The 70,913-nt window shown below is 46.0% G+C and overlaps 5 protein-coding genes across 5 annotated transcripts in view; 4 read left to right on the top strand and 1 right to left on the bottom strand.

Annotated features, from left to right (window-relative positions):
* The first annotated feature begins 20,719 nt into the window (after nt 1-20,719).
* On the top strand, nt 20,720-21,916 carry LOC147987044 (putative cyclin-dependent kinase F-2). Its single transcript, XM_087540229.1, has one exon. The coding sequence runs from the start codon at nt 20,720-20,722 to the stop codon at nt 21,914-21,916; it is 1,197 nt and encodes a 398-aa protein (XP_087396355.1).
* Nucleotides 21,917-32,990: 11,074 nt separating this feature from the next.
* Nucleotides 32,991-38,987, bottom strand: LOC147987043 (farnesyl pyrophosphate synthase-like). The gene is made up of 12 exons (XM_087545071.1): nt 38,380-38,987; nt 35,214-35,238; nt 34,977-35,092; nt 34,808-34,894; nt 34,591-34,707; nt 34,378-34,466; nt 34,238-34,289; nt 33,949-34,044; nt 33,824-33,868; nt 33,655-33,744; nt 33,458-33,529; nt 32,991-33,281 (listed from the first exon to the last, which is right to left on the bottom strand). The coding sequence occupies exons 1-12, from the start codon at nt 38,692-38,694 to the stop codon at nt 33,153-33,155; spliced, it is 1,233 nt and encodes a 410-aa protein (XP_087401197.1). The 5' UTR covers nt 38,695-38,987; the 3' UTR covers nt 32,991-33,152.
* Nucleotides 38,988-55,424: 16,437 nt separating this feature from the next.
* On the top strand, nt 55,425-57,863 carry LOC147987042 (triacylglycerol lipase OBL1-like). Its single transcript, XM_087545069.1, has 4 exons — nt 55,425-55,855; nt 55,962-56,189; nt 56,271-56,893; nt 57,322-57,863. Exons 1-4 carry the CDS (start codon nt 55,576-55,578, stop codon nt 57,577-57,579), a joined length of 1,389 nt encoding a protein of 462 aa, XP_087401195.1. The 5' UTR covers nt 55,425-55,575; the 3' UTR covers nt 57,580-57,863.
* Nucleotides 57,864-58,102: 239 nt separating this feature from the next.
* Nucleotides 58,103-58,685, top strand: LOC147987041 (uncharacterized). The gene is made up of 2 exons (XM_087545070.1): nt 58,103-58,335; nt 58,419-58,685. Exons 1-2 carry the CDS (start codon nt 58,243-58,245, stop codon nt 58,527-58,529), a joined length of 204 nt encoding a protein of 67 aa, XP_087401196.1. The 5' UTR covers nt 58,103-58,242; the 3' UTR covers nt 58,530-58,685.
* Nucleotides 58,686-69,064: 10,379 nt separating this feature from the next.
* Nucleotides 69,065-70,913, top strand: part of LOC125528984 (putative glucose-6-phosphate 1-epimerase) — a 5,426-nt gene continuing 3,577 nt past the window's right edge. Inside the window, exon 1 of the mRNA XM_048693399.2 lies at nt 69,065-69,307. Within this exon, the coding sequence (XP_048549356.1) occupies nt 69,179-69,307 (129 nt within the window). The 5' untranslated portion in view covers nt 69,065-69,178. The remainder of the gene's footprint in view (nt 69,308-70,913) is intronic.

Below are 70,913 nucleotides of genomic sequence, written 5' to 3'. Positions count from 1 at the left end.
GACCATTCAGGAACTCCTCGTGACGTCCGGGATCTCATCCGGGACTCCGAACAACTTTCGGGTTACCGCATACTAATATCTGTATAACCCTAGCGTCACCGAACCTTAAGTGTGTAGACCCTACGGGTTCGGGAGACACGTAGACATGACCGAGACGACTCTCCGGCCAATAACCAACAGCGGGATCTGGATACCCATGTTGGCTCCCACATGTTCCACGATGATCTCATCGGATGAACCACGATGTCGAGGATTCGATCAATCCCGTATGCAATTCCCTTTGTCTAGCAGTATTGTACTTGCCCGAGATTCGATCGTCGGTATCCGATACCTTGTTCAATCTCGTTACCGGCAAGTCTCTTTACTCGTTCCGTAACACATCATCCCGTGATCAACTCCTTGATCACATTGTGCACATTATGATGATGTCCTACCGAGTGGGCCCAGAGATACCTCTCCGTTTACACGGAGTGACAAATCCCAGTCTCGATTCGTGCCAACCCAATAGACACTTTCTGAGATACCTGTAGTGTACCTTTATAGCCACCCAGTTACGTTGTGACGTTTGGCACACCCAAAGCACTCTTACGGTATCCGGGAGTTGCACAATCTCATGGTCTAAGGAAACGATACTTGACATTAGAAAAGCTTTAGCATACGGACTACATGATCTTGTGCTAGGCTTAGGATTGGGTCTTGTCCATCACATCATTCTCCTAATGATGTGATCCCGTTATCAACGACATCCAATGTCCATGGCCAGGAAACCGTGACCATCTATTGATCAACGAGCTAGTCAACTAGAGGCTTACTAGGGACATGGTGTTGTCTATGTATCCACACATGTATCTGAGTTTCCTATCAATACAATTCTAGCATGGATAATAAACGATTATCATGAACAAGGAAATATAATAATAATCAATTTATTATTGCCTCTAGGGCATATTTCCAACAGTCTCCCACTTGCACTAGAGTCAATAATCCAGTTCACATCGCTATGTGATTAACACTCAAGGTCACATCCCCATGTGACTAACACCCAAAGAGTTTACTAGAGTAAATAATCTAGTTCACATTACCATGTGATTAACACTCGATGAGTTCTGGGTTTGATCATGTTATGCTTGTGAGAGATGTTATAGTCAACCGGTCTGAATCTTTCAGATCCGTGTGTGCTTTACAAATCTCTATGTCATCTCCCAGATGCAGCTACCACGTTCTATTTGGAGCTATTCCAAATAACTGTTCTACTATACGAATCCAGTTTACTACTCAGAATAATCTGGATTAGTGTCAAAGTTTGCATCGGTGTAACCCTTTACGACGAACTCTTTACCACCTCCATAATCGAGAAAATTCCTTAGTCCACTATTTACTAGGGATAACTTTGACCGCTGTCCTGTGATCCATTCTTGGATCACTCTTGTACCCCTTGACTGACTCATGGCAAGGCACACTTCAGGTGCGGTACATAGCATAGCATACTTTAGAGCCTATGTCTAAAGCATAGGGGACGACCTTCGTCCTTTCTCTCTATTCTGCCGCGGTCAGGTTTCGAGTCTTACTCAATGTTCACACCTTATAACACAGCCAAGAACTCCTTCTTTGCCGATCCATTCTGAACTCCTTCAAAATCTTGTCACGGTATGTATTCATTTGAAAGTACTATTAAGCGTTTTGATCTATCCTTATAGATCTTAATGCTCAATACTCAAGTAGCCTAATCCAGGTTTTCCATTGAAAAACACTTTTCAAGTAACCCTATATGCTTTCTAGAAATTCTACATCGTTTCCGATCAACAATATGTTAACAACATATATTCATCAGAAATTCTATAGTGCTCCCACTCACTTCTTTGGAAATACAAGTTTCTCATAAACTTTGCATAAACCCAAAATCTTTGATCATCATCAAAGCGTATATTCCAACTCCGAGATGCTTACTCCAGTAGTTAGAAGGATTGCTGGAGCTTTGCATACTTATTAGCATCTTTTAGGATTGACAAAACCTTCCGGTTGTATCACATACAACCTCTCCTCAAAAATCATCGAGGAAACAATGTTTTGACATCCTATCTGCAAGATTTCATAAATAATGCAGTAATCGCTAATATAATTCCAACAGACTCTTAGCATCGCTACGAGTGAGAAAGTCTCATCATAGTCAACTCCTTGAACTTGTCGGAAAACATCTTAACGACAAGTCGAGCTTTCTTAATGGTGATACCTACCATCATTGTCCGTCTTCCTTTTAAAATCCATATGTACCTAACAGCCTTACGACCATCAAGTAGTTCTTCCAAAGTCTTCACTTTGTTTTCATATATGGATCCTCTCTCGGATTATATGGCCTCAAGCCATTTTGGAATCCAGGCCCACCATCGCTTCTCCATAGCTCGTAGGTTCATTGTTGTCTAGCAACATGACTTCCAAGACAGGATTACGTACCACTCTGAAGTAGTACGCATCCTTGTCATCCCACGAGGTTTGGTAGTGACTTGATCTGAAGTTTCATGATCACTATCATAAGCTTCCACTTCAATTGGTGTAGGTGCCACAGGAACAACTCCCTGTGCCCTGCCACACACTAGTTGAAGAGACGGTTCAATAACCTCATCAAGTCTCCACCATCCTCCCACTCAATTCTTTCGAGAGAAACTTTTCCCTCGAGAGAGGACCCGATTCTAGAAACAATCCCTTATTGCTTTCGGATCTGAGACAGGAGGTATACCCAACTGTTTGGGTGTCCTATGAAGATGCATTTATCCGCTTTGGGTTCGAGCTTATCAACCTGAAACTTTTTCACATAAGCGTCGCAGCCCCAAACTTTTAAGAAATGACAGCTTAGGTTTCTCTAAACCATAGTTCATACGGTGTCATCTCATCGGAATTACGTGGTGCCCTATTTAAAGTGAATGTGGTTGTCTCTAATGCCTAACCCATAAACTATCATGGTATTTCGATAAGAGACATCATGGTATGCATCATATCCAATAGGGTGCAGTTATGATGTTCGGACACACCATCACACTATGGTGTTCCAGGCTGTATTAGTTGTGAAACAATTTCCACAATGTCTTAATTCTGTGCCAAACTCGTAATTCAGATATTCATCTCTATGATCATATCATAGATCTTTTCTCCTCTTGTTACGACGATCTTTCAACTTCACCCTGAAATTACTTGAACCTTTCAATAATTCAGACTCGTGGTTCATCAAGTAAATGTACTCAACATCTACTCAAATCATCTGTGAAGTAAGAACATAACGATATCCACTACACGCCTCAGCACTCATTGGACTGCACACATCAAAATGTATTACTTCCAACAAGTTGCTTTCTAGTTCCATTTTACTGAAAACGAGGCTTTCGGTCATCTTGCCCATGTGGTATGATTTGCATGTCTCAAGTGATTCAAAATCAAGTGAGTCCAAACGGTCCATTTGCATGGAGTTTCTTCATGCATATACACCAATAGACACGGTTCGCATGTCTCAAACCTTTCAAAACGAGTGAGCCCAAAGATCCATCAACATGGAGCTTCTTCATGCATTTTATACCGATATGACTTACATGGCAGTGCCACAAGTAGGTGGTACTATCATTACTATGAACATGTGTATCACTACGATCGAGATTCAATGAACCATTCATTTTAGGTGCAAGACCATTGAAGATATTATTCAAATAAACAGAGTAACCATTATTCTCCTTAAATGAATAACCGTATTGCGATAGACATAATCCAATCATGTCTATGCTCAACACAAACACCAATCTCGATGGTAGAGGGAGCGTGCGATGCTTGATTACATCAAGCTTGGAAAAACTTCCAACACATATTGCCAGCTCACCTTTAGCTAGTCTCCGTTTACTCCGCGGCCTTTTATTTCGAGTTTACTAACATTTAGCAACCGAACCGGTATCTAATACCATGGTGCTACTAGGAGTACTAGTAAAGTACACATTTTAACACAATGTATATCCAATATACTTCTATCGACTTTGCCAGCCTTCTCATCTACCAAGTATCTAGGGTAATTCTGCTCCAGTGGTTGTTCCTCTTATTACAGAAGCACTTAGTCTTGGGCTTGGGTTCAACATTGGGTTTCTTCACTAGAACAGCAACTGATTTGTTGTTCCATGAAGTATCCCTTTCTTGCCCTTGCCCTTCTTGAAACTAGTGGTTTTACTAACCATCAATGATTGATGCTCCCTTTTGATTTCTACTTTTGTGGTGTCAAACATCGCGAATATCTCAAGGATCATCATACATGTCCCTGATATATTATAGTTCATCACGAAGCTCTAGCAGCTTGGTGGCAATGACTTCGGAGAAACATCACTATCTCATTTGGAAGATCAACTCCCACTTGATTCAAATGATTGTTGTACTCACACAATCTGAGCACAAGCTAAACAATTGAGCTTTTCTCCCTTAGTTTGCCATCGCTCGTCCCCGACCGCCACTCATAAGGAAGACAATCAAATAACAGCTCATGTTTCAAATTGTTGCATAACGTTTACCATACGTGCATGCTACGGGACTTGCAAACTTCAACACAACTATTTCTCAATTTCACAACTACTCAACTAGCACGACTTTGATATTATTACCTCCATATCTCAAAACAATCATCAAGCATCAAACTTTTCTTAGTATTCAACACACTCATAAGAAAGTTTTATTATTAATCTTGCATACCAAGCATATTAGGATTTTAAGAAAATTACCATGCTATTAAGACTCTCAAAATAATCTAAGTGGAGCATGAGAGATCAATAGTTTCTATAAAACAAATCCACCACCGTGCTCTAAAAGATATAAGTGAAGCACTAGAGCAAAACTATAAAGCTCAAAAGATATAAGTGAAGCACATAGTGTATTCTATCAAATTCCAAATCATGTATGGCTCTCTCAAAAGGTGTGTACAGCAAGGATGATTGTGGTAGACTAACAAGTAAAGACTCAAATCATAAAAGACACTCCAAGCAAAACACATATCATGTGGTGAATAAAAATATAGCTCCAAGTAAAGTTACTGATAGAAGTAGACGAAAGAGGGGATGCCTTCCGGGGCATCCCCAAGCTTTGGCTTTTAGGTTTCCTTAGATTATCTTGGGGGTTCCATGGGCATCCCCAAGCTTAGGCTCTTGCCACTCCTTGTTCCATAATCCATCAAATCTTTACCCAAAACTTGAAAACTTCACAACACAAAACTTAAAGTAGAAAATCTCGTGAGCACCGTTAGCGAAAGAAAACAAAAGACCACTTCAAGGTACTGTAATGAACTCATTCTTTATTTATATTGGTGTTATACCTACTGTATTCCAACTTCTCTATGGTTCATAAACTATTTTACTAGCCATAGATTCATAAAATAAGCAAACAACACACGAAAAACAGAATCTGTCAAAAACAGAACAGTCTGTAGTAATATGTAGCTAGCGCAAGATCTGTAACCCTAAAAATTGTAAAATAAATTTATGGACGTGAGAAATTTATCTATTAATCATCTGCAAAAAGAATTAACTAAATATCACTCTCCAAATAAAAATGACAGCAGTTCTCGTGAGCACTAAAGTTTCTGTTTTTTACAGCAAGTTCAACAAGACTTTCCCCAAGTCTTCCCAACGGTTCTACTTGGCACAAACACTAATTAAACAAAAAAACACAACCAAAACAGAGGCTAAATAATTTATTTATTACTAATCAGGATCAAAAATCAAGGAATAAAAATAAAATTGGGTTGCCTCCCAACAAGCGCTATCGTTTAACGCCCCTAGCTAGGCATAACAAGCAAGAATAGATCTAGGTATTGCCATCTTTGGTAGGCAATCCATAAGTGGATCTCATGATAGATTCATATGGTAATTTTATTTTCTTTCTTGGGAAGTGTTAAATGCCCTTTTTTAATGGAAATTGAAATCTAATATTCCCTTCCTTCATATCAATAATTGCACCAACCGTTCTAAGGAAAGGTCTACCGAGAATAATAGGGCAAGAAGGATTGCAATCTATATCAAGAACGATAAATCTACGGGCACATAATTCCTATTTGCAACAATAAGAACATCATTAATTCTTCCCATAGGTTTCTTAATAGTGGAATCCGCAAGATGCAAGTTTAGAGAGCAATCATCAAAATCACAGAAATCTAGCAAATCACAGAAAGTTTTGGGAATAGTAGAGACACTAGCACCCAAATCACACAAAATATAAAACTCATAATCTTTAATTTTAATTTTAATAGTAGGTTCCAACTCATCATAAAGTTTTCTAGGGATAGAAACTTTCAACTCAAGTTTTTCTTCATAAGTTTGCATCAAGGCATCAACGATATGTTCGGTAAAGGCTTTATTTTGACTATAAGCATGAGGAGAATTTAGCACGGATTGCAACAAGGAAATACAATCAAATAAAGAGCAATTTTCATAATTAAATTCCTTGAAATCCAATAGAGTGGGTTTAGCAACATCTAATGTTTTATTTCTTTTAATCCCACTTTTATCAATTTCATCATCAAGATCTAAATACTCCGAATTTTTAGAACGCCTTCTAGGTAAAGGTGGATCATATTCAGTCCCATCATTATGAAGATTAATATTGCAAAACAAAGATTTAATAGGGGACACATTAATAACTTTTAGATCTTCATCATTATTTTCATAGGAACTAGAAGAACACGCTTTAATAAAGGCATCTTTCATAGCACGCGTCCTAGCGGTTCTTTCCTTGCACTCATCAATGGAAATTCTCATGGCTTTGAGAGACTCATTGATATCATGCTTAGGATGAATAGATCTAAGCTTTAAAGAATCAACATCAAGAGAAATTCTATCAACGTTCCTAGCCAAATCATCAATCTTAAGCAATTTTTCTTCAATCATAGCATTAAAATTCTTTTGCAAAGAAATAAATTCTTTAATATTAGATTCAAAAATCAGAGGGCATCTTATTATAATTTCATAAGAATTGTTGTAGGAATTACCATAATTATTAGAGGGATTACTAGGATAAGGCCTAGGATTGAAATTTCCTCTATATGCGTTGTTACCAAAAAAATTCCTACCAACAAAATTCACATCCATAGATTCATTATTATTCTCAATCAAATTAGACAAGGGCATATCATTAGGATCAGAAGAAACACTCTTATTAGCAAATAATTTCATCAGTTCATCCATCTTTCCACTCAAAACATTAATTTCTTCTATCGCATGCACCTTTTTATTAGTAGATCTTTCAGTATGCCATTGAGAATAATTAACCATAATATTATCTAGGAGTTTAGTAGCTTCTCCTAAGGTGATTTCCATATAAGTGCCTCCTGCGGCCGAATCTAAAAGATTCCTAGAAGCAAAATTCAATCTGGCATAAAAAATTGTATAATCATCCACAAATTTAAACCATGAGTAGGGCAATTACGTATCATTAATTTCATTCTCTCCCAAGCTTGTGCAACATGTTCATGATCGAGTTGCTTAAAATTCATAATATCGTTTCTAAGAGAGATGATCTTAGCGGGAGGAAAATACTTAGAGATAAAAGCATCTCTGCACTTGTTCCATGAATCAATACTATTTTTAGGCAAAGATAAAAACCAAGCTTTAGCACGATCTCTAAGCGAAAAAGGAAATAGCTTCAATTTAACAATATCATTATCCACATCTTTCTTCTTTTGCATGTCACACAAATCAATGAAGCTATTAAGATGGGTAGCGGCATCTTCACTAGGAAGGCCGGAGAACGGATCTTCCATGACAAGATTCAGCAAAGCAGCATTAATTTCACAAGATTCAGCATCGGTAAGAGGAGCAATCAGAGTGCTAAGGAAATCATTGTTGTTGGTATTGGTGAAGTCACACAATTTAGTATTATTTTGAGCCATCGCGACAAACAAGCAATCCAACACACGAGCAAACAAAAGGCAAACGGGCAAAATGAGGAAAATAGAGAAAGAGAGGGAGGATAGAGAGAGAGAGAGGGCGAATAAAACGGAAAGGGTGAAGTGGGGGAGAGGAAAACGAGAGGCAAATGGCAAATAATGTAATGCGGGAGATAGGGATTGTGATGGGTACTTGGTATGTTGACTTTTGCGCAGAATCCCCAGCAACGGCGCCATAAATTCTTCTTGCTACCTCTTGAGCACCGCGTTGGATTTCCCCGAAGAGGAGAGGATGATGCAGCAAAGTAGCATAAGTATTTCCCTCAGTTTTTGAGAACCAAGTTATCAATCCTGTAGGAGGCTACGCTTGAGTCCCTCGTACCTACACAAAAACAATAGCTCAACGCAACCAACGCGCTTAGGGGTTGTCAATCCCTTCACGGTCACTTACGAAAGTGAGATCTGATAGAGATGATAATAATATTTTTGGTATTTTTTGGTATAGAGATGCAAAGTGAAAAGTAAAAGGCAAAGTAAAAAAGCAAAGCAATAATAAAGTGATGGAGATTGATATGATGAGAAAGAGACCCGGGGGCCATAGGTTTCACTAGTGGCTTCTCTCAAGAGCATAAGTATTCTACGGTGGGTGAACAAATTACTGTTGAGCAATTGACAGAATTGAGCATAGTTATGAGAATATCTAGGTATGGTCATGTATATAGGCATCACGTTTGAGACAAGTAGACCGACTCCTGCCTGCATCTACTACTATTACTCCACTCATCGACCGCTATCCAGCCTGCATCTAGAGTATTAAGTTAAAAACAGAGTAACGCCTTAAGCAAGATGACATGATGTAGAGGGATAGACTCATGCAATATGAAGAAAACCCCATCTTGTTATCCTCGATGGCAACAATACAATACGTGCCTTGCTGCCCTTACTGTCACCGGGAAAGGACACCGCAAGATTGAACCCAAAGCTAAGCACTTCTCCCATTGCAAGAAAGATCAATCTAGTAGGCCAAACCAAACGGATAATTCGAAGAGACTTGCAAAGATAACCAATCATACATAAAAGAATTCAGAGAAGATTCAAATATTATTCATAGATAGACTGGATCATAAACCCACAATTCATCGATCTCAACAAACACACCGCAAAAGGAAGATTACATCGAATAGATCTCCACAAGAGAGGGGGAGAACATTGTATTGAGATCCAAAAAGAGAGAAGAAGCCATCTAGCTACTAACTATGGACCCGTAGGTCTGAAGTAAACTACTCACACTTCATCGGAGGGGCTTGGATGATGATGTAGAAGCCATTCGTGATTGATGCCCCCTCCGGTGGAGCTCCGGAACAGGCCCCAAGATGGGATCTCGTGGATACAGAAACTTGCGGCGGTGGAATTAGGTTTTTGGCTCCGTCCCCGATCGTTTGGGGGTACGTGGGTATATATAGGAGGAAGAAGTATGCCGGTGGAGCAACAGGGGCCCCACGAGGGTGGAGGGCGCGCCCCCTACCTCATGGCCTCCTGTTAATTGGCTTGACGTAGGGTCCAAGTCTCCTGAGTTGTATTCGGTGAGAAAATCACGTTCCCGAAGGTTTCATTCCGTTTGGACTCCGTTTGATATTCCTTTTCTTCGAAACCCTAAAATAGGCAAAAAAAACAGCAATTCTGGGCTGGGCCTCCGGTTAATAGGTTAGTCCCAAAAATAATATAAAAGTTGATAATAAAGCCCAATAATGTCCAAAACAGTAGATAATATAGCATGGAGCAATCAAAAACTATAGATACGTTGGAGCAATTCTGGGCTGGGCCTCCGGTTAATAGGTTAGTCCCAAAAATAATATAAAAGTTGATAATAAAGCCCAATAATGTCCAAAACAGTAGATAATATAGCATGGAGCAATCAAAAACTATAGATACGTTGCTACTGTTACAATCACTACGAAATATCAAAAACATTACTTTTCCTACCGTTACCGCTACTATCATATTACTTTGCTACTAAAATACTTTCCTGCAGAAATTAAGTTTCCAGGTGTGGTTGAATTGACAACTCAGCTGCTAATACTTGAGAATATTCTTTGGCTCCCTGATACGTCTCCAACGTATCTATAATTTTTGATTGCACCATGCTATATTATCTACTGTTTTGGACTATATTGGGCTTTATTATACACTTTTATATCATTTTTTGGGACTAACCTATTAACCCAGAGCCCAGTGCCAGTTTCTGTTTTTACCCAGTTGTAGGGTTTCGAAGAAAAGGAAAACCAGACGGAGTCCAATTGACCTGAAACTTCACGGAACTAATTTTTGGAAGGAAAGAAGCCCAGAAGACTTCGAGTGCACGTCGGGGGATCTGCGAGAAGGTCACGAGGCAGGGGGGCGCGCCCTCCACCCTCGTGAGCCCCTCGTGGCCCCCCTGACGTACTTCTTCCGCCTATATATCTCCATATTCCCTAAAAACACCCGAGGGCACAATAGATCGGGAGTTCCGCCGCCAGAAGCCTCTGTAGCCACCGAAAACCAATCTAGACCCGTTCCGGCACCCTGCCGAAGGGGGCAATCCCTCTCCGGTGGCCATCTTCATCATCCCGGTGCTCTCCATGACGAGGAGGGGGTAGTTCTCCCTCAGGGCTGAGGGTATGTACGAGTAGCTATGTGTTTAATCTCTCTCTCTCTCTCGTGTTCTTGATTTGGCATGATCTTGATGTATCGCGAGCTTTGCTATTATAGTTGGATCTTATGTTTCTCCTCCCCCTCTTCTCTCTTGTAATGAATTGAGTTTCCCCTTTGAAGTAATCTTATCGGATTGGTCTTTAAAGATTTGAGAACACTTGATGTATGTCTTGCCGTGCGTATCTGTGGTGACAATGGGATATCACGTGATTCACTTGATGTATGTTTTGGTGATCAACTTGCGGGTTCCGCCCATGAACCTTTGCATAGGGGTTGGCACACATTTTCGTCGTGATTCTCCGGTAGAACTTTGGGGCACTCTTTGAGGTCCTTTGTGTTGGTTGAATAGATGAATCTGAGATTGTGTGACGCATATCGTATAATCATACCCACGGATACTTGAGGTGACATTGGAGTATCTAGGTGACATTAGGGTTTTGATTGATTTGTGTCTTAAGGTGTTATTCTAGTACGAACTCTAGGGCTGTTTGTGACACTTATAGGAATAGCCCAACGGATTGATTGGAAAGAATAACTTTGAGGTGGTTTCGTACCCTACCATAATCTCTTCGTTTGTTCTCTGCTATTAGTGACTTTGGAGTGACTCTTTGTTGCATGTTGAGGGATAGTTATATGATCCAATTATGTTATTATTGTTGAGAGGACTTGCACTAGCGAAAGTATGAACCCTAGGCCTTGTTTACTATCATTGCAATACCGTTTATGCTCACTTTTATCATTAGTTACCTTGTTGTTTTTATATTTTCAGATTACAAAAACCTTTATCTACTATCCATATACCACTTGTATCACCATCTCTTCGCCGAACTAGTGCACCTATACAATTTACCATTGTATTGGGTGTGTTGGGGACACAAGAGACTCTTTGTTATTTGGTTGCAAGGTTACTTGAGAGAGACCATCTTCATCCTACGCCTCCTACGGATTGATAAACCTTAGTTCATCCACTTGAGGGAAATTTGCTACCGTCCTACAAACCTCTGCACTTGGAGGCCCAACAACGTCTACAAGAAGAAGGTTGTGTAGTAGACATCAAGCTCTTTTCTGGCGCCGTTGCCGGGGAGGTGAGTGCTTGAAGGTATATCTTTAGATATTGCAATCGAGTCTTTTAGTTTCTTGTTTTTATCACTAGTTTAGTTTATAAAAGAAAACTATAAAAAATGGAATTGAGTTTGTCTCATACGCTTCACCTTTTTAATATCTTTCGTGAGTATGATGGAAAGGATGATTGTGCTCAAGTGCTAGAAGAAGAAATCTATAAAATGTTTGGCACTAAACATTTGAATGATGAGCATGATTGCAATGTTGTTAGTATGAACTCCTTGAATATCTATGATGCTAATGATATGCAAAGCCACAAGCTTGGGGAAGCTATGTATGATGAAGATGATATTTTTGTCCCCCAAGTTTTGATGAGCAAATTTATTATGATGAAAGCATGCCTTCTATCTATGATGATTATTGTGATGACACGTATGCTTTAAAGAATAATAATAACAATGAACCTTGTCATCTTGATCTTAATTTTCAATCACATGATAGTTATTTTGTTGAGTTTGCTCCCACTATTATTCATGAGAAGAATTTTGCTTATGTGGAGAGTAGTAAATTTTCTATGCTTATAGATCATGAAAAGAATGCTTTAGGTGCTGGTTATATTTTTTAATTCATTCATGATGCTACTGAAAATTATTATGAGGGAGGAATATATGCTTGTAGAAATTGCAATAATACCAAGTTTCCTCTCTATGTGCTTCAAATCTTGAAGTTATGCTTGTTTTACCCTCCTATGCTAGTTGATTATTGCTCCCACAAGTTGTTTGCTCACAAAATCCCTATGCATATGAATAGGGTTAGACTTAAATGTGCTAGTCATATTCTTCATGATGCTCTCTTTATGTTACAATTTTTATCCTTCATGTGAGCATCATTGAAATTATCATGCCTAGCTAGGGGCGTTAAACGATAGCGCTTGTTGGGAGGCAACCCAACTTTATTTTTGCTCCTTGCTTTTTGTTCCTGTTTAGTAATAAATAATTCATCTAGCCTCTGTTTAGATGTGGTTTTATACTTTTAATTAGTGTTTGTGCCAAGTAGAACCGTTGGGAAGACTTGGGGAAAGTCTTGTTGATCTTGCTGTAAAAAACAGAAACTTTAGCGCTCACGAGCATTGATGCCATTTTTATTTGGAGAGTGCTATTTAGTTAATTCCTTTTGGAGATGATTAATAGATAAATTACTCAGGTCCAGAAATTTATTTGAGAATTTTATTAGTTCCATAAGTATGCGTTTGATCCATATTACTACAGACTGTTCTGTTTTTGACAGATTCTGTTTTTCATGTGTTGTTTACTTTTTTTGATGAATCTATGGCTAGTAAAATAGTTTATAAACCATAGAGAAGTTGGAATACAGTAGTTTTAAAACCAATATAAATAAAGAATGAGTTCATTACAGTACCTTGAAGTGGTGATTTATTTTCTTATACTAACAGAGCTTGCGAGTTTTCTGCTAAGTTTTGTGTTGTGAAGTTTTCAAGTTTTGGGTAAGGATTTGATGGACTATGGAATAAGGAGTGGCAAGAGCCTAAGCTTGGGGATTCCCAAGTCACCCCTAGGTAATATTCAAGGACAACCAAGATCCTAAGCTTGGGGATGCCCCGGAAGGCATCCCCTCTTTCGTCTTCGTTCATCGGTAACTTTACTTGGAGCTATATTTTTATTTGCCACATGATATGTGTTTTGCTTGGAGCGTCAATTTATTTCGTTAGGATTTTCTTTATGTTATTTAGAACAATGTTTTGCATCTTTTATTTCAATAAAAGTGGCATTGATAGCCTTTACTATGCCTATTTTAGAAATCCACATGTTGCTGTTTGAAAACAGAAAGTTTACCGCTGTTGCAATAATTCCCTAGAAAAGTCAGAATGTGATAAAATGTTGAAACCTTTTGCATATTAAGATCTGATAAATTTGCTACAGTGTGAATTTTCTTTCATAATTTTTGGAGCTAGGGAAGTATGGATGTTGCTGCATTCTTTACAGACTATCCTGTTCAGGCAGATTGCTGTTATGTTTGCATTGTTTGCATATGTTTGCTTCTTTAATGATTCTATTTGAGGATAGGACTAGTAAATATGCAGAGGCATTTAGTATGCAATGTTGAATAATAATTTTAGTGATTTGATACAGTAGAGTATGATAAGGTTTTTGCAATGGTTTATACTAACTTATCTCACGAGTCCTTGTTGAGTTTTGTGTGGATGAAGCTTTTGAGATTTAGGGAGACCGTGATATGAGAGGAATTAAGGAGACACGAAAGCTCAAGCTTGGGGATTCCCAATGCACCCCAAGATAATATTTCAAGAAGTCTCAAGCATCTAAGCTTGGGGATGCCCCGGTTGGCATCCCACCTTTCTTCTTCAACAATTATCGGTTAGTTTCGGTTGATCCTAAGTTTTTGCTTCTTCACACGATGTTTGCTATTCTTAGATGTCATTTTATTTTGTTTTGCTTGCTGTTTGAATATAATACCAATATCTGAAATTATTAAATGTTAGAGAGTCTTCACATTGTTGCATAATTATTCGACTACTCATTGATCTTGACTTATATCTTTTAGAGCATGGTGGTAGTTTTATTTTGAAGAAATAGATGAACTCTCATGCTTCACTTAGATTATTTTGAGAGTCTTAAATAGCATGGTAATTTGATTAAAATCCTAATATACTAGGTATTCAAGAATAATAAAATTCTCTTATGAGTGTGTTGAATACTATGAGAATAATAAAATTCTCTTATGACTCTAATATGCTAGGTGTTGAATACTATGAGAAGTTTGATACTTGATAATTGTTTTGAGATATGGAGATGGTGATATTAGAGTCATGCTAGTTGAGTAGTTGTGAATTTGAGAGATACTTGTGTTGAAGTTTGTGATTCCCGTAGCATGCACGTATGGTGAACCGTTATGTGATGAAGTCGGAGCATGATTTATTTATTGATTGCCTTCCTTATGAGTGGCGGTCGGGGACGAGCGATGGTATTTTCCTACCAATCTATCCCCCTAGGAGCATGTGTGTAGTACTTTGTTTCGATAACTAATAGATTTTTGCAATAAGTGTGTGAGTTCTTTATGACTAATGTTGAGTCCATGGATTATACGCACTCTCACCCTTCCACCATTGCTAGCCTCTCTAGTACCGCGCAACTTTCGCCGATACTATAAACCCACCACATACCTTCCTCAAAACAGCCACCATACCTACCTATTATGGCATTTCCATAGCCATTCCAAGATATATTGCCATGCAACTTTCCACCGTTCCATTTATTATGACACGCTTCATCATTGTCATATTGCTTAGCATGATCATGTAGTTGACATCGTATTTGTGGCAAAGCCACCATTGATAATTCTTTCATACATGTCACTCATGAGTCATTGCACATCCCGGTACACCACCGGAGGCATTCATATAGAGTCATATCTTGTTCTAAGTATCGAGTTGTAATTCTTGAGTGGTAAGTAAATAAAAGTGTGATGATCATCATTATTAGAGCATTGTCCCAGTGAGGAAAGGATGATGGAGACTATGATTCCCCCACAAGTCGGGATGAGACTCCGGACGAAAAAAAGAGAGGCCAAAGAAGCCCAAATAAAAAAAGAGAAAAGAGGCCATAAAAAAGAGAAGGCCCATATAAAAAATAAAAAAAATGAGAGAAAAGGAGAGAAGGGACAATGCTACTATCCTTTTACCACACTTGTGCTTCAAAATAGAACCATGATCTTCATGATAGAGAGTCTCCTATGTTGTCACTTTCATATACTAGTGGGAATCTTTCATTATAGAACTTGGCTTGTATATTCCAATGATGGGCTTCCTCAAAATGCCGTAGGTCTTCGTGAGCAAGCGAGTTGGATGCACACCCACTAGTTTCTTTTATTGAGCTTTCATATACTTATAGCTCTAGTGCATCCGTTGCATGGCAATCCCTACTCACTCACATTGATATCTATTGATGGGCATCTCCATAGCCCGTTGATACGCCTAGTCGATGTGAGACTATCTTCTCCCTTTTTGTCTTCTCCACAACCACCATTCTATTCCACCTATAGTGCTATGTCCATGGCTCACGCTCATGTATTGCATGAAGATTGAAAAAGTTTGAGAACATTAAAAGTATGAAACAATTGCTTGGCTTGTCATCAGGGTTGTGCATGATTTAAATATTTTGTGTGGTGAAGATAGAGCATAGCCAGACTATATGATTTTGTAGGGATAACTTTCTTTGGCCATGTTATTTTGAGAAGACATGATTGCTTAGTTAGTATGCTTGAAGTATTATTATTTTTATGTCAATATGAACTTTTGTCTTGAATCTTTCAGATCAGAATATTCATACCACAATTAAGAAGAATTACATTGAAATTATGCCAAGTAGCACTCCGCATCAAAAATTCTGTTTTTATCGTTTACCTACTCGAGGACAAGCAGGAATTAAGCTTGGGGATGCTTGATACGTCTCCAACGTATCTATAATTTTTGATTGCACCATGCTATATTATCTACTGTTTTGGACTATATTGGGCTTTATTATACACTTTTATATCATTTTTTGGGACTAACCTATTAACCCAGAGCCCAGTGCCAGTTTTTGTTTTTACCCTGTTTTAGGGTTTCGAAGAAAAGGAAAACCAGACGGAGTCCAATTGACCTGAAACTTCACAGAACTCATTTTTGGAAGGAACGAAGCCCAGAAGACTTGGAGTGCACGTCGGGGGATCTGCGAGGAGGTCACGAGGCAGGGGCGTGCCCACCCCCCCTGGGCGTGCCCTCCACCCTCGTGCCCCCCTGACGTACTTCTTCCGCCTATATATCTCCATATACCCTAAAAACACCCGAGGGCACAATAGATCGGGAGTTCCGCCGCCAGAAGCCTCCGTAGCCACCGAAAACCAATCTAGACCCGCCAGAATCCCTCTTCGGTGGCCATCTTCATCATCCCGGTGCTCTCCATGACGAGGAGGGAGTAGTTCTCCCTCGGGGCTGAGGTTATGTACCAGTAGCTATGTGTTTGATCTCTCTCGTGTTCTTGATTTGGCATGATCTTGATGTATCACGAGCTTTGCTATTATAGTTGGATCTTATGTTTCTCCTCCCCCTCTTCTCTCTTGTAATGAATTGAGTTTCCCCTTTGAAGTAATCTTATCAGATTGGTCTTTAAAGATTTGAGAACACTTGATGTATGTCTTGCCGTGCGTATCTATGGTGACAATGGGATATCACGTGATTCACTTGATGTATGTTTTGGTGATCAACTTGCGGGTTTCGCCCATGAACCTTTGCATAGGGGTTGGCACACATTTTCGTCGTGATTCTCCGGTAGAACTTTGGGGCACTCTTTGAGGTCCTTTGTGTTGGTTGAATAGATGAATATGAGATTGTGTGATGCATATCGTATAATCATACCCACGGATACTTGAGGTGACATTGGAGTATCTAGGTGACATTAGGGTTTTGATTGATTTGTGTCTTAAGGTGTTATTCTAGTACGAACTCTAGGGCTTTTTGTGACACTTATAGGAATAGCCCAACGGATTGATTGGAAAGAATAACTTTGAGGTGGTTTCGTACCCTACCATAATCTCTTCGTTTGTTCTCCGCTATTAGTGACTTTGGAGTGACTCTTTGTTGCATGTTGAGGGATAGTTATATGATCCAATTATGTTATTATTGTTGAGAGGACTTGCACTAGCGAAAGTATGAACCCTAGGCCTTGTTTACTATCATTGCAATACCGTTTACGCTCACTTTTATCATTAGTTACCTTGTTGTTTTTATATTTTCAGATTACAAAAACCTTTATCTACTATCCATATACCACTTGTATCACCATCTCTTCGCCGAACTAGTGCACCTATACAATTTACCATTGTATTGGGTGTGTTGGGGGCACAAGAGACTCTTTATTATTTGGTTGCAGGGTTGCTTGAGAGAGACCATCTTCATCCTACGCCTCCTACCGATTGATAAACCTTAGGTCATCCACTTGAGGGAAATTTGCTACTGTCCTACAAACCTCTGCACTTGGAGGCCCAACAACGTCTACAAGAAGAAGGTTGTGTAGTAGACATCACTCCCCTTGTGTTGAATCAATAAATTTGGGTTGAATACTCTAACCTCGAAAACTGTTGCGATCCCCTATACTTGTGGGTTATCAAGATGCAAAGTAAAGAAAGCAAAATAAACGGAAAAGGAAATAGCTTGTTGATGGAAGATTAATATGATGGAAAATAGACCCGGGGGCCATAGGTTTCACTAGTGGCTTCTCTCGAGAGCATAAGTATTACGGTGGGTAAACAAATTACTGTTGAGCAATTGACAGAATTGAACATAGTTATGAGAATATCTAGGTATGATCATGTATATAGGCATCACGTCCAAGACAAGTAGACCGACTCCTGCCTGCATCTACTACTATTACTCCACACATCGACCGCTATCCAGCATGCATCTAGAGTATTAAGTTCAAAAGAACAGAGTAACGCTTTAAGCAAGATGACATGATGTAGAAGGATAAACTCATGCAATATGATATAAACCCCATCTTGTTATCCTCGATGGAAACAATACAATATGTGCCTTGTTGCCCCTACTATCACTGGGAAAGGACACCACAAGATTGAACCCAAAGCTAAGCACTTCTCCCATTGCAAGAAAGATCAATCTAGTAGGCCAAACCAAACTGATAATTCGAAGAGACTTGCAAAGATAACCAATCATACATAAAAGAATTCAGAGAAGATTCAAATATTGTTCATAGATAAACTTGATCATAAACCCACAATTCATGGGTCTCAACAAACACACCGCAAAAGAAGATTACATCGAATAGATCTCCACAAGAGAGGGGGAGAACTTTGTATTGAGATCCAAAAAGAGAGAAGAAGCCATCTAGCTAATAAGTATAGACCCGAAGGTCTGAAGTAAACTACTCACACTTCATCGGAGAGGCTATGGTGTTGATGTAGAAGCCCTCCGTGATCGATGCCCCCTCCGGCGGAGCTCTGGAAAAGGCCCCAAGATGGGATCTCACGGGTACAGAAAGTTACGGCGGCGGAATTAGGGTTTTGGCTCCGTATCTGGTAGTTTGGGGGTACGTAGGTATATATAGGAGGAAGGAGTACGTCGGTGGAGCAACGTGGGCCCCATGAGGGTGGAGGGCGCGCCTGGGGGGTAGGCGCGCCACCCTACCTCGTGCCCTCCTGGTTGCTTTCTTGACGTAGGGTCCAAGTCCTCTGGATCGTGTTCGTTCCGAAAATCACGTTCCCGAAGGTTCCATTCCATTTGGACTCCGTTTGATATTTTTTTGTCTTCGAAACTCTGAAATAGGCAAAAAACAGCAATTCTGGGCTGGGCCTCCGGTTAATAGGTTAGTCCCAAAAATAATATAAAAGTATATAATAAAGCCCAATAATGTCCAAAACAGGATATAATATAGCATGGAACAATAAAAAATTATAGATACGTTGGAGACGTATCAGTGGGGCGTCCCCGGCCACACGCTCGAGGACGTGCTGACGCACATTGAGGGCGGCAACAACCCGCCGCTGGCATACCCTCCCTCGGCGAGGGCGGCCTCCCCGGCCCACCGCCGACGCGCCGAGCGATGGATGCCTAGGAGTTTTGGCTCCTCCCCGTCTTCCTCCTCGCACTCCTCCTCACGGTCTTCTTCCCACTCCTTCAGCTCTCCGGCGCTGTTCGGCGTCAAGGACGAGCCCGCGACGGAGACGCCGCTCGGCCGACGCACTCGCAACGCCGGCATCGTCATCAACGAGGACGGCCGGCGCGCCTCCTCTTCAAGGCAAAGACGAAGTCGGGTCTCGCGCCGGTGAAAACGGAGCCGGGTCTCCCCGCCGTGAAGACGGAACACGGCGACGTGGAGCTCGACGACGACGCGGCCCTGAAATGGGCGCGCCAGGACTCCCTGAAGATGGAGAGGGAGCGCCAGTGCGCCGCCTTGCGGCGCTTGGTGCAGCGCCGCCGGGGCCGTGACGAAGGAGGAATCGTCGTCCACGATGATAGCGACGACGACGACGCGCCGCCGCCGTCACCAGTCCGCCATAGCGACGCCGGGCAGGGGTGCACCAGGGACGGCCGCGTCAAGGAGGAGAAGAACGACGATGACGGCGGCGACAACGGCGACTACTCCGCGTTCAGCAAGTTCTTTTTTTAGATATATTTGCTATGTAAGCCGCGAACATGTCTAATGTATGCCAAAATTTGCCGAAATTTAGACGTGTTTAGCCAAACGTCGCCAAACATTTTCTTCTTTAAAAAAATTTAGACACGTCTGGGAGCGGCCCTGGGGCCGGCGGCTGGGGACCAACTCGCCCCCAGACCGTTTTTTTGCGCCGGCTCGCCCCCATACGGCGATTTTAGGCGCCCCCCGAGGGGCCAACGGCTGGAGATGCTCTTAGCTGAATATTTGGCCCATGAAATTGAGGGACATCAACCAAAGAACTCAACGCTCCTGCTAAAAAACCTGACCCAACTACACTTCCGTAGTGATGGGACCATGTGGCACATGTGGTACGCAATTTAAATTACTTCCTCTAAAGTTAGTATAAATTTGGGTTATCTATTTTGGAACGAAGGGAGTACTAAAAAAACTACCCTGACCCAACAAAAGCCCATCGCTATTAACCTTCTCACCGTGTAAGAAAACTGGAGTATTTCTCAAAAGAAAAATGGAACCCCTGAGAAAACTGGTATTTGCACGGATCTTAGCGCCTCAGATCCAATGGTTTCAAAGGTGACTGAGACTTTTGCATGCTGAAAACCCAAGAGCCGGGCTCTCCTCGAGCCTTCCTTCTAAAAAAAACCCAAGAGCCAAGACTACCTAGCATACCGACTCCGACTCATATGCCTATTGCCCTATTGCATGGTGGCTTTCTAAACAGGAACACCTCTACACCGAACCCGGCTAGAAATCGGCACGAACATGCTCCATATAATGTCTACATCCCATGGTATTCTCACGCACGACGAGGACACCACCGTGCACGCCCTCCCCGCAGGCTCGCAACCGCCACCAGGCGGCGGACGCCATGGAAACAAGTTCGGCTTGCCACATAGCGGACGACGAGACAGCCTCCGGAGGCATGACGACGGTCGCCTCCCGAGTCGCTTCCATCTGCGAATTGATCGACGACTTAACCGCTGGCACAACCCTGAGCGCCAGGCGAGTTGCCGCCATCTCGGCCATGATCGACGAGGTCGCCCAGGGAAGGAGGAGGAGGACCACGAGGAAGCGGCGCATGGGCAACTCTCGCTGCTACGAGCAGGTGTGCACGCTCGGCGGGGGCACGTTCGGCGTCGTCGTCAAGGCGCGCCACCGCGCCACCGGCCAGACCGTCGCTGTGAAGACTCTCCGCAGCTTGCCCACCCAAGAATCGGTCGGCGAGCTCCTTCGGGAGGCCTGCTTCATGGCGGCCTGCAGCGGCCACCCCTCCCTCGTTGCTCTGCGTGGCGTCGTGCGCACACCCGGTACCAAGGGATGCAGGGACTACTTCCTCGTGATGGAATACGTCGGGCGCAACCTGTGCCAGGTCCTCCGTGAGCGCATCGAACGCGGTGACCGGCCGTTCCCAGAGGCTGACGTGCGCTGCATCGTGCGGCAGCTGCTAGCCGGCGCGGAGACGATGCACAGGAACGGCGTCGTGCACCGCGACATCAAGCCGGAAAACATTCTCGTCGCCCAGCACAATGGCAGCGGCGGCAACATCGTCAAGATCGGCGACTACGGGCTGGCGCTCTCCACGACCGAGCAGGAAGACGGCACGGCCGGAACGAGGCACTACATGGCGCCGGAAGTGCTGCTCGAGAAACCGGACCGCGACACACGCGTCGACCTCTGGTCCATCGGCTGCGTGATGGCGGAGCTCCTCACCGGAAAGACGTTGTTCAAGGGGGCCGACAAAGCCGACCAGCTCCACAAGATCTTCGACGTGCTCGGCGTGCCAGGCGAGAGGGCGTCGGGGCCCGCCTTCAACTCGCCGGTCCTCGGAGAGGAGGTGCAGCTATGGCGAGCGCGGCAACGGTCCGCTACTGGGCCCAAGAACCGGCTGCGCAAGCTGTTCCCCAAGGCGCTGCTATCCAAGGAAGGGTTCGAGGTCCTCCGGGGCCTCCTCACGTGCAATCCCCTCAGGCGGCTGGATGCTGCCGCCGCGCTCCGACTCCCGTGGTTCGCTGACACCGGTGTAATGCCGATCACCGCTGTCCCGACCCCGAGGCCCGGCTGCTGAAGCGGGCTGCCGCCCATCGCCTTGACCGAGGTCTTCGTGACATCTGCATGCATCCATGACGACTCACAAGTGTATTCTGCCTAGCCAGCAGTCAACTGGTTTTTTCTTAAAAATCAGTGTAGCCTTCAGTTGTTGTTGTTGTAAAGACACTGGCATCTTAGATTAACAGTGTCTAGGCATCTTAGATTAACAGTGTCTAGCTTCGATCGGACATACAAGTGAACCCAGCATTTGTTGTTTGCTGTGTAGTATTTCGCATTACGCTTTTGTCTTTGTGTTTCATAGCGGGCTTTCAGTGTCGTTGTTTCTCCGTACCTTTTTGGCAGTCCCAAACTCCTAACTTGACATTCATATATCCGTAAAAAATATGAAAGAAACAAATGCAAAAGATGAAAACCTGTCCATCCGAATTAAAGTCCTAAATTTGACATGGGTACTTGCACTTTCCTAAATTTATTTCAATGGTAAGCAACGTGCTCAGTGCTCACAAACTTAAAATTATGAAGAGAGAAAACAGAAAAGTGGGGCTCATTATTTCCCTACTAACGCCATGAAGTTATGAATATGTATTATTCCTTTTTTAACACAATACAGATGTAGAAGCTCATACATATGCACATATGCTCACCTCTATGAACCCACGTGCACACATCCCTTATGTGACGCCCCGAGACCGATGTGCCAGACGTCTTCCAGTTATTCGCTGTTGTTGCCTTGTCTTTACTTGTGTGTTGCATCTTGTCATGTTATCATCCGCATTGCATCATCATTTTTTCAAAACTTGTATCCGTCCCGGTCTCCTCGTCCTCTTCTGTTGTCCGTTCTGAGCCCAGACACACTTGCACGCGCCCGCAGCATGTCCGAAATATTATTTTATAAGTGGCCGGAAAATGTTCTCGAAATGGGATGAAAGTTGGCGTGCGGTGTTGTTTTGTTGCTAGTAGGCCGCCTGCCAAGTTTCATCGGATTCGGAGTCCGTTTAACGCCCCAACGGATAACTATAGCGGCAGTATAGCCGGTCTAACGTCGGACGTTTTCGGTCTCCGGAAACTGCTGCCGGGCCCTCTCTCTCTTCTTTCCTCTCAGCCCACCTAGTCCATCCACCTATCCCCTCTTTGCGTCCAGTGCCGTCCGATGCGATCGCACGGTCCGAAAACCCCTCTCTGCTCAGTTCTCAGACCCCCTCGCGCGTCCGAAAACCTTCCCCGAACCTGAACCGGACTTTCGTCACCGTTGGATCCGAAACATCCCCAAACGTCTAGAAAACATCTCCGTTTTGTAAATTGGGGCCCCTAACCTATGTATCCGGGATCGTCCGATTACGATCGGATGGACCGAGTAGCCCCTAACCTAACCTATCTACCTATATAAACAGTCAACCCTAATTTCTAGGGGAGTTGTCCCATCCATCCCTCTAGGCCGCCGCCACTAATCCTCTCGGGATCCCCTCATTCCAAATCGCCCTTGATCCAACTCCACCTCACCCGATGCCTTCTTTCCCCTCTGCCCGAGCGCGCCCGTCCTCACAGCTCCGTCGTGAACAGCCGTGCCATCCTCTTGCCTGCGCCCCACGCCGAGCTCGTCCTCGAGCACGCCGCCGCCTGTAGCTTCCACGGCCGCCGACCACGACCAGCTCCGCCAGACCGGCCTCGCCCCATGCCTTCCCTCCTTCCTTTTCTTTCTCCCTCTCTCTTTTCTTACCTCTCTCCTCGTCATGACAGAAGCAGCCATTGCGCCCCGTGAAGCTCTGCACGCCGCAAGCCGTGACCTCCCCGTCGTCATCTTCAAGCTCGCTACTGCCTCGTCCTCGACCTTCCTCGCTTGGATCCGCTGCCGCGTCGTCCCGGAGTCCTCTCGCCGGAGTCCTTCTCCATGCCGCTGCGAGAGAACGGCTGCACTGCCTCCGCCTCGGTGCACCTTCCCTCTGCCATTTCCTGCTCATGGCCGCCTCCAACCTCTCCAACGGTGCCTCGACCTCGCCACCACGTCGTTGCTCCGGCCAACTCCGGCAAGCCGTCGGCGATCTGGCCACCCAGGATGCCCCTGCCTCCTTCCTCGTCGCCGCCGAGTTCCCCTGCTTCATGCCTCTGCTCACGCCGCTGCCAGATCGAGCGAGCGAGGGGAACGCTCGCGTTGACCGAGGCCCAGCTGCGCGACCTACCGGCCTCCCTCCTCCACCGAGTGGGCCGAGGCCCAGCTGCGCCCCCCTTCCGGCCTCACCTCACCACCGACTGTGACGTGGCCCATGTGAGCAGCCACCCCCAGACCTCCTGTGCACTGTTGGCCCAGCCAGATGCGGCCCGTGTTATTTTTTTCCCTGCGCTGCGATTTTAGCTATTATCCAGAGTTTGCCAGTTTTGTAGAAAAGACCTTCATGATCATGCATTTAATAAATCCACACCCGTGCATCGGAATTAAACAAACTTAATATGAAAGTTGATTAGAATTTTGTGTAGGATAATAATATCTAACTTTCATCTATGTTTAAAATATTTAAAATGATGTTTGGTTAAATTTACTCCTATGCCATGTTAAAATGCTTTAATTTGTAATTAAATAACCGTAGCTCCGATTTTAATAATCCTTATATGTAAATGGGGTAGAATTTTGCCTAGTTTATCATGATGACATTGTTTTGCATGCCTAACAACTCTAAAATATGGTTTAGGGCAGAACAGGACCTAACCTAATATATGCACATGAGGAGTTTCCGGATTTGTTGTTTGTTGTTCTCGGCCTCATTTACACTTGACTAGATAGGTAGTTTTGCTTTGCTTCACCCTCTTGCCATGTTTAACAACATTTAATATTGCTGGGTACATAAACGGGATCGAACTAAAAACTTGTCATGGTGTTTCGTCAATATGCAACTCGTTGCATATTGAGCTCCACTTAATTTGTAGGATTGCTTGTGCACCTTGCCATGCCATGCTTCATTAAACCGGACATGCATCATACTTGTTGTGCATCATGCCATGATTAGGTGATGGTTGTTTACTATGTTGTTTGCTTCTTTCCGGGTTACTTCTCGCGTTGTCTTCGGTTTCGTTCCGGAGTTGTGAGGATCCGTTCATCTACGTCCGTTTGTCTTCTTCATGGACTCGTTCTTATTCCTTGCGAGATCTCAGGCAAGATGATCATACCCTCGAAATCACTTCTATATTTGCTTGCTAGATGCTCGCTCTTTTGCTATGCCTATGTTGCGATACCTACCACTTGCTTATCATGCCTCCTATGTTGTTGAACCAAGCCTCTAACCCACCTTGTCCTAGCAAACCGTTGTTTGGCTATGTTACCGCTTTGCTCAGCCCCTCTTATAGCATTGTTAGTTGCAGGTGAAGATTGAAGTTTGTTCCTTGTTGGAACATGGAGATGTTGTTCCTTGTTGGAACATGTTTACTTGTTGGGATATCACAATATATCTTATTTAATTAATGCATCTATATACTTGGTAAAGGGTGGAAGGCTCGGCCTTATGCCTGGTGTTTTGTTCCACTCTTGCCGCCCTAGTTTCCGTCATATCGGTGTTATGTTCCCGGATTTTGCGTTCCTTACGCGGTTGGGTAATAACGGGAACCCCTTGACAGTTCGCCTTGAATAAAACTCCTCGAGCAAGGCCCAACCTTGGGTTTACCATTTGCACTAACAACCTATAACCTTCCCTTGGGTTTTCGCGAGCCCGAGGGTCATCTTTATTTTAACCCCCCCCCCCCGGGCCAGTGCTCCTCTGAGTGTTGGTCTGAAACGGGCAGCCTGCGGGGCCACCTCGGGGCAACTCGAGGGTTGGTTTTTACTCGTAGCTTGACCTATCCAATGTGCCCTGAGAACGAGATATGTGCAGCTCCTATCGGGATTTGTCGGCGCATCGGGCGGCTTTGCTGGTCTTGTTTTACCATTGTCGAAATGTCTTGTAACCGGGATTCCGAGTCTGATTGGGTCTTCCCGCTAGAAGGAATATCCTTCGTTGACCGTGAGAGCTTGTGATGGGCTAAGTTGGGACACCCCTGCAGGGATTGAACTTTCGAAAGCCGTGCCCGCGGTTATGGGAAGATGGGAATTTGTTAACGTCCGGTTGTAGAAAACCTGAAGTTGACCATAATTAAAATACATCAACCGCGTGTGTAACCGTGATGGTTCTTCTCGGCGGGGTCCGGGAAGTGAACACGGTGTTGGAGTTATGCTTGACGTAGGTTGTTCTAGGATCACTTCTTGATCATAGATTCTTGACCGTGCTTTTGCCTTCTCTTCTCGCTCTCATTTGCGTATGTTAGCCACCTTATATGCTAGTCACTTGCTGCAGCTCCACCTCATACCTTTTACCTTACCTATAAGCTTAAATAGTCTTGATCTCGAGGGTGCGAGATTGCTGAGTCCCCGTGACTCACAGATACTTCCAAAACCAGTTTGCAGGTGCCGATGTTACCGAGCAGGTGACGCAACCAAGCTCCAGGAGGAGCTCGTTGAAGATCTTATCCTTTGTGTTGTTTCGTTCTAGTTGATCAGTAGTGGAGCCCAGTCGGGTCGATCGGGGATCTGTGTAGCATTTGGGGTAGTCTTCTTTTATTTTGGTTCCGTAGTCGGACCTTGAGTGTATTTGGATGATGTAATGCTTTATTCATGTAATTGTGTGAAGTGGCGATTGTAAGCCAACTATGTATCTTTTTCCCTTATGTATTACATGGGTTGTGTGAAGATTACCTCACTTGCGTCATTGCTTTCAATGCGGTTATGCCTCTAAGTCGTGCTTCGACACGTGGGAGATATAGCTGCATAGAGGGCGTTACAAGTTGGTAATCAGAGCCTTCCCCGACCTAAGGAGCCCCCACTGCTTGATCGAATTAGCGGACGAGTTGAGTCTAGAAAATGTTTTGAGTCATTTAGGAATTCTATATCGGAGAGTTTAGGAATTATTTTTACTCCCCAGTCCCTTCATCGCTCTGGTAAGGCATCCTGACGTGGAGTTTTGTCTCTTCTCTTCTCAAATTTCACTAAAAAAATTTAGGATCACGCGGGTATCTTGGAATCGTTCCGATGGATTTGTGATGAGAACATTGTTCTTGGTGCCTCCTGTCATTTAGGGGTTGTGGCAGTGTCCCGGGGAGTTGAGCTCCGAGGTGTTGTCGTCACAATTTTATCGTTGCAGTTCTGGAATACCTGAGATTAGTTTCGCCGACATCGAAAATCTCTTTTATGCAGTTGTTGGTGAGATAACCTCGACACCACCCAGTACTGGGGCGGGAGTTCGGGAGTATTGCCATAACTTGTATAACGGATGCTTTTCGAAGGTTGAGGTAGATGATTTCCGAAGGTTTCTTGGTTATGTGTTGAAGGATGGATACAGCTGGATGTAGGATTTGCTAGTTTTGGGTGAGATATTATGCTCCCCTGTATCCCCAACACCTGATTGCATAACCGGAAAGTTTCGGGAGTTTATAAGTGGGAATTCAAGTAGTTCGTAGGATATCTTTCTGACAGATGTATGATATGAAATTGGGGTTCGACGTCTAGTGGTCCGCCTATTCACGGTCGGTTTTACAGTAGTCTCATTGTGTCTTAAAGAGTCCTTGGCTATGCCGACTCGGGGACGCTTCGTATGTCATGTGCACTGCCTTGCACATGATGGTGTTGTACGATCGAGCCCGTGTAGGCCCCACCACGAAAACTTCGGATGAAATCTCTATCATATGTTTGTTCCGGCTTATTCTGCAAGCCAACCCTTTGTGTTGTTTTGAGTTGTGGTATTCGAGTTGCTTCGAAGTCAAATGTTGATTCCATACCTACCCCAAGTGGTGTTCTCATATTCCTATGTGAATACTAATCCCTCATGATAATCGAGATTGTCATGTCAATCCTTTTCAACCGGTGTGGCTCTCTTCAAGTGGATCCGATCATTTCAACATCCGCAAGATCAATTCTAAGTTTCTCAACGGTGTTTGTTTCATCCATTCCAAATTGTCTTTGTTTTTCCCACCCTCCCTCCCTTGTTTTTCTTCAAGGACTCAGATTTCGTAATCAAGTGTCCATCCTATTCATGTGAAGCCTCTTCATTCTTTTCTTTCAATATTCTTATTCAGTGATTCTCATGAAGATTCTAACGGAGCTTCAAGTTCGTCATTCCTCATTCCTTTTCTTCTCTGGTGGTTTCAAGTCAAGCTTTGTTGATCATACCTTTTCCTCGTTTCAATGCTTACTTATGCCAGTGCACCTCTTAATCTTCCCCGCTTGCTATTCAATTGTTCCGGAGTGCTCAAGATATCTCAGAGGATGTTAGTGTTTATTCTCATTCTTTCAAGATCTTTCGAGAATGTTATCTTATTCAAACCATTTAATTCAACCGGTGCTTTCTCTCTTAAATCGTTCAACGGTGTTTCTTTTCAGTGGGCCCTAACCCACAGGTCTTTTTCCAGGATCTTACCTGACTCTTCTAATTTTATCGGAGCTATTCTCAAATCTTTTAAAGTTTGACATAAGAATGATTTATCATCAGTCAAATGCCTTTCTCCAAGATCTGTCGAATTCTTTTCATCGTTGGCTCAACCTCTTCGTTTTGATTCTTCTGGACTGTCTAAATAATTCTTGGTGGTGTTTCTCGTCGTCATTCTCAACATTTGGAGACCGAAGAAGAGTTTTTCCTTCATATCTTATCCGTTCTCTCAGAGACTCGTGGTTTTAGCTTATTGCCATTCTCTCATCATTGTATTTGATTGTGAGAATTCTTTTCACCCTATCTGGAGCAATTCAAGATTCTTTTCAGTTTGATTCTCCGGAGGCCATCTTTTCAAATATTATTCATTCCAGTTTTCAGCCATCGTTCTCCAAATCTATCCGGTGCATCATCCAAATTTCTCTAATCAGCATGGGTTCTCTTCGTTCACTTGTATCTAAATTCTCTCATACATCTTCGTTAATTTGCTAATTCTTCCCGTTGTTTCTTTATCTTCTCTTCGTTCATTTTCAATTCTTATGGTGGTTCGTTCAAGAGTTCTCGTCATTCGTTATCATATCAATCTATTCGTTCTTTCAAATCCTAACGGTGGTTTCGTGAAGACATTCTCAAGTTTATGTTATATCTCTCTTAATCTTTTATACAAGAATAAGTTGTATGCAATCCGTTTGCTCGTCATCAATTTAATTGGTGAAGGAGGAGCATAACATAATTCTTATTCTTGATTCACCCAGATGATTAATTCCCTATTCTGGTGGTTCATCAAATTCTCGGTTCGAGATGCTTTATCTATTCTTTTCCTGGAGTTTCAAGTTTTCTCAATCATTTCATTGCGAAGATCCATCTAAGCATTGCAAGGCTTCACTTTGTGTTGTCAACTTCTTTTGCTTTTATCATCATTTTTTTACCGGAGTTCTTCATCAAGGTTCTACATGATGGTTCATCTAATATTTAATTCCTTTTCGAGGTGTTCATTGAGATTCTTTTCAGAGGAGCTCAATCATTCTTCATCTTGCAATCCGGAGTGCAATTCTTTCTACCATATTATTGGAGGTGGTATTATGTCATTCTTGATAATTTGAGTTCATGTTTTCATGATTCACATGTTGTCAAGAATGAGATATTTTAAATCCATCTTTTTCTTCATTGGAATTATCTTGGGTTATATTTCACCTAAAGCTTTCCTTTAAGGATTGTCGCTCTCATGGTGTTTATCAATGATCCAATTTCTTCATTTATCCTTTCCGGTGCGATAGACTTTCTCGTCAATTTGTTCATATCAATCCAATTTTTTTCCCGTGAGTGGTAGGTTGTCACCTCATATTTTGAGCTGTATTCCATAAGACCATATCAAGCTTATCTTTTCGTTGTTGTGTTTCCAACAACTCCGTTCGACCCTTCTCCTAAGGATACCTTTTCAAGTTCTTTTGTGGCAGAAGTTGGCATTTTCTTCTCCATTCTCCTATTTCAATTATCTATCTTCTATTCTTTTGTTCCAGAGGCATTGTCATGTTGCTCTTTTCAACCCATCATCTCGTTTTTGTCAAAGATCATGTTCTTTTCATGCCTATCCATTTAACCGGAGGGTTGTGCCTTTTGCTCAAGTTCTTTTCACCTTATCAAGCCTTGCATCTCTTTTCAACCGGAGTGCTGTCTGAGACCTTTCTTACCCCTTGCTCCATTCATTCAATAGTTCAGGAGGCAGTGTGTTGTGATTTCATCAAGTATCTTCTCATCTTACCAAGTTCTTATTCAATTCATTTTATTTTCAATCGGAGTTCTGCCCGAAGTTGTTCTTCCTAGTTCATCTTTTCTAATGGAGTGTTTTCAACTTCATTTATCTCTGTTGTATTTTTTTCTCGAGCTGGCTTAACCTTTTCAAGGTTCTTTGGTTTTACTCATTGGTCAAAGAAGCAATTTAGTTTTACCTCTTCTTTTTCTCTCCCGTTCTCCCTCCGATGCCATTCTAGATCTCGGGACGAGATCCTCTCCATAGTGGTGGAGTGTTGTGACGCCCCGAGACCGATGTCCGTTTGTCTTCTTCATGGACTCGTTCTTCTTCCTTGCGGGATTTCAGGCAAGATGATCATACCCTCGAAATCACTTCTATCTTTGCTTGCTAGATGCTCGCTCTTTTGCTATGCCTATGCTGCGATACCTACCACTTGCTTATCATGCCTCCTATGTTGTTGAACCAAGCCTCTAACCCACCTTGTCCTAGCAAACCGTTGTTTGGCTATGTTACCGCTTTGCTCAGCCCCTCTTATAGCGTTGTTAGTTGCAGATGAAGATTGAAGTTTGTTCCTTGTTGGAACATGGAGATGTTGTTCCTTGTTGGAACATGTTTACTTGTTGGGATATCACAATATATCTTATTTAATTAATGCATCTATATACTTGGTAAAGGGTGGAAGGCTCGGCCTTATGCCTGGTGTTTTGTTCCACTCTTGCCGCCCTAGTTTCCGTCATATCGGTGTTATGTTCCCGGATTTTGCGTTCCTTACGCGGTTGAGTAATAACGGGAACCCCTTGACAGTTTGCCTTGAATAAAACTCCTCCAGCAAGGCCCAACCTTGGTTTTACCATTTGCACTAACAACCTATAACCTTCCCTTGGGTTTTCGCGAGCCCGAGGGTCATCTTTATTTTAAACCCCCCCGGGCCAGTGCTCCTCTGAGTGTTGGTCCGAAACGGGCAGCCTGCGGGGCCACCTCGGGGCAACTCGAGGGTTGGTTTTTACTCGTAGCTTGACCTATCCGGTGTGCCCTGAGAACGAGATATGTGCAGCTCCTATCGGGATTTGTCGGCACATCAGGCGGCTTTGCTGGTCTTGTTTTACCATTGTCGAAATGTCTTGTAACCGGGATTCCGAGTCTGATCGGGTCTTCCCGCTAGAAGGAATATCCTTCGTTGACCGTGAGACCTTGTGATGGGCTAAGTTGGGACACCCCTGCAGGGATTGAACTTTCGAAAGCCGTGCCCGCGGTTATGGGCAGATGGGAATTTGTTAACGTCCGGTTGTAGAAAACCTGAAGTTGACCTTAATTAAAATAATCAACCGCGTGTGTAACCGTGATGGTCTCTTCTTGGCGGGGTCCGGGAAGTGAACACGGTGTTGGAGTTATGCTTGACGTAGGTTGTTCTAGGATCACTTCTTGATCATAGATTCTCGACCATGTTTTTGCCTTCTCTTCTCGCTCTCATTTGCGTATGTTAGCCACCTTATATGCTAGTCACTTGCTGCAGCTCCACCTCATACCTTTTACCTTACCTATAAGCTTAAATAGTCTTGATCGCGAGGGTGCGAGATTGCTGAGTCCCCGTGACTCACAGATACTTCCAAAACCAGTTTGCAGGTGCCGATGTTACCGAGCAGGTGACGCAACCAAGCTCCAGGAGGAGCTCGTTGAAGATCTTATCCTTTGTGTTGTTTCGTTCTAGTTGATCAGTAGTGGAGCCCAGTCGGGTCGATCGGGGATCTGTGTAGCATTTGGGGTAGTCTTCTTTTATTTTGATTCCGTAGTCGGACCTTGAGTGTATTTGGATGATGTAATGCTTTATTCATGTAATTGCGTGAAGTGGCGATTGTAAGCCAACTATGTATCTTTTTCCCTTATGTATTACATGGGTTGTGTGAAGATTACCTCACTTGCGACATTGCTTTCAATGCGGTTATGCCTCTAAGTCGTGCTTCGACACGTGGGAGATATAGCTGCATCGAGGGCGTTACACCTTACCCCTATGAGCACCTCCGAGAGACTGAGCCGGCACATCACCTTGAGATTGACGAAGTCGTTACAGACGTCTTCATAGTCGAGGGGAACGTCTCCTGTCACCGAACACACATCGCTGAAAGGCCTGAAACAAATCCAGAAAAATGCAAGCATCAATGTCAGGTCTAAAACTTGAAGCCTGATGGGCGCTGGAGACTTGTACTATTCAACCAACCCAACTTGTATATAGAGTTATAAACACACTTTGTTAGTACCCTAATATTTGCAAGTAACAAAAGGTTTTGAGAGTTTGCATAATTTAGACTGTTAATTGAGAAAAGAGGAAACAGCAAAAAGGCTCTTGAGTTCCAAGAAAAAGAGTTATGTACTATGGATGGCTTTCATAGTAAAGGGAATCATATTTGTTATGGAGAATAGGGGGAATCATATTAATTTGTCTTTATATACATTGTGACATCTCCTCATTTTTCCTTCAGGCCACAGCTCAACTGTTTTTCACTATTAAGAGAATGTCCTCTCTTTTAAATCTGAATTTCAAATTTAGGCCAATATATATTGTGTCATCTTGAACAATGAATGAGATACCATCACCGTCAATTTGTTGAATACCATGCGTCACTATAAGCATCAGTGTGTCTATTATAATGGGAAGAAGAAACGACATGACATCCTGGACATCAGGTGCAACTTGGTCGAGTGTGGACACCCTGGACATGGCAACCGCTGGTCTTTGCTATCTGACTGGTCGTTGTTGCCAAAAACTGTATTAATCACGCATGCAAAAAAAAAAATACCAGTAGTACTTAATACGGTGTACATGGGCTAGTACGGGCCCCTGCTAGTAATGGCAGCATGATCCACGCGGGCCACTCAAGGTCCTATGAGGAGAGGTCCTCTTCACATATATGGTCTTTATTTCAAGGCAGTGTCTTCTCCAGTTCATACAGTTCATATCATACACGTTGTACAAGGGAGCTTATTGACATCCCCAACCGTGGAATGTTTATATAGGTTCCTCCCGTAGTAATCACGGTTGTGAAAACAGCAGAGAGGGGCGTCTACTTCTTTCTCCTATAAATCTTCTTCAAAAAGATCTTCAAAATCTCCCGAATCGCACGGTCTGGCTCGGCGTCGATGGTTGAAACCAGGTGCTTGTAAACTCTTGACTCGTACTCCAAGAATATGTCCTGGGTGCAGGAGGAGATAAACAAAATTGTTCAGAGTTCATCAGATTGGCAGTTCTCTGTTTCTTTTTTAACAAAAGAAGAAAAAGAACAAAGGGATAGCAGCAAACATCAGCTTAAGAGAATATCAAAAGAGTCTTCTAGGCAGAAACGTCAAATCTGGCTGGAAAGAGTTATACCTGAAGATCAAGCTCCTTGTAAACATTTTTCACTGCTGCAACACATTCCGGGCAAGACTTGCCATAGTTTTCCTGAGAAGTCAACATGGTTCATGGAAATATTCGCAATTTAGTACTACTTTCTTCTAGCAGGTCAATAAACATTATCACTGAAGTGGCGGTCTCTGAAAACTCAAATTAGTGACTTAATTTCTTACGTATAGTATTTTCATCTCATTCTCATTAGCCAGTTCCATAGCCTGGACAATTAGCCAGGAGCACTTGTAGTCTTCTATGTCTGTTCCAACCTGCAGCACAGTGAGACAGTGAAACTCTGAAGCCAGCAAGAAACTGTAAGGAAAACAGAGGGTGTCAATATTCTTTTACCTTGCCAATAACTTGAGGGTCGCCGAAGCAATCCAGGTAGTCATCCTGAAAATGCAAACGCATTTCAGCCATACATGCTAGATGAAGTTTACAGAAGAAACATGTACTTATGGAGGGCACCGGACCTGTATCTGAAAGTAGACTCCCATCTCAATCAGTACATTTTTGAGCTCGACGTAGTCGCTCAGTTTCGCGCCATTCAAGAGCAATGCACAAGCAACCTATATGCATGAAAGTAACCAATTTCAGGACCGGTTTTTGCGCTAAGCAGAGTGTTCTGTGCAATAGAACTCGTGGATACCGCAACGAAGTTCTACGAGGCAATTATTCTGAATGACTACAAAATAGTCAGGATGATCAAGTCTGAACTAGAGGCAAGAGATGTGTACTGCAGTTTCAGGGCCAGAGACTCACCGGCAGGTAGAAGGAATAGTAGGATGTTTTGTACTTGACAATACGGCGGTACCTGTCATAAACAAGGTGGCGATATGTAATTACTGGTACTTTTTAAGCTATAGAACTTGCTGTTAAGCTACAAGACTCTAATGGCATACCCTTGGATCCTGTATCTGGCGAGGTCCTTGGCGCCGGTGTGGGTGGTGATGAGGTCCAGCATCTGCCCCATGGCAGTCTGCAACCCAATCTATCCAAACAATGCACACCATCCAGCAAACTCCGTTATCACCAGGGTCAAAAGACCATGGAAATGCACATACAGATATTAACTCTGGAAACTGATTTGATGGCGCGCATTGGATCGTCCATACCTCGATCCAGAGCTCCATGAGCTCCATGAAGTAGAACTTCTCCTTGAAGTAGCGCTTGATGATGGCCTGGACGTGGCATTTCAGCAGGACGCCGTCGTTTATCGCGGACAGGCCAACCTGACAGACACCACCAACAACACTTTGTTGTCACTAATCCATCTCATCTCTCACGAGATGTACTTTCTACTGCGGATCGGCGGTGAGGTGAAGTACGCACGGTGGGCAGCTTGTACCAGCAGAGGTTGTCCCGCCTCGTGTAGGCGTTGTCCGTGATGTCATCCATCACCAGGGCGGACGCCTGGAGCTGCACATTCAGAGACACAAGTCAATGTACTTGTAATGTCTTCTCGCAGAGAAGCACTGAATACAGAAATTATATAGCTCACCCATTCGATGCACCATCCGAGCACGCAGGCGAGGTAGAAGTCCTCCTCGTCCACCTCGGTGCCCTCCCGCAGCAGCATGTAGCTGTCGATCACCGACAACCCCCGGTTCAGCTTCCCTTCAGTTCAGAGACAAAGCGCGCGTGTCAGGCAGAGCTAACTGTGCATACATTCAGTCGGAGTGTATTGTCGGCACTCATCGTGCGAAGGAGGAGGGACGATCGGCTAGCTACTGCTCACCTCCAGGCACGTTGTAGTCCAGCATCTGCAGGGGCAATCAGCAAACAGCGGTGGCCATTAGTACGGTTTCGGTTTCATTCATCGGGAGCCAACGTTTTGAAACAACAACAAAAGGCAAGGAAAAGGTCGGAAGCAAGAACAACGCAATTCCGTAACGAGTTGAAGCCCATTTCCCTGTGTGGGTGTGACCCAGCCATCCCTCTCTCCCTTTGTTCTTTTCTGTTTTTTATTTGTTTTTGTTTATTGATTTTGTTTTTCTTGATTTTTTGGTTTTTTTGTTGTATTTTTTGGATGTTGGGTAACCGTACATGTATACACATAGCTGCAACAAAAATATATATGAAATTGCACTATTATATGATTATTATTCGCATACTACAAAAAGTACAATTTCAATGTAAAATTGTGTGCGAGTTTTTTTCCTTTCTTAAAGGGTAATACCAATTACACAATTCATTATTCCTTACAAATTTTTATTATTTTAATTTAGTTTTAGTTTTTTTTCTTTTTTAAGGATAATACCAATGTCACTAATTCAATCCTTCTTAGGAAACTTTTTTCGGCAAAACAATCACTATTATATGCTTATTCTTGCATATTTCAAAAAGTGCAATTTTGTGTATATTGGGTGTGAATTTTGTCACTGTTTGTTTTATATTTATTATTTTCATTTTTTCTTAATAGGTAATACCAATGCCACTAGTTCATTCTTCCTTAGGAAACCTCATTATTCTGATTCTTTTTAGTTAAAGGGTAGTAATATCAAAGCCACCAATTCATTCTTTCATAGTATAATTCAATATTTTGATTTTGTTCTAGTTTTATTTTCATTTTCTTTCTTATTTAATTGTAATACCAATGCCACAAATTACTTCCTTTCTCAGGAAACTTATTTTTCTGAAAATTACACTATTAAATTCTTATTCTTGCATATTATTAAAAATGTGTAATTTTTCCATTTTTAAATCATTTTTTACTTTATTTCTTCTTATAGGGTCATTCCAATGCCATTAATTCATTTTTTCTTAGAAAGCTCCATTATTTTGATGTTTTAGTCTTTATTTCATTGTCTTTCTTCTAAAAGGGTATTACAAAAGTTACTAATACATTATTTTTCAGAAAACTTCATTATTTAATTTAATTTTAGTTTTATTTCATATTATTTCTTATTTAATTGTCATGCCAATGCCACTAAGACTTTCCTTCTTAGGAAACTTCCTTCTAGTAAAAAAAATAACTATTATTTTGTGCCAATTTTGTAATTATTTGTTATAATTTTTAAAATTTTCCTTCTTCTTAAACAGTAATATCAATGTCATTAGTTCATTCTTCCATATGAAACCCCATTATTTTGTTTTTTAGTTTTTATTTCATTTTATTTTCTTCTTTTAGGGGTAATATGAATGTCACTAATTCATTCATTCTCAAAAACTTCTTTTTTGTGAAACTGTATAAAACTGTTATTATTTTCTACATAAATTGTGTGCAAATTTTGTCATCACTTGATTTTATTTTACATGTTTTTTATTTTAAATTGTACTACTAATGCCACTAAATCATTCGTCCTTAGAAAACTCTACTTTTCTTGTTTTTCTTTATTTTTATTTTTTAAGGTGCACCACCGTAAGTTTTTTTCTTTTAAGGGTAATGCAATGCCACCAATTCATTCCTTTTTAGAATGCTTTTCTAAACTGTATAATTTTTTTTTATTTCTGTGATACTTTGTGCAAAAAAAATCATCATTCTGTTTTCGGTTTTTATGTATGTTCTTTCTTAAGGGTAATACCAATGCCTAGTGGCAGAGCTACACAAGATTGGTTGGGGGGGCATGCAAGAGAGGAAAAATCAATTTCTGCGGGGCAAAAGTTGTATTCTTTCCTATTTATACCTCCCTATAAAACGTTTCTTCAGAAAAATTGCCAAACCGGGGGTGGGGGGGTGTTAAATGTAGCTCCGCCAGTGCAAATACCACTAATTCATTCCTTTTTAGAAAACTTCTTTTTCTTGAAACTTTCACTATTATATGTTTATTCTTGCATATTATAAAAAACGCAATATCTATGGTGCAGATTTGTCATTATTTAATTTACTTTTTAGTTTTTCTTTCTTTTTAAGGGTACTATCAATGGTCCTAATTCATTCTTTATTAGAAAATTTTATTTTCCCTTTATAGTTTTTTTCATTTATTATTTAAGGTGACACCACCACAAGTATTAGAAATCAGGCGAACGGGCCTTTTTCCCTTTTGGTTATCGGGTTAACAACTGACAGTAATAAAAACAATGGTAATTATAAAAACTATGTTATTCTAAGAATACCTAGGAAATATTTTGCTATCAAACAAGACCTTAGTTATATACTCCATATCATAAGGGGAGCAGGGAGTTGTGTGCTTGGAAGGGCAGGTGGGCAGTGATGAACCAAACATGACTGACAGATTAACATGACACATTTTCTACAGCTAATGTGTGCCTAACAGGAATGCCAGATTTGATCCCAAATCCTAAGGGAAATCCTGTTATGAATGTCAAATCAGCTAGAGGTAGGAATCAATCAAGTGGTGGGGAGGCAGGGTTCACTCACTTGGGCAATTCGTACTCCCTCCGTTTCAAAATAGATGACCCAATTTTATATTAACTTTGTACTAAAATTAGTATAAAGTTGGGTCATTTATTTTTGAACGAAGGGAGTAGTTGTGACTCCTGTGACAACATCGCCCTCGGTTTCTATTTGTGATACATAGACGGTATTCGCTCAAGTTTTCACTGTACCGTCCAGTGACTGACGGACTGTGACCGTTATCCCCGTAAATATTCCACGGCGACATGGACATGTGTGACTACAGGGAGGCATCACTTCACAACCACACGAGACGGTTGTGCACCTGTGCTGGTAACTAAAGCGTACTAACACGTAAGCGTCATCTGGAACTCCAGTTAGCGTCCAAATTTTTCACGAGCTAAACTCTAAGCGGCGATTCCGAAAAGCTAATGGTGTTCGACGGAAAACACAAACACAGAAATGGACGTCTGAGCTTGGGGATCATGCATGCCATTGTTGGTCGGACCATCATGCATGCGTGCGTGCTAGTACGTAGTTCACTTCTTCTATATGGATTGATCATTCGTTCGTAGCTCGAGACTGATTCGGACTGTGGAGCACGTACCTTGGCGACCCACTGCCTGGTCTCCTCGGTGAAGTCGAAGTTGAAGGCGCGGTCGTTGAGGAGCTCGTCCTTGAGCCGCTCGTACGCGCGCAGGAAGCGCTCCCGCGTCTGCTGCGCCCGGTTGCCGGCCCCCTGCTCCGCCCCCGCCCCGGCGCCACGGCCGTTCAGCCGGAGCAGCTCCCTCAGCTCGTCCTCCAGCCGCGCCGCCTTCCGCACCAGCTCGCCGGGGTTCGGCAGCGCCGCCAGCGCCGCCAGCCCCGCGCTCAGCATCCCCGACGGCACGTGCGACGCGATCGACTCCGCCAGCGCCCCCATGGTCGATGGATGTGGAGCTTCCACTGTGTTTCAGACTGGATGCCTAGGCGGGTGACGTGAGGTGACTGGGTGGATAGATTGCCGGCCGGGGCAGGCTTGGCAGGCTGGCTATCAGTGCGAGCGGGTGGGTGAATGACTGACTGATCGAGTGGCCGGCGTTGGCTGCAGGTAGCGAGGGAGCGGCGAGAAAGCCTCGCGGCGCGCGATCGAGAAGCGTCGGCCACCGAGTGGCGCACGCCGCGCGGGCACTTCCGCCCGGATTACGGATACTGGCAGGCAGCGACGTGAGCGCCGCTCGAGCGAGTGACGAGCCTCCGCTGCCACTTGCCAGCCAAAGACAGCGTCTTCCTAGTTTCTATCTTTTTTTTTAACAGACACAAGCGCTCATATACATGCGTATATACTCATCTCTATGAATGAACACACGCACTTTCTACCCTTATGAGCACCTTCAAAAGAATGGGCCGGCATATTATCTTAAGATTTACGAAGTCACCGTAGACGCCTCGTTGTCGACGGGAACGTCTCTTTTCACTGAATGCGCATCGTCGAAAATTCTAAAATAAATTTAGAAATAAATGCGAACATCAAGATTTGAACACTAATGGACTATCTAGTAGTTTCTATCTGGTCGCTTTCGAACACGCAGGCCGCATATATGTTACCGATCCATGCATCCACCGGTGCTTCTGAACGAGCATCCTTTTATTCTCTTTTGCCTCTCCGTTTCACGGTTCGTCGATCGTGGGCGCTTGTACCGGTACTCACACATCAGTATTCAGTGTCCGCAGTTAATGGTTCCGCGTTTCAGTATCAGGACCGGTACATGCAAGTACCACGTACGTAGTACACACAGCTCTGCTTCGATTTGAATTTTTCCACGCCAGTACCGCACGTCGCACTACGTATACAGCTCTGCTTCGATTTGAATATTCCACGCCAGTACCGCACGTCGTACTGCGTACACAGCTCAGCTTTGATTTGATCTTGATCATTCCACGCCAGTACCGCAGTGCATGTACACACCAACACACGTTGTAGCGCGCCACGGATGTTAATGATTTTTTCCCAAACTTTGCAAAGTTTGACGTGAGATAAAGCTAATGTGGGGAGTAAATAGAAACCAAAGAAGTAGGTTATAAAGGTGGGCTCCGAAGTATCGATTGATGCTTACGCCTTGTTCGGAATCGATCCGCTCCACCGAGTTGTGGAGTTCGGTTTTGGCAGCTTCGTCAAAGTAAGTTGCAATCGCGCCCGCTCCCGGAGCGGAGTTAGAGGAGCGGACAGGAACCGAACACTCCCTTAGGGTGTGTTCAGTTCGAGGAACGAAGCGGAACGTAATGGGTCGGATCCGTCCCTGGAGGTCATTCTCGTGTTTGGTTGGAAAACGGAATGGAACGCACTGGTTCTCAGGAGAGGAATATTCCTGCTATATGCCGAACCAAGTAGTTCCTCCAAATCGAGCGGACGACGCGCAATGCCTCGCTTGCCCGTGACCTTGGGTCACCCCTCTCTGTCTCCCTCGATGGCGACCCACGGACCTCTGCCCCCCCCCCCCCCCGTCTCTCTTCCCTCTGACCTCATACCCTGCCGGAGTTTCCTCGCCGGTGGAGGAGACCGCCGGCTGCCGGAACGCAGAAGACGCGGGCGCCGCGTCCTCGTTCATTGCGCCGGCCGTGTCGAGTCGGCGGAGGCTGGGGAGGCCACGCTGCCGCAGCCCTTGGTGGCAGTCCGGGAAGCGTCGTGCCGCCTCGCTTGACGGAGCAGCCGCTCCCAGCATCGGCTGTTGGCCGCGCTTGAGCACGTCGGGATCTTGTAGGTGCCTATTATCGATCTTGTAGCACGTTGGGATCTTGTGTTGTGTTGGGTGGATGCTGTTGATCTTGTAGCATGAGTCTGATATTATCGTCTCTTGTTCTCCGCGATTTGTTTTTGATGAAGCGTGCTCAATTCTTCAGTTCGTGAATCGTTGATGCTCACACGCCTTTGTTGCATGGATGGATGGATGATTACTTTATTCAGTGATTTTTGTTTGACTGAAATTCAACAGAATTCAAGGTGAGATGAATAAATCAATTCCATTCCATCTCTCACACCAAACAACAAAACGTAACCATTCCATTCCGTCAAATTGTCTCTACCAAACACAAGGATGGAACCGACCCATTCTAGTGAAATGGAACCATGACATTCCATTACACTTTGTTCCCGAACCAAACACACCCTTGGTGTATGGTGAGATCTTGCATGTTGAGTTTGATGTATAATAAGTGGTGAAATCATGCATGTTGAGCTCTTTCGCGATATCTCGAGCAAAATATGAAATTAATGACATGAATGGTGGCATGCGGGAAACACCACATCGCATTTGAAGCATATATAGGCTATCCATCGGTGGGCCAATGTCATTTTGAAAAGAATGAATAAGCTGAGTGGCGGGTTTTGCATCCCCCAATTGTCGCATTATGATGTGACAAATGTCAATTCTTGACCTAAACAATGGTGGCATGTTGGGTCATGAGTAGGTTCGCCTGAGGTAAGCCAGTTTCATAAACATGCATGAGGTAAGGAGTTGATCCTCTAACATTCAAAGGGAAGTCATGTAAGCTAGAGTAACCTGACTTCTCTTCACTCTTAGCCCATGAACAATGCTCATCTCAATTTTCAAAAGACTGGTTTCAATTTCTAAAAGATCAATTTCAGTTCGTGACATACCAATTGAAAATTTAGAAGACTCATTTCAATTTAGAAGACTCATTTCGAATATCATGAACTATGCACACATGCCTAAATTGGCGAAGCCTCTAGATTAACTATGGGCTTCTCGGTATTTCTGATGCTCGAAAGATGGATTGAAAATACAACATCGTATATGATGAGGACCTACATAGGTAAAAAAAATTGCATAAAAAACTAAGAATCAAAGTCGCCGTGTTGTTTCTTATACTTTCAAACGTTCTCTTGTGATAATTGGCAAGTTTGTGACTACGTTCTAATTTTTACTTTATTTTAGATTTTTGATATTCAATACTTTTTCTAGAATATTCATTTTAAATGTCTCTTATTTTCTTAAAGCAATCTTAAAAAAATATCCCCTTATCTTATTTTTATGTAAATCTTCATTTTAAGAACTTATATATTCATGTATATTTAGTTCTTTTAAAAAAATAATACCATACCTAACTTTTTATGGATCTCTTCTGAAAGGGCATTTCCCTACTTTATGTTTTAGATGATGATGACAACCCTTTGTTGGTCTAATCGTGTGCTATACATTTTAGGTTCTCGATGCTTAGGCTTACATCGGATTGCTACTGCCTCTCGTAGGAAAAGATTGAAGACGTGTCCTCTACGCTTTTATTTTCTTTGGTCGTAGGGAACCCGTACTATCAAGAGGGAATCCTCATTAGAAAGCACTGGGGGAATCTTTTCACGTACATGTTCATCACCCCTCTTTGTCTTCCTCAGGTGTTAGAGAGTGAGAGTTTTTCCTTGTCTCTTCCCCTATCCTTCCTGCTCACTGTTTCTGCCCAGCGGTTGTACCGCTCTCTGGAGCGGTTGTACCGCTCTCTGGAGCGGTTGTACCGCTGGGTCTTGTCGTTCACCAGCTTTGCTCGAGCGGTTGTACCGCTGCCTCCGGGCGGTGGTACCGCCATCATGCTCTGCAAATGCTGGGGCGGTGGTTCCATCCATGCACCGCTCAAGTACCGCTCGCGCTTTTGTTTTGATGCGGTTCTTGGGCGGTAGTGGCCCGGTTGGTCCGGTCGTTTCACGATGACCGGTACCACCGGTGGTCCGAGCAGTTCTTCCGCTCGGAACTTAGCCGCCCAAGAGATCAAGGCCATGCGGTTGTTCCGGCCAGGCACCGCCCAAGTACCGGTCAAGCTCCTGTTTTGATGCGGTGGTTGTGCGGTGGCCAGGCGGTTAGTCCGGTTATTTTTCTTAACCGGTACTACCGCCCACCTGTCCGGTTGTACCGCTTGGTAGGGTTTTGCAGATACACCGTGAGTCCCGGTTGTACCGGGACGAGGACCGGTTGTACCGCTCCAGTGCAAAAAATGCAGTAACGGTTGGAATTGAGGGCTACTATATAAGTGAGCTTCTCCCACCTATCACTCTTACGTTTTGACCTCTCTCACTCCACCATTAATGCACTTCAAACTCTCTTGCCCGATCTCTCTCTCTAGCCACTCAAACTTGTTGATTTGCTAGGGATTGAAGGAGGAGACCTAGATCTACACTTCCACCAAAGGATATTTGCTTCCCCCATACTTTCTTGTGTGGATTTTGTTACTCTTGGGTGTTTGAGCACCCTAGACGGTTGAGGTCACCTCGAAGCCATATTCCATTGTGGTGAAGCTTCGTGGTTTCGTTGGGAGCCTCCAATTAAGTTGTGGAGAGAGCCCCAACCTTGTTTGTAAAGGTTCGATCGCTGCCTTCAAGGGCACCAATAGTGGAATCACGGCATCTCGCATTGTGTGAGGGCGTGAGGAGAATACGGTGGCCCTAGTGGCTTCTTGGGGAGCATTGTGCCTCCACACCGCTCCAACGGAGACGTACTTCCTCTCAAAGGGAAGGAACTTCGGCAACACATCCTCGTCTCCACCGTCTCCACTCTTGGTTATCTCGTGCCTTTATTTGAGCAAGCTTATTTGTTTCATATCACTTGCTTGCTTGTGTTCCTATCCTTATTGCATCATATAGGTTGCTCATCTAGTTGCATATCTAGACAACCTACTTTGATGCAAAGTTTAAATTGTTAAAGAAAAGCTAAAAATTGTTAGCTGCCTATTCACCCCCCCCCCCTCTAGTCAACCATATCGATCATTTCAATTGGTATCATAGCCTCGTCTATTTATGAAGGACTTTACCGTCCAAAGAGTACGGTTGATACCGTAGACGGTGTGGAGGAACACTCCGGTGTGAATCCGACCTCGTCTACGGGCGATGGGGGAACCTCGGTCTCTCGTGAGGAGTTCAATGTGGCCTTGGAGACATTGAAAACCTCCATGACGACCAAAGTTGAAAGCATGTTTACTAAATTTCTTGAGGGGCTTAAACTATCCACCGCACCGTTGAAAGTGGGTGACCCCGCCGACAAGGTGACGGATGCTATCCCCGACAAGGGAGAAGCTAGTAGTGAAAAGGCTCCTTCTTCTAGTGGTAAGAATGGCACCGGCATCTTTGCCCATGTGGAACCACCACTTGTTTATGGTGGACCGGTTCCTTCCACTCATTTGAATCATGCCGGTCCTCCCTCTAAGATTGTGAAAAATGAGGACTTTGATTCTTGGGTTTACCGCTGTAAACGTCATTTAAATCATGTGAACACTAACCTTTGGAGAATCATTGAAGAATGTTTTTATCCGCATGATCCAAGCAACTTCACTCCTCGAGAAGCCGCGGACAATCAATTCAATGAGAATGCTCTCTTTATCATTCAAGATGAAATTCCACCCAAAGACCTACCTCATCTTCGTCCCTTCGCCTTGGCCAAAGATGCATGGGATTGTGTTGTCTCTCTCTACCGGGAAAGCGCAAGCATTCAACGCTCCAACTATGAAGTGGTACAAGATGAGGCCGATGAGTTTGCAATGAAAGAAGATGAAGAACCTCATGAGCTTTATCGGAGAGTAACCAAACTCGCGGTCTCACTACGAGATCACGGGAGCAAGGACACGGATGACAATTGGATCAAGCGCAAATTCCTCAAGGCAATGATGCCCTATCACAAGGCCATGTCCTCCGTCATTCGTCAAAGACCGGACTTCCACACTTTGACCTCAAGCGAAGTGTTGGATGAGTTTGTGGCCATGAACATTTTGGACAAGACTGCCGACAATGCGGTGCTTCGTTCTCAAAGGGCAAAGAGGCCTAACCTTGCATTGAAGGCCAAGCTCACCGTTGAAGAAGAAGAGGAGAGCAACCCCGAAGATACGAAGTATGCATACCATGAACACATGGCACTTGCTTCAAGGCAATTTTGGAGCAAGAAAAACTCGAGGCCAAACTTTAGCAAAAACAACTCAAGTGGCACGAAGAGCAAGCAACGTGTAAGGACTTGCTACAATTGCGGCAACATGAGTCATTTTGTTGCGAAATGCCCGTATGAGAAGAGGGAAGACAATGGTGGCAAGCTCATCCGAAAGGACAAGGCCAAGTCGTTCCCCAACAAGAGCAACTTCACCAAGAAGACTCCTCCCAAGGCATTGGTGGTACAAGAAGAGTACAATGAGGATGATGACGATGATGAAAGTGATGAGTCGGTTGCCATGGCCTCCGTTGCCATTGCGACGACTCCACGGGTGTCTCTCTTCGACTCACCCAATGAGAGCATCACCGCCAAGTGCCTCATGGCTAAAGCCACCAACAAGGTAACCTCCAACATCAAAACTACCATCATTAATCATCCTTCTCCGGCGGATAGCATTAATGAACTTGAGGAAGATAATGTGGAGGCTAATGAGTTTGAGGCCTTTATGGGCAAACTCAAGGGAAAATCCAAGAAGCACTTTGTTGCTCTCTTGGAACAACTTGGTGAAGCCAATGACATGATCGAGACTCACGAAAACACCATCACTAAGATGGAAGGGCATAGTCGTGACTATGCCGATGAGATTTCGGATCTTTCCAATGCTCTTGAGGAAGAGCGTGGTCTTCATTTGGATCTTGACGAGTCACACAACGTTGATCATGCTAAGTTAAAGAAATATCATGATCATGTCCTCATTGTTTCTCATGTGCTAAACTCCGAGAAGGCCGAACTTGAGGTTGATTTTGCTAGACTCAAAGAGGAGTTTGATCTACTTGACAAGGCTCATAAGGTCTTGAAGGGTGCTCATGCTAGCCTCAAAGAGTCTCATGATCAACTTCAAGTAAAGCTAACCAAGGAAAAAGCCACTTTCCCTCGTATGATGTTAATTGATAATGCAAATGCTACTAACCCGTGTTGTGAGCATGTGCATCTCGTTGAGGAGAACGCTAAGCTAAAGGGGCAACTTGAGAGAGGTCTTGCGACTTGCATACAAGGCAAGAAGAACCTCAACGATCTCTTGATCAACCAAAAGGGAGTTGTGGCCAAGGAAGGGGTTGGGTACGTGCCCGACTCCAAGAACAAGAAGAAGAATGACAAGACCAAACGACCTCCTCCTCTCATGCAAACCTTTGTGAAGGAGGGAGAGAGTGTCTCCGAGGAGAAGAAGAAGAACATTGCAAAGGGCGGCAATGTCAAGAAGGGCAATGCCACCCCTCCCAACAAAGCCGGCGATTTTAATCCTTCTTATGTGTTATGCCGTGCTGGTGATGGGCATGTTTATGCCAAATTTGTTGGTTCTCTTCATGAATACATTGAATGGTCTATTTGGGTTCCAAAGACCCTTGTTACTAACATCAAAGGACCCATTACAAAATGGGTACCTAAAACCAAGCATTGATCTCTTGTAGGTGTTTGCTTCCGGTGGGGGATCATGGTTGCTCGATAGCGGAGCTACAAATCATATGACCGGAAGCAAGGACTTGGTGGTGGATGTGCACAAGGTTCCATCTATGCCCACCAATGTCGAGTGGCGTGACGCCTCATCTTCTAAGGTATTGGGACTTGGCAAGGTGGTCATCTCTCATGATCTCACGATCGAGAAGGTCATGCTTGTTGAGTCCCTTGCATACAATTTACTTTCCGTTCGTCAACTTTCAATCATGGGCTTTGCCACTTTCTTTGATATCGATACCGTGGCCCTCTTGTGGAGCAAGACTCTTAAAGTAGCCTTTGTTGGGCATGTCGAGAACGGTCTATATGTGATTAACTTTTCAGAGCGACCCACTAAGACCGCGACGTGCCTAATGGCTAAAGTTGATGTGGGATGGCTTTGGCATCGCCGTTTAGCCCATGTCAATATGAGATCTTTGCAAAGTCTCCTCAAGGGGGGACCATGTCCGTGGACTAATGAATGTTAGTTTTGCTAAAGATCGTGCTTGCAGTGCTTGTATCGAAGGAAAGCTACATGAGAAGGCTCACCCTCCCACGACTATCATTTATTCAAAGAGGCCTTTGGAGCTCCTTCACATGGATCTCTTTGGGCCTCCATCCTTCGATAGTCTTGGAGGTAGGAAGTATTGCTTGGTGATTGTGGATGACTACTCAAGGTACACGTGGGTGTATTTCTTCAAGAGGAAGAGCGAGACCCAACAAACTGTCATTGACTTTGCAAATGAAGCACAACGTCAACACAATGCAAAGATCTTGACAATAAGAAGTGACAACGGCACCGAGTTCAAGAACTACACCTTGGATGAGTTTCTTAGTGATGAGGGAATCAAGCATCAATATTCCGCACCCTACACCCCTCAACAAAACGGTGTTGCGGAGAGGAAGAACCGGACGTTGATGGATGCGGCAAGGACCATGATGGCGGAGTTCAAGTCTCCGTACAACTTTTGGGCCGAAGCCATCAACACCGTGTGTCATGCATCCAATCGGCTCTACCTCCGCGAGGGCTTGAACAAGACTCCATATGAGATACTCACCGGTAACAAGCCCAACCTCAAGTACTTCCGAGTATTCGGGTGTAAGTGTTTCATTCTCAAGAAAGGTGTTCGGTTGTCTAAATTTGAAGCTAGAGCTTATGAGGGCATATTTGTTGGTTATGCTACAAACTCTCATGCTTACCGTGTCCTCAATAAATCCACGGGACTTATTGAGGAGACGTGTAACGTGGAGTTTGATGAGAATAACGGCTTCCAAGTGGAGCAAAGTGGCACTTGTGATGTAGGTGATGAAATTCCTCCCCAAGCCATAAGAAGAATGGGTGTTGGCTTTATCCTACCCATTGAGGAACCCCTTGTGGCCGAAGGAGAAGGACAAAGCTCCACTCAAGTGGAGCCATCACCAACCCAAGGCCCACACGCTTCCTAAGAACAACATGAAGGTCCTCATCCTCAAGAACATGACCAATGGCAAGATCACGCTCAAGACGGTGTTGACCCATCAAGTGATGCCCAAGGTCAAGTTCTCTCCTCCGAGCAAGTTCAAGAACAAGAACAAGCCCAAGACGACGCTCAAGATGATCAAGTGACCACTTCTCGTCTCACCCTCGAGGAGGAATTAGAGTGTCGTGCTGCCAAGGTTGCTTCCAAGCTCTCCACCAAGGATCATCTCATGACGAATGTGCTTGGAAGCTTAAGAAAGGGGGTAAGCACTCGTAGACAATTAGCAAATTATTATGAGCATCACGCGTTTGTCTCTTGTGTGGAACCCCACAAGGTCTATGAGGCGCTAGAAGATCCGGATTGGCTCAATGCCATGCATGAAGAACTCAACAACTTCGAGCACAACAAAGTGTGGAGATTGATGCTGAGACCGACCGAAAATCACAATGTCATAGGAACCAAGTGGATATTTAAGAACAAGCAAGATGCTCATGGGATTATCATTCGCAACAAGGCTCGTTTGGTAGCACAAGGCTACTCCCAAGTCGAGGGTATCGACTACGGTGAAACCTTTGCTCCCGTTGCTCGTCTTGAATCCATTCGCATGTTGATTGCATATGCTTCTCATCATAACTTTAAGTTACAACAAATGGATGTGAAGAGTGCTTTTCTTAATGGTCCTATTAATGAATTGGTTTACGTCAAGCAACCCCCCGGGTTCGAGGATCCCTACCTTCCCGATCATGTGTATCAACTCGATAAGGCACTCTATGGCCTTAAACAAGCCCCACGTGCGTGGTATGACCACATTACCGAGTTGTTACAAGATCATGGTTTTGAAGTTGGGCTAATCGACCCCACTCTTTTTACTAAGAAGGTCAAAGGGGAGTTGTTTGTATGCCAATTATATGTTGATGACATTATCTTTGGTTCTCCTAACAAAGCTTCCAATGAGGAATTTGCCGCTCTCATGACCTCAAAGTTCGAGATGTCCTCCATGGGAGAGTTGAAGTTCTTTCTAGGGTTCGAAGTGAAGCAAAGAAGAGAAGGAAGCTTCATCAATCAATCCAAATACACTCAAGACATGCTCAAGAGATTCAAACTAAATGACGTCAAGCCGGCTTCCACTCCAATGCCCACCAAGTGCCAACTTGACTTAGATCCCAATGGTAAAGTGGTGGATCAAAAGGTATATCGCTCCATGATTGGTTCCTTGCTTTACCTTTGTGCATCTAGACCGGATATCATGTTGAGTGTGGGAATTTGTGCACGGTTTCAAGCCGCACCTAAGGAAAGTCACTATGTGGCGGTCAAACGAATCTTTCGATATTTGGCTCATACCCCAAACTTTGGCTTATGGTATCCAAGAGGATCAAACTTCAAGCTTGTAGGATACTCGGATTCCGATTGGGCGGGAGACAAAGTGGATAGGAAGTGCACTTCCGGAGGGTGCCAATTCATTGGTTTCTCTTTGGTAAGTTGGTCTTCCAAAAAGCAAAGTTGTGTGTCTCTCTCGTCCACCGAGGCGGAGTATGTTGCAGCCGGGAGTTGTTGTGCACAACTCTTATGGATGAGGCAAACTTTAAAGGATTACGGTGTCATTTGTGACAAAGTGCCTCTTTGGTGTGATAATGAAAGTTCCATCAAGATCTCTCTCAACCCGCTGCAACACTTCAAGACGAAGCATATTGAGATCCGGTATCACTTCATCCGGGATCACATTAGGCGAGGAGAGATCGAGCTCAACTATGTCAACACTCATGATAACCTTGCAGATATCTTCATGAAGCCCTTGGATGAAGCAAGATTTCGCGAGTTAAGGCATGAGCTAAATATCATTTATTCGAGCAATGTTGCTTGAACTCTTGTACACCCCACCGTACTCAACACGTTGTCTTGTTTAGATGTAGGCATGAACATAGGGGGAGTGATGTTCTCTCAATGAACTCTCCCTCCCCCCATTATGCATAAATTGATCAAGTCTTTCACATTAGCCATGTTTGATGGTATTTGTGCTTCAAAGACGAGTTTTGGTCATGAACCCAAGGATAATTCTTCGCGGTGCCATACCAATTAACTCAAACATAGGTGGCCTCGGCCACCGTCCTCTCTTCAGGAGGTTGGAGTTAGCCTTTTTGTTCTCGTGTTGTTTTCTCTCGTTCCTTCTTTGCTCTTTGCTTTGGGTTCTCCTAGGGTGTTGCTTCTCTCCTGTTTCGTGCTCTTTCTCCCCCCCTTCGGATTGCACTCATTTGATCTTGACTTGGGCATAGGTGGTCGGACAGTACAACCGGGATCACGGGCGGTTCCACCGCTGGTACCTGGTTGTGCCGTCCCAATGGGACTCCATTCGGTGTTTGGGCGGTTCCACCATTCAAACCCATGGTAACCTACGTCTGGTACTACCGGTGGACTCCGGGCGGTTCTACCGCTGCCTTCCAAGCACCGGAAGTGCTATCTCCAACCACTGGTCTGTACCAGATGAGCGGTACAACCGCTCCCCAGAGCGGTTCTACCGGGGCGTGTCTACGGGCCTATATATACTCAACGGGGCTGAAGGGTTTTCTTTTTTCCTTCTCCCTCGTTCCTCTTCTCTGTGCCCTAGCCGCCGGCCCTCTTTGCCCCTGCCCCGGAGTGTGTCTCGCACTTCGGATCCTTGGGCTCTCCATGGATTCTCTCCGTGGAAGCCTCCCGATCTCTTCCCATGGATGGTGGTAATGCCTCGTGCTCTTTGCTCCTAAATCTTTCTAGGGTTGTCTAGGGCATTACTTAACTTTCCGCGATTAGTGTTTGGTCTATGGAGTAGAAGAGATCTTTGTTTGCCTCCTGTCTTGTTTGCAGCACTTAGAATTCGGAATATTACTTGTGTGATTAGTATGCCTCGGTTAGACCTCTCTCCCCTGGTAGTGCCACTGTCAGCGGTTCTACCGCCCCTACGGGCGGTACAACCGCTAGAGCGGTACTATCGGCGGAGGAACCGGTACAACCGGAGTATATCAACCACCCAGCACTGTTCTATCTTCTCTGTTGCCGCAACATGTTCCTTTTCTGCTGGTGTGTGCAATCCTCTCATCCTTGCTGGGTTTTATATGATTTTTCGTGTGTGTGTTCAGGGGGCTCTAGTTCTCGCTCTGCTCCTCGCAAGACCAAGAAGAGGGCGCGAAGGACCTTGCGCCCGATTGTATCTGATGATGAAGAAGAAGTTGTGATTTCCACCAAGCCCACTCGCGGTGAAAAGTCTGCAGCTGCTAAGCAACGTGTGGTTATGCCGTTGCATCGTTGGAAAACCAAGGATTGGGAAGCCTTCCGATCAAAGAATCCGTATAAGGTTCCCATTGCTCCCCGTTGGACCACCGTTCAGTTCCGGAATGAGATGCAAGTGCGGATTGTTCATGAACTCTTTGAGCACAACAAGAACAGATATGCCAAGCAGTGGACAATTGATCTTGACCATTGGAGGAACAACATGGAGTATTTTGGTGAGGCCCTGGCTCTCTGCGAGGAGTTTGATCTTGTCAAGCTCATGTTAGTCAACTGTGACTTTGATGTTCAACTCATCCATCAGTTCTATGCCACGGTTCATTTTGGGGAAGATGATGCGCGCACTCTCATCTTCATGTGTCGCGATGAATTGTTTCACGTTCCCTGGAGGGCATTCTGCAATGCTATTGGGTACGAGGATACCGGTCTGGAAGGAAGGGGTGGCATTCGTCCTCATGACTTTCCTGAGTCCATGCTTAAGGAGAAGCTTCCCCCTCTGTACATTCGGGGCCGTGGGATTATTGGAGAATCCAAGGATTTAGAGAAGGTCTATGACATCATGCACCGAGTGTTCCGCAATGTGCTCTTGCCCAAGGTGGGCAATCAAGATGAGATTCATGGTTATCTGGTTGATTTGATGGTTGCTATGAAGACCACGGTGGGGATAGGGGCAACATTTGATGTGTCAAATTGGATATGGCATGAGATGTACAACATGGTCATCTACCGTAAAGTCCCAATCTATGCCCCGTTTGTCATGTGCTTTCTGAACTCTGTGTGGGCTGTTCGTCGTCCTGGAGAGCTCCTCACTTCTCCAGACAACCTCACTGTTCATGAGGTCAAGCTCCTTAAGAAGAAGAAGAAGCATGCCGAGCCTCGCTTCCCTGCAAATTCTCCTGAGGATGTCTATGCTACTTCTGACGATGAGAACTTTGAGCTGGAGCCAGGGGCCAAGCCTTCGTGGGTGGCCAAACTCACTGCCAAGGTGAAGAAGACCTTTTGTCTCCAGGCTGACATCCAGAAGAGAATGTATGAGGCACATGTCAATGAGAAGCTTGCACGACATCGCCAAATTGCAATGATGAAGCACCTCAACATGCCGGTTTAGAGTGGCTCTGAGAAGAGCACCACCCCAGAGGAGCGTTGGATATCTACCCATAGCACCTGGACTGATGATGAAGCCCCTCCCCAGCCATCCTCCTCGTTTGCAGCAGCTGACAATGCCATGGAAGAATCTGATCACGACGACGATGACAACTCCGACGATGAGGATCCAGATGCGACCGAGGAGTCAGAGGAGGACGCCTGAGCTTTGGGACGCTAGCTTCGCTCTTTTCCTTTTTGGTGTCTTGATGCCAAAGGGGGAGAGGGTTCTATAGGTCTCGGGGATGGGTTTTTCTTTTTCTCGTTTTCTCGTGTTGGTCTTTGTTCGTGGACTTGTTTCGTTCCTTGTTGTTTGTGAGACTTGTTACTATTGTTACCTTTCCGTTCATCGGTCATTATCGTTATTATTGCACTCTAAGCTTTATATTGTCAGAGTGGTGAGTCTACAAAATCTAGGGGGAGTCTAGTCCTGAAAGTGTGCCCATGCTTTCTAACAGCTAGTTCCTATTGGGGCACATATTCAGGGGGAGTTCCGTCTAGATTTTGTTGACTTATCTCTTGCAATTCGTGTTGTTGTCATCATCCACCAAAAAGGGGGAGATTGAAAGGGCATTTCCCTACTTTATGTTTTGGATGATGATGACAACCCTTTGTTGGTCTAATTGTGTGCTATACATTTCAGGTTCTCGATGCTTAGGCTTACATCGGATTGCTATTGCCTCTCGTAGGAAAAGATTGAAAACATGTCCTCTACATTTTTATTCTCTTTGGCCTTAGGGAACCCGTACTATCAAGAGGGAATCCTCATTAGAAAGCACTGGGGGAATCTTTTCACGTACACGTTCATCACCCCTCTTTGTCTTCCTCGGGTGTTAGAGAGTGAGAGTTTTTCCTTGTCTCTTCCCCTATCCTTCCTGCTCACTGTTTCTGCCCAGCGGTTGTACCGCTCTCTGGAGCGGTTGTACCGCTGGGTCTTGTCGCTCACCAGCTTTGCTCGAGCGGTTGTACCGCTGCCTCCGGGCGGTGGTACCGCCACCATGCTCTGCAAATGCTGGGGCGGTGGTTCCGTCCATGCACCGCTCAAGTACCGCTCGCGCTTCTGTTTTGATGCGGTTCTTGGGCGGTAGTGGCCCGGTTGGTCCGGTCGTTCCACGATGACCGGTACCACCGGTGGTCCGAGCGGTTCTTCCGCTCGGAACTTAGCCGCCCAAGAGATCAAGGCCATGCGGTTGTTCCGGCCAGGCACTGCCCAAGTACCGGTCAAGCTCCTGTTTTGATGCGGTGGTTGTGCGGTGGCCAGGCGGTTAGTCCGGTTATTTTTCTTAACCGGTACTACCGCCCACCTGTCCGGTTGTACCGCTTGGTAGGGTTCTGCAGATACACCGTGAGTCCCGGTTGTACCGGGACGAGGACCGGTTGTACCGCTGCAGTGCAAAAAACGCAGTAACGGTTGGAATTGAGGGCTACTATATAAGTGAGCTTCTCCCACCTACCACTCTGACCTTTTGACCTCTCTCACTCCATCATTAATGCACTTCAAGCTCTCTTGCCCGATCTCTCTCTCTCTAGTCACTCAAACTTGTTGATTTGCTAGGGATTGAAGGAGGAGACCTAGATCTACACTTCCACCAAAGGATATTTGCTTCCCCCATACTTTCTTGTGTGAATTTTGTTACTTTTGGGTGTTTGAGCACTCTAGACGGTTGAGGTCACCTCGGAGCCATATTCCATTGTGGTGAAGCTTCGTGGTTTCATTGGGATCCTCCAATTAAATTGTGGAGAGAGCCCCAACCTTGTTTGTAAAGGTTCGGTCGCCGCCTTCAAGGGCACCAACTGTGGAATCACGGCATCTCGCATTGTGTGAGGGCGTGAGGAGAATACAGTGGCCCTAGTGGCTTCTTGGGGAGCATTGTGCCTCCACACCGCTCCAACGGAGACGTACTTCTTCTCAAAGGGAAGGAACTTCGGCAACATCCTCGTCTCCACTGTCTCCACTCTTGGTTATCTCGTGCCTTTATTTGAGCCAGCTTATTTGTTTCATATCACTTGCTTGCTTGTGTTCCTATTCTTGTTGCATCATATAGGTTGCTCACCTAGTTGCATATCTAGACAACCTACTTTGATGCAAAGTTTAAATTGTTAAAGAAAAGCTAAAAATTGTTAGTTGCCTATTCACCCCCCCCCCCCTCTAGTCAACCATATTGATCATTTCATGTTCCAATTTCTTCTTCATATTTGTTGAGTTTTTCCTAAAGAGAATTTCAATTCCGTCTTGGTGCTAAATGGCACGTCACACGTGCAAACCTAACTTTGCATAATTATTAAAACTAATTTCAATTTGGAAGAGGACCAAAGTTGGACAGTTCTCATACCAGAATGGAAAAAAAATGCGTATTAAGAGGATGTAGATTTTTCCAATGGTTCAAGATCTTTTTTGTTTTAAATAATGTTTATAGTGTAGCTCAATCATCAAGTTTAATTAATCAATCATGTCGATGAGCCGTGAATGTCTGATCAACGGGAATGGCTAGGGGCTAGTCGACATAATTTATTTTTGGGTCAGTTGATTTGTTCCCGGTCGTTGCATGGAAAAGGAACGGGCATATCTCCTTCTTCACCCTCCTGAAAAAATGTTCATCGTCTTCTTTCCCACGTTCTTGATCCGAACCACCCACAACCGCCGACCGAATCACCTGCCTCTGTCGCCAGTGGCATACTGCGGCCGCCTCGCCACCCCGCTGCCATGCTTGTCGACAACCTCAACATCGCGCTAAATCGGTGAACCACCTGAATTTTCGGAAGAACCTGCAACTCCACGCACCCCTAAGATAGACAAGGTGGCTCCTGCTACCCCCTGCACCCTAAGATAGATGAAGTGATTGCTTTTCCACCCGCACCCCCTTGCACCCTAAGATAGACAATATCAGTGCCCTTCTCCACTGAATCGACTAATTCAAATTCTAATTTCAGATGGCTGGCGTCCAGTAAAACTGTTGATCAACCGAGGAACATTAGATTCCATTTACTTGTCACTATTGACCAATCTCTAGTTCTCTCAATCGTCGAAGCCTCTAGAGAGCACTATCAATTCAGGCTTTCGCTATTTCAAACCAATGAAAGACGAATCCAAATACACGATTCAAGAATGACAAGGACCCATCTGCTCTGAAAACCACATGAAAGTTGTAAGAATAAACAATTCAAGAGTTCCAAAAATAAAATCCATATAATTTTGACGCCGCCTCTTGTGACAAGCATGTAACATGTAGGCTTACCCTCAAAAAAGAAAAACATGCAGGCTTGAGGCAGCCACACCCAGAATATATAGTTCACATTATCTTTGCCACAAGCCAGAAAATTTCAATCCAAAGTTAACCACAGATAATCAGATATCCTCAGCAGACATACAAACGAGAGAAATCAGAAGACGCAGCAAAAGACAGTGAGAAAACGGGGGCAAAAAACTCGGCTGAGAAAAAAAATCGCCTTTGCAACTAAGCTTTCACTGTACCGCCCAAAGAATCATAACATACACGACCCGCTCTGCATAGGCGGCAAGACCTGCAGCAAACAGTTGATCGGTGCCCGGCCAGCATGAGCAAGCTCGACTACTGCTTCAGCAATGACTACATGGTGCTGCGCCCGGACAGGGCCAGCCCGTTCGACCTCCTGCACCTCCTCTTCTCGCCCAAGGTCGGCCGGAACAAGGCCGTCGACTGCTTCACCAGCACCGAGATCCGCAGCTTCCCCCGCCGGCTCGCCCTCTTCCTCAACCTCCTCCTGCAGATCCTCCTCCTCTCGCTCGCCGGCCCCGTGGCGGCCATCGGCGCCGCCGTCGAGCTCGCGCTCAACCTCATCGACAACGTCCTCCACGGTCAGCTCATGCATGAGCGCGTGCACGCACTGTTTGCATTTGGCGCCCGTCTTGGCTGCACTGCAAACTGAAACGAACTCTACTGTTGTTCATTGGTTGGTTGCAGGGAAGATGGAGTATCCGGACAGATCGTCGGCGTCGTACCGGTCGCTGACGGGGCTCATCGACCGGCGAGTCGATCTGGACAGGAGCATCTCGCCGGCGGACAGCCGGCACCACGCCGCGCTGTGCGTCATGGCGTCCAAGGTGGCGTACGAGAACGAGGCCTTCATCCGCGACGTGGTCACCCGCCGCTGGCAGATGGAGTTCGTCAAGTTCTACAACTGCTGGAACGGTAATCAAAAGAAATCTTCTGTGTGCACAACGGACACACATGCGTGTGTGTATCTGAACTGATGCGTGTCGACTGCTCCAGAGTTCGAGAGCGCGTACACGGCGCAGGCGTTCGTGTTCTGCGACAAGGCGGGGCCGGACGCGGAGCTGGTGGTGGTGGCGTTCCGGGGGACGCCGGCGTTCGACGCGGCGCGGTGGCGCGCCGACCTGGACCCGTCGTGGTACAAGGTGCCGCGGCTCGGGCGCGCGCACGCCGCCTACACGCACGCGCTGGGCGCGCAGCGCAACATGGGGTGGCCCAAGTGGGTGGAGCACGTCAAGGGCAAGCCCCAGAAGGTGTACGCGTACTACACCATCCGCGATGCCGTGAAGGGCCTCCTGGAGGCGAGCCCGAAGGCGAGGCTGCTGGTGACCGGGCACGGGAGCGGCGGCGCGCTGGCGGTGCTGTTCGCGACGGTCATGGCGTACCACCGGGAGAAGGCGGTGATGGACCGGCTGGCCGGGGTGTACACCTTCGGGCAGCCGCAGGTGGGCGACGCCATGCTCGCCATGTTCGCGGAGCGGAACCTCGACAGGCCCAAGAAGCGGCACTTCCGGTTCACCTACGCCGGCGACCCGCTGCCGCGGCTGCCCGGCGTGGGCTCCTCCGCCCATTTCCTGCACTTCGGGCTCTGCCTCCACTTCGACGTCTCCTACAACCTCAAGGTGATCGTCCACGCTTCTCTTCTCGAAATTAACCGCGCTCATGCTCTTCGTTTAAGATGCATTTTAGAATTCATTTTTGGTGGAACAATTGGCGTGCGTACACCACGTCGCCGCCATTGCTTGAACAATCCAGAATGAGCATCCAGCGAAAGTGATCTTTCGTTCTTGTCTCATGCCAAAACCTGCCAAGTCTTACTAGATACCTCACCAATCATTGACGATGTAAGGTCACAAAAAATTGCATTTACGCACACTCGTAAACTGACGAGATAAACGAGATGTGGCCGAGACAACCGGAGATACGGGAGTTCGGCGAGAGCCACTGAACTGTTCGTGGCCACCAAACATGTCCTCTTCGACCTGGAAAAATGAAATGCATTTTCCTCTGAATCAAAAAAATCAATGCACATTTTGCGTTACTCGTGCAGGTGTTCACGGAGATACCGGGCGAGACGGCGAGCCCATCGTCGTCGGCGGCGGGGCTCGTGGCGAGCCGGGTGAACGCGGCGCGGGAGCTGGCGCGGAGCGCGTACCTGAGCTACCGGAGGGGCGCCTACTTCCGGGAAGGGTGGGAGCTGCTGCTGTTGCGCGTCCTGGCGGTGGCGCTGCCCGGCCTGCCGTTCCACAGGGCGCACGACTACGTCAACGGCGTCGCGCTCGCCGCCCGCATTCCCAAGGACGAGTGACGGACGCGCGTCAGAGCCATGGCCTTGACTATGCGATGTGATGTACTACTACTACTACCCGTACGTGTCCGTGCTCGTAGCGTGCAGAGATGTTCAGTTCGTATGCTGAGGTTGCCAAACTTGGAGTGGAGGTCCCTGCAGTGGCATCAACTGCACCTTGCGTGCTACTACTAGTTGTGTGATCCGCCTGTTGCTGATGTGCGTGTGAGTACCAGTGCGTGCGCTGAGCTGTGTGAACAACTGTTGTGCTTGTGATTTGTGAAATAAATAAGAAGTTCAATGAAGTATGCGCAGATTATTTGGCAACTTGTGTGCCGTACGATGGGCATTGTTTGTTCTAGAAAACAACTTCGTGTAGCGTTGCATACACCAGCCAGTTCACCTAAAAAACACAAGTTGATTTGCAAAGGTGAGCTATGCATTTGTGCTTCAACACTTCGCAGCTCGAAGATGTGTGCATTGGTTCTGAATAATTGTGTGAGCGACCGAGGAACTGATGCACAAATAATATCTCCTTTAAGTGGGGGTGTAACTGTAAGAATGAACGAAAGCTGGCCTCGGTGATGGATAGATAGAGGCTACTGCGATGGTTGGCTGTGAGGAGAACAGAAACCAGCAAAGCCCTTCACTTCAGCCTCTCGGAGTCGGCGGTGGGAACCGGACATGGACGCCGGGCAATTCGTCATTCCGATCCTCGGCATCGTCGGCGCCGCGGCCGCAACCTTCTACGCCGTCAGCTTCATGGAGATCCGGGAGGTTTGCCCGATATCCCTTATTCCACCGTGCATATGAACGCACAACTTCTCTCCGTTGATTGTGAATTCGCGTCGATGGTGCAGAAATCACTGGAGGACCTGGACGACAAGTACTCGGAGTACGAGGAGGGCGGCGGGCGGCAGCGCCGGGCGCGGCGGAGGTCCGGCCGCCAAGCCAAGAAGCGAAATGACTGACTGATACACCACCAGCCTGAGAAGTAAAGAGGATATGCGTGGCCTCTCTGTCGATGTTCTTCACTTCCCCTCGTTTTGTGAGCGGCTTGATGCTGTTAATCCAGTCTACGTTCAATCCGTAGCCAGAGGAAATGGGCATTGTTCACTATACTGCTAGTTCTTTTGGCCCTGCACTTGCATTCAGTGCTTATGCATTTGATTATACTCCTAGTACTTCTCTGCGCTGCGCATGCTGATTCTGAACGTGTATGATGCAATGCCGAGCATGAGTTCATGCGGTCAGAGAATGCCAGTTTTCTGTAATTAAAACGAATTGGGTAATTGATTGAGAAGAATGGATGATGCGTTCGGCCCCCAACGCATGCATCGGGAAGCCCTCGTCGGCCTCTCCTCTCCATCGCTACCCTGGTCCTCCAACTCCCTCCTCCTCGGTCTATGCTATGAGCGCTGACCAGAGTTGTGATTTGCCACCGAACTCCCGTTGTCACGCAAGGGGTGGGGCGTTGTGCCTCTTCGCCGCAGCTTAAGGCAGAAACCGTACCTGGCCGGATCCTCTTGCTCTACGCCAACATGCCCACGGCCTTGGAGGGTGGAGATGCAAACGAGCGCGATGATGGAGCCGAAGTGAGATCCAGAGCAACGGTGGTGGGCTGGCCGGTGAGCAGAAAGTGCTACTGCCGTCGAGGGGGGCTAAATTTGGTGTTTTGACCCTTTTATAAAAGTTTAGCTAGATCTGATCCTGGTTGGAATTTTTTTCGAGATCTGATCATTTTTCTATCGTCAGAGTCGATGGCGGTAGGGTATAACAATCTACCGCTAAGATCCTTGAAGGTAGGGATGCACAACTACCGTAAATAATTTTTAAGTATCAAATGCAGTTTCTGTACCCACCTAGAGCCGGGCACCTTGGCGGGCTGCATTGCGCTAACGTGAATAAATTGTCTACCGCCAGAGGCCTCAACGATAGGCTGGTATATTCTACCGCCATCAACCTTGGCAGTCGAAAAATGATCAGATTCCAAAAAAATTTCGGGCCAGGGTCAAATCTGACTCAATTTTTGCAAAAGGGTCAAAACACAATTTGGCCGCCAAGGGGTGCAGGAAAGATGGCAAGAGCGTGTGGGGACAGAGAAAGACGCCGCGTGGACAAAACCACTCTACGAAACCACCTTCCAAACTTCTAAAAGGTGATTTATCTGGTTTCCTAAAAGGGTGTGGCTAGGTCACGGTCCACTAAAACTTAATCAAGTCTCAGTCAAATGATATATTAGTATATAAGAAAAAAAATCAAAAAGAAGAGTTTTGTACTAATCTCAACGCAAGATCAAAAGAATATAATATCGACTGGGACATAACGAAGTCTCAGTTGACTGAGACTTAGCAAAATTGTTTGTAAAATTGAGGGGGCTAAATATCTGGTTTCAAAGTTGAGAGGATTATGTAACCCGCTTCCTGAAATATCAGGGGTATGTGAACTTTTCTTAAAAAAAATGAGGCAAAAACTTTGGCTCATTCATTAACTAAGAAGAGGGTTAACAATACATAAAAAAAGATTTTATGCGCAAGTAAAGAAAAGCCTCCTCTCCAAAAAAAAAGCTTAGGGTTCCTTTGCCTTCCGTCGGCGCCGCCGCCGGTCCATCTTGTCCCCGGTGGCCTTAGTGCCATGGCGGCGCGGTGGATCCCGACCTTTGCCGGCGGGAGGGCTTCGTTTTTAGATATTTCTTCAAGTTTTGTTAGGGTTTATGTCCTGCTCAGGAAGACGAGACAGCGGCGACTCCCTGAAGATGGAATAAGGTCTTCCCCGTCTAGCCCCCGTTCCGGTGATGTGTCTAGCATCGTCGGTGGGCGTGTGGATGTGTGTCTCCGGCTGATCTATCCTTGGTGGGTTTGCTCGAATCTGGTCATAGTTCGTATACGTTTTGTGTTTCTTCAGGTTGGATCCTCCGGATCTACGCTACTCTTCATCGACGGCGGTTGATGTTCTGCTGCGCTGGTCCTATGGGTCCTTAGCACGACGACTTCCCGACTATCTACTACAACAAGTTTTGCCCGGCTCCGACGAGGGAGGGACGATGACGGCGGCGCGCCTTCGGCTCGCTTCAGTGCTTGTAGTCGTCGCTAGGTGGTCTACGGACCTAAATGTAATTTTTATTATTTCTCGTGTTCGTTGTATTGCCATGATCGAAGATGAATAGATTGAAAGTTTTCTCGAAAAAAAACAATACATAAAAAAAGAGGGTTAACAATATTGTAATGCTCAAAAGAAGGAGAAAGACAATATCAAACACACCAAAACTCAAAAAGATTTTACTGTCCCGACATCAAGTCACTCAATTGCCCGGCTATATCACCCTTAAAAGACGTCTTTCCGCAATTTCCGTTTCACGTCGCGTTGGCTTCACTCGCACACAAAGCAACCTGTACGCCAGTCTGACAGCGCAACGAACCGAACTCAAATGCAGCGCGGGATATGCGAGTACGATATCGACGAGGCGGGCGGCGAGAGATCCAGCGAGCCTCAGCCACCGCATCTGGAGACGCGGCAGCATGTGTGGCTGGCGCCCCATCCCGTACACCGCCACCCCCCTGTAGCACGGCACGGTTGAGTTTGTGGCGCGGGTCGGCGTCACCGACCACAATCATGGCATATCATTAGCAGACGCTGATTGGGCACGGTGATGAGGACGAGCGATTGGATCATATACGTAGTACGTATCATTCATTCAATGGCGTGTCGCTGTCCAGTGGGCGAGCTAGCCTACGTGTACGTCACCTCAAACCCGAGGCCAAAGTTCATCTATCTAAAAAGCGATGATCATCCGGATAAGCCCTGCAACTTGCAAGTGTTTGTGGATGGCCTAAGGGTAATGGGCAAAGCACGGTCTAAACTAGTCATGCCAGTCTATTTTTCTTTGAAAAATCGCATTGCTATTAGTACTCCCTCCTTTCCGGTTTATAGGGCTTATCTCAAAATTTTAGTTTTTTCATTTTATAAGGCTCAATTTGGTTGTTTCCCATCACATGTTCAGATTCCAAGGTGCATTAAATCATTGCATGTAAGTATTAAGAGAAAATTGACCAATGCATGTAATTTATGCATGCATACATTGCAATTAATGCATTGGTAAACATACTTTTTTGAGAAAAACAAGAGCATTAATTGGGTGCTTTTGCAAACTACAAAAAGTATTCCACCACTCACCATCTATCTTGGTTGGTGAGATTTTTGAATTGAGCCTTATAAACCGGAAAGGAGGGAGTACAAGTCAATGCTATTTTAAGACAAGAAATTGAAGGTCACGGGATCACGCCTATGCGGGTATGTCGTCAAGCCCCGGGCATTTCACACCTCTTGTTTGCGGATGACATGCTACTGTTTTTTCATGCCAACGCTACAGAAGCTGGTCATGTGAGAGCGACTCTTGACAGATATGCTTCAGCTACCGGGCAAGTCATAAACCCAAATAAATGCTCCATTCTCTTTGGGCCCAGGTGTCCGGAGTTGAACAAACAGGAGGTCATGCATACGCTGGATGTGGTTAATGCAAGTTTTGAAGAAAAGTATCTTGGCTTTCCTACTCCGAGTGGTCGGCTGTCTAGAGGGAAATTAAAAAATGTGCAACAACAGCTTACCAAGAGAATTATTCAGTGGGGAGAGCTTATGTCACAGGCAGGAAGGGAAGTCCTCATTAAGGTTGTAGCCCATTCCTTACCAACGTTTCTGATGAGCATATTCAAGTTCCCCAGGAGCACATGTGATGATCTTGCTCGCATGATTCGGAGTTACTGGTGGGGAGCGTACAGAAGTAAGAGGAAAACGCAATGAAAGGCTTGGGATCATATGTTGTGGCCCAAATCAGCCGGTGGCATGGGATTCAAGGACTTCAGATTGTTCAATCAAGCGTTGCTGGCTAGGCAAGCATGGAGACTACTGGTGAACACCGAGAGCTTATGTGCCCGTGTTTTGAAAGCTCGCTATTATCCTAACGGTAAACTGGAGGACATGGCTTTTTCCACTAATGCTTCTCAAACCTGGCAGTCTATTGTGCATGGCCTGGAATTATTGAAGAAGGGGCTCATCTGGCGCATTGGCAATGGGCAATCAGTCCGCATATGGAGAGACTCGTGGATCCCTCATCCCATTGGACGTCCTCCGATCACCCAACAAGGACGTTGCAGGCTGAGAAGAGTTAGTGAGCTACTTGAGGAAAATGGGGAGTGGCGTGCGGATGTTGTTCGACAAATTTTCTGCCAGTGGACGCACAACATATTATGAAGATCAAAACTTCTCTAAGGCTGAGCGACGACTTTGTCGCATGGGGTGCAGAATGCACCGGTATCTTCTCCGTGCGTAGTGCGTACCGGCTGGCGCTCGAGGACAAGCTTCGTCCTTCTTCAGTCGCGGCGAGCAGGGCACCGGACGGGCGACGTGCCGTCTGGGCATTCTTATGGAGGTGCCCTGCTCCTCCAAAGGTGCGTGTTTTTGGTTGGCGGGTGGCTACAAATGCACTTGCAACATGGGCTAATAAATTTGATCGTCACATGGAGGTATCTGATTTGTGCCCACTATGTGGTCTCGAGCGAGAGGACACATTTCATGTGTTTTGCAGGTGCCCACGAGATGTGGATCTATGGCGTACCATGGCAAAAGTTTGGCGAATTCCCGAAATCACATCAATACGGAACACGGAGCCGGAATGGTTCCTGAACCTCATGGCGGAGTGCGACGAGGGCGATCGTCTCAGAGTCCTCATGTTGATGTGGAGGTGCTGGTTCATCCGGAATGAGATCCAACATGACAAGAGACCACCATCCATGGAGGTTTCTCAACGCTTCTTACAAAGCTACATCGCCTCGTTGCTAGGCATACAACAATATCCAGCAGGTGACTGGGACAAGGGCAAGATGGTTGTGCAGCTGAATGGGGCGGAGCAACCATTATCGCATGTGTCGAAGGAGCCGAAGATCTCGCACAAATGGCGACCACCGCCACTTGGATGGGCCAAGCTGAATGTTGATGGGTCCTTCGCCCGCGAGGATGGTAGGGCGGGTACTGGGATGATCCTACGCGGTCATGACGGTGGCATCATCTTCTCTGCTTGTCGCTCTTTGCGATCATGCTCTGGCCTTTTACATGCTGAGCTCGAGGGATGCTGGGAAGGCCTCGGCCTAGCCCTTCAGTGGACTGAGCTACCGATCACCCTTGAGTGCGATAGCCTGCAGGCCGTATCGATGATTAAGGCGATTGGACAAGGTCGCTCCGAGCATGCAATGGTGATCTCGGAGATCAAGGAGTTTCTGGGTAATAGGGAGTGTTGTGTTACTCACATTTATAGAAAGCAAAATAATGTAAGCCATGTGTTAGCAAACTTTGATAGAACGGAGGACCGTATGATGGTCTGGCTCCGCTCTGGACCGGCTAACATCCCTAGCTTGTGTAGGGATGACCACTCCTGCTCTTGAGTAATACAATCCTTTTACCCTCGAAAAAAAATGCCACATTTTCTTTCACAGGAACAAGTCGACGCCACTCGAAAAAATCCACAAACACCGAAACAGTACGATAGCCTCCACCTGCTCCCGTATCCAGAGACACGGCGGCGGAGAGCGGTAAAAGTACGATACACGTGTGGCTGGCGTCCCGCACAGCGCGCGCGCAACGCACGGCGAGCTTCGGTGCGTGCATGTACTACCATTTGGGTCGGCGTCACCGGCCGGCAAGAGTCATACGAGAGTGGTACTAGCAGGCACCGATTGGTTGGACGCCGTGGCGATCGGCTCGCGCTCGTCGGTATGATTGCAGGACCAAACCTTACGACGGCGTGGCGCTGGGCTAGCCGAGGGCATCTCCAGCCGTTCGCCTCACAGGAGGAGCAAAAAATCGTTCTCAGGGACACACCGGCGCTAAACCGCGCATTAGGGGCGTGATGCCCTCAGTCGCGGCCCCCTATGGGATTTTAGAAAAGTCAAATACGGCACAAACACGACTCAAATTTAACGCAAACTTCAGCGAGTTCGTTTAAATTTAAATATACTTTACAAAAAAAGGAAAAACTACCGCGGGCTATCCCTGCCGTCTCCCTTGCCGCCCGCCTCGCCGCCCGCCCACGCGGTTCTACATGCCGAGGAGGCGGTAGAACCGCGTGTAGTCACCGTCGTCGTCGTCGCCCCCGTCGACGCCTCCGCCGTCCCTGCTGCATCCCTCCCCCGTTGGCGTGGTGGGTTAGACGGTCCGGGGGCGTCGTCGTCGTCGTCGCTGAGGACCACGACGCCGTGCTCGTCCTCGCGCCCACGCTTGCGGGCGGCGATCTCCTCCAGGGCCCGGCGCTGCCGGACCATCTCGTCGCGGAGGTAGTCGTCCCGCGCCCACCGCAGGGCATCCTCGTCGGAGAAGCCACGCCGGGCTATCTCCTCGTACTCCACGGGGAGGCCGGGCTCCGGCTTGGACTCCAGCTTGGGCTCGACGAGGACGAAGCGGCCGGTGGGGGAGGCGTTGTCGCCGATGCGGACGCCGGAGCTGCGGGTGCGCGCGCTGACAGGCGCGCCCTGGGGCTCCGGCTTGACGGGGCGGAGGTGGAGGCAGGGGGAGCCGCCGGACGAGGAGGAGGACCCCCCGGTCTCCATGCGCCTCGGGGTCCAGGAGCTTCCCCGACGGCGCGTGAAGGACGAGGAGCGGGGTACTCGAGGCGCGGCGTGTTGCCTCCCTCGATGTACTCGAGGACGGCCTCCAACGTGCGCCCGGGCACGCCCCACCACCGACACCGGCCGACGGCGTTGAGCCTGCTGGAGGGCTCGACGCCGTTGGTGGCCTCGAGCTGCTCGGCGTGACGGCGGCGGAAATAGGATTCCCAGAGCGGGCTGTCGGGGACGTACCGTGGCCCCTTCCTCGCCGCACGCGGCAGGGACGAGCGGATGCGTGCGATCTCCGCCACGCCGTGCCACGTTGGTGGGTATCGGGGGCACCGGCACGCCGCCGGCGCTGATCCTCCACGCCCCGGGTACCCGCATGTCCGGCGGGACCGGGTACTCGGCCTCGAAAAGGAGGCGAGCCTCGCTCTCATGAAGATGGCGGCGGCCGAAGCCGTTCGCCGCCGCGCCGTCGCCTGGGAAGCGCTCGGCCATGGGTGCTGGAGATGGCGAGGGAGAGGAGAAGGAAGAACGACGACGGCGAGAGAGAGGCGAGGGAGGAACGACGACGGCGAGAGAGTATGAGTCGCCGAGTGCTCTGGGGCGCGTCTTATATAGGCCGAGGCGCCGCCCGTGCGTGAGCCGCCGTGAGTACGCGTGGCGGGCGAGGGAGGGTGAGGGACACGCGTCATCCGGTCTTCACTGCGCCGCCCGTGAGGCATCAATGGCGCAGGCTGACCGGCGCGGCAGCTTTGGCATTGATTCGCCGCAGGAAACGAGGCGATGAGGACGACGAAGGGCCGAGAAGAGGGTAGAGTCGCTGACGCGGCGGGCCCGCGGCTGTTTCGCGCCAAAACAGTTTACCCCGGCGCCCCCGGGCGTCCCCCAGCACGCCGGGTTCGGCCTGGTCCGCCGGCGCTGTTTTCGCCCCAAACAGGCGAAAATCGGACTCCTGAGGGCCCGCCGCGTCATCCGGTCTTCACTGCGCCGCCCGTGAGGCATCAATGGCGCAGGCTGACCAGCGCGGCAGCTTTGACATTGATTCGCCACAGGAAACGAGGCGATGAGGACGACGAAGGGCCGAGAAGAGGGTAGAGTCGCTGACGCGGCGGGCCCGCGGCTGTTTCGCGCCAAAACAGTTTACCCCGGCGCCCCCGGGCGCCCCCCAGCACGCCGGGTTCGGCCTGGTCCGCCGGCGCTGTTTTCGCCCCAAACCGGCGAAAATCGGACTCCTGAGGGCCCGCCGCGTCATCCGGTCTTCACTGCGCCGCCCGTGAGGCATCAATGGCGCAGGCTGACCGGCGCGGCAGCTTTGGCATTGATTCGCCACAGGAAACGAGGCGATGAGGACGACGAAGGGCCGAGAAGAGGGTAGAGTCGCTGACGCGGCGGGCCCGCGGCTGTTTCGCGCCAAAACAGTTTACCCCGGCGCCCCCGGGCGCCCCCCAGCACGCCGGGTTCGGCCTGGTCCGCCGGCGCTGTTTTCGCCCCAAACCGGCGGAAATCGGACTCCTGAGGGCCCGCCACGTCATTCGGTCTTCACTGCGCCGCCCGTGAGGCATCAATGGCGCAGGCTGACCGGCGCGGCAGCTTTGGCATTGATTCGCCGCAGGAAACGAGGCGATGAGGACGACGAAGGGCCGAGAAGAGGGTAGAGTCGCTGACGCGGCGGGCCCGCGGCTGTTTCGCGTCAAAACAGTTTACCCCGGCGCCCCCGGGCGTCCCCCAGCACGCCGGGTTCGGCCTGGTCCACCGACGCTGTTTTCGCCCCAAACCGGCGAAAATCGGACTCCTGAGGACGCGACTGGGCTGATTTGTCGACGCCGACGTAAAAAAAACACCTGGCAAGACCTTCCTGGGACGCGGCTGGAGATGCCCTGAGGCGAACGAACCTGAGTGAGACGGAGAGGCCTGGAACCGAATTAGTTGAGGAGACGAAAGAACCTCATCCATCCGGATATACGCGTTGGTTAGCGAAAGTGACCGTCGGATAAAACATGTTGCAATCTCTGGGCGCGCACTGCAGGAGGCGCAGGTTGTAGTTGTGCCTACTAGTGTTGTTTTTTTGGAGCTTTGGGGATTGGCCCGATGCTCACACAGAATAATCCCCGGCGCAAGCATGACTTCACGCGATCCAGAGCGCAAGATCCCGCCGCTAAAGTCAGTGCCGCTTTTCCACCTTGACAGGAACAAGTCAATGCCGCTTTGTGTGGTGAGGCCGCGAGAGTGCGTCTCCTGTAAGTTTCATTTGGGGAAAGAGGGGCTTTTTTTTGGCGGAATGAGTTTCACTCGCGCGCATGCGGTTAAATTTGTAAGGCAGTATCGCTCGGTTGTCACGAAATTTTGATGTAGTTTTTATTATATTCAAAATGCTTTGGTAAACTTTTATAACACGAAAAGGGAAACAAAATACACACCGTATGCCGACAAAACTACATGGAAGAAACGCTAAGGGAGTAATGCTCCGTTTCAAATTACTCGTCGCAAAAATGGATGTATCTAAAACTAAAATACATCTAGATATATCCATACTTGCGACAAGTAATTCAGAGCGAAGGGAGTAGTTACCACCACCCCGACGCTAGCACATCAGAATTTTGAGATGCACCGTACTTTTCTTGGCTCAGCTTATTAGACAAGCAAGACCGCTTCTCCGATCCTTCATCCATTCAGATTGTTCACCTTCAATGAAAGCTCACTCGTCCTTTGATTTGGAGGAATTAATGTAGAAATTTCATAAGATAGGAAGGATTTGTATAGAAAATCTTTTTTAGTCTTTTGTTTGTATGAATAGAATCCTATTTCTATGAAGGAATTCCTCCCATCCTTCACATTTTGTATGAAAATAAATATGAGTCTATGCCTAATGTAAAAAATTCTATAATGTGAACCAAAGAGCGTCTACTTTTTTATTCTTATTCATAGGATTTGAGGATACATGTCATCTTATTTTCTATGATTTTTCTTTTTCTATGATTTTCTTACCCTATGAACCAAAGGAGGCCTAAGACTGTTTTTGACACTGTAGGGTCCTAGTATAGTATACTACCTTCATCCTGGTTTATTAGTTCCTGTCCTCATCCCCAAAAAATTAGGGTTCCTCTGCCTCTCGCCGGTGTTACCATCGGTCTGTCTCGTCTTCGGTGGCCTTAGAGCTATGGAGGCGCGGTGGATTCTGGCTCTTGTTGGCGGGAGGGCTTCGTTTGTAGTTATTTTTTAAGTTTTGGTATTAAGATTTGTGCCCTACTCAAGAAGGTGAGACGGCAGCGGCTCCCTAAAGATGAAATAAGATTCTTCCCGTCTATCTCTTGTCTTGGTGGTGCATCTAGCATTGTCAGTGGGTGTGTGAAGGCGTGTCTCCGGCGGATTTGTCTTTGGTGGATCTGCTCGGATTTGGTCGTCGTTCGGCTACATCCATGTGTTTTCATGTTGAATTCTTTCGATCTACACTACTCTTCATCGGCGGCAGTTACTGTTCTGGTGCACTGGTCCTATGAGGTCTTAGCACGACGACTTTCCGATTGTCTGCTACAACAAGTTTTGCCTAGCTCCGGTGAGTGAGGGCCGATGACAACGGCGCGTCTTTGGAAATACTTGTCATCAAAATGAATAAAAGGGAATGAATCTAGATTATTTTAGTTCTAGATACATCCTTTTTTGTCCATTTTGATGACAAGTATTTTCGGACGGAGGAAGTACAATGTTATTATTTCTGGTGTTTGTTGTACTGTGATGATTGAATATGAATAGAACATAAGTTTTTTTGAAAAAAAAGAAAGAAAAGCAGGATCACGCGCACACGCACATGAATAAACAAACAAACGAAGAAAGAAAGCTGCAATAAATCGCGATCGCAAAGGCATCTGTGAGTGACTCGGAGAGTAATTATTTAAGGCACCGGACCGAACGGCGCACGCACTGTGTGTCCCTTCCCGGAAGAATTCCCCAATTAAAAGAGATCTCTCCTCTCTCGTCACATCCACCTCACTCGCTCGCTTCCTGCTGCCATTCCGCGGCCGGACATGTCGTCGTCGGGGGCCGGCGAGGAGGGCGCCGCCGCGCCGCAGGGGCCGCTGCCCGTGGAGCACCGTAAGGGCGCCAACGGGCTCGACAAGGTCGTCCTCCGCGAGGCCCGGCGCATCACCGCCGAGGTAAGATATTGCTGGGCGCAACGCACCTTGTCTCCCTCTTTGAGTTCCAACTGGTAGGCGTTCCGGCGGCCAGATCTCGGCGCAGATCCGTGCCGCCTGCCATGGGGCTGGATGGCATGGGCAGCCTCTGCAATTGCTGCTCCGATCCCGACCATTTTCCCGGCAGAAGTGTTATCGTAGCGGATTTTCCTATGCTTTTTTTTATTGCCATCATTTATCATTCGCTCGATTGCGTGGAGCCCGTGAGGAACTGATCTTGGGGTGGAGATGATTGTTCTGGCCATTATTTTTTTGAAAGAAAAAAACCCGGTGTACGCTGTCGATGGTTGATATGACCCAAAGTCTAAGTCCGTTGCGTTCACTGTTAGGACCTTGCATCAGTAAACGCCTATAGTTATTAATGGTGATCGAGAAATCAACAACATGATCAAAAAATGTCCACTGTGATCTGTATAATGGAGTTTCTGTAATTCCTGAATACAAAGCTTTAATATGCTAATTGGTGTGTGTGATCTATGTGCTCGTGACTCGAGAGAGTGGCGAGCATAGGTTCATAATGGAATCATCAAAGGAGTCTCCAAGATAGTTGCTCGCTTAACTAGCTGTTAGGACACTGGAGTGATGTGAAGCAGGGCATATGCCTTTATAGGTTAGGACTCGTCGATCGAACATATTGATTTTCTGTTGTTTGGTACTTCAGTTTACCGTATCGTTATATATGATTCTCCAAACCTGCAATCCTGTACCCATAGAAGTGATGGGTCAGGTTATCAAGCAAACTGGTCAGATAATAAAATGAAAAAATCCGAGCCTCCTCCGATCTACCTCCTGTTGCCTACTTTATCACTCAGTTATCCAGACATCGATGATGAATAGTATGCCGGCTATTTGGGCTTCTGCCATGGTGTTAGTTTCTGCTGCAATTCATGGAGAAGGCCATGAGGTCAGTACTGGTAGATAGGTAAAATTGCCAGGTGAGAATTTGAGCTGTACAGAAATGATGGGTGGTGAGCTAGCGGTCATTTGTGATGTTGTTCCGAGTGATTTTTAAGTTTGTGACCCTACTGCCATGGTTATTATTCCACCTGTCATTTAGAAGTTACCCGAATCATGATTTTCCTAATGTCCGGACATGCTTCTATTGAGATGCACTAGATAGATCAGCCCATAATTTTTTTTGGCATATCAAATGTACACGAAGAAGACGAATGGGCTAAGTAACGACAGGTGTATATGTTTTATTGCTGTTCCACAAGGCTTGGCTATTGGAAGTTCAACATTCAGATCACTATAGTTGGGCACATTGTTTTTTGTTCTTTGGGATATTCGGAATGCTTTTGCAACAAAAAATAGGTATTTCTTCATGGCATAATTATTAGTCAGCAGTATGAATATTCCACTTGATGGACATCTGATAGTAATAGAAATGACACTAATATAGAACAACAAGCGCTTACTATAAATTATCTGCCCACTTGTTTGTGCATTCCAGAGTCCTATTTGCTACAGGATGAACCTGGATTTCATGACTGTCGAAATAGACCAAAAAACTGTGTGGTCGTTACAAGTTTTGACAGAAACAAACAGCAACTACCCATCCAAAATA

The sequence above is a fragment of the Triticum urartu genome, chromosome 2A, assembly GCF_056163025.1.
Source record: "Triticum urartu cultivar PI428250 chromosome 2A, HENAU_Tu73, whole genome shotgun sequence".
In the NCBI taxonomy this organism is placed as follows: domain Eukaryota; kingdom Viridiplantae; phylum Streptophyta; class Magnoliopsida; order Poales; family Poaceae; genus Triticum; species Triticum urartu.
This window is presented reverse-complemented; position numbering and strand designations above follow the sequence as displayed.

What these genes read in the sequence shown, in the direction of transcription:
- LOC147987044 (XM_087540229.1), top strand. Translation starts at nt 20,720, where the DNA reads ATGGAAACAAGTTCGGCTTGCCACATAGCGGACGACGAGACAGCCTCC.
- LOC147987043 (XM_087545071.1), bottom strand. Translation starts at nt 38,694, where the DNA reads ATGGGGGCGCTGGCGGAGTCGATCGCGTCGCACGTGCCGTCGGGGATG. An exon ending in CCAGGCAGTGGGTCGCCAAG is followed by an intron (nt 35,239 to 38,379) that starts GTACGTGCTCCA and finishes TTGCCCCTGCAG; the next exon opens with ATGCTGGACTACAACGTGCC. An exon ending in TCGGATGGTGCATCGAATGG is followed by an intron (nt 34,895 to 34,976) that starts GTGAGCTATATA and finishes CTGAATGTGCAG; the next exon opens with CTCCAGGCGTCCGCCCTGGT.
- LOC147987042 (XM_087545069.1), top strand. Translation starts at nt 55,576, where the DNA reads ATGAGCAAGCTCGACTACTGCTTCAGCAATGACTACATGGTGCTGCGC. An exon ending in CATCGACAACGTCCTCCACG is followed by an intron (nt 55,856 to 55,961) that starts GTCAGCTCATGC and finishes GGTTGGTTGCAG; the next exon opens with GGAAGATGGAGTATCCGGAC. An exon ending in ACGTCTCCTACAACCTCAAG is followed by an intron (nt 56,894 to 57,321) that starts GTGATCGTCCAC and finishes TTACTCGTGCAG; the next exon opens with GTGTTCACGGAGATACCGGG.
- LOC147987041 (XM_087545070.1), top strand. Translation starts at nt 58,243, where the DNA reads ATGGACGCCGGGCAATTCGTCATTCCGATCCTCGGCATCGTCGGCGCC. An exon ending in GCTTCATGGAGATCCGGGAG is followed by an intron (nt 58,336 to 58,418) that starts GTTTGCCCGATA and finishes TCGATGGTGCAG; the next exon opens with AAATCACTGGAGGACCTGGA.